The sequence below is a fragment of the Eptesicus fuscus genome, chromosome 15 (genome assembly GCF_027574615.1).
Source record: "Eptesicus fuscus isolate TK198812 chromosome 15, DD_ASM_mEF_20220401, whole genome shotgun sequence".
In the NCBI taxonomy this organism is placed as follows: Eukaryota; Metazoa; Chordata; class Mammalia; order Chiroptera; family Vespertilionidae; genus Eptesicus; species Eptesicus fuscus.
In genome coordinates this window covers 53,296,148-53,367,485 of record NC_072487.1, presented here as the reverse complement: position 1 = coordinate 53,367,485, position 71,338 = coordinate 53,296,148, and the positions used below count along the sequence as shown (strand labels likewise).

General features: G+C 47.0%; 1 protein-coding gene and 1 pseudogene across 1 annotated transcript; one reads left to right on the top strand and one right to left on the bottom strand.

The window, feature by feature from the left end:
- Nucleotides 1–1,330: 1,330 nt before the first annotated feature.
- LOC103286396 (interleukin enhancer-binding factor 2-like) lies at nt 1,331–2,594 on the bottom strand (annotated as a pseudogene).
- A 10,655-nt stretch (nt 2,595–13,249) lies between these two features.
- On the top strand, nt 13,250–53,207 carry ANKS6 (ankyrin repeat and sterile alpha motif domain containing 6). The gene is made up of 15 exons (XM_008142138.3): nt 13,250–13,611; nt 20,262–20,764; nt 23,891–23,935; nt 24,642–24,846; nt 25,527–25,633; nt 27,821–27,969; nt 29,232–29,430; nt 30,187–30,236; nt 33,253–33,456; nt 34,542–34,695; nt 36,597–36,766; nt 40,400–40,583; nt 45,467–45,534; nt 47,781–47,897; nt 51,657–53,207. The coding sequence occupies exons 1-15, from the start codon at nt 13,250–13,252 to the stop codon at nt 51,759–51,761; spliced, it is 2,622 nt and encodes an 873-aa protein (XP_008140360.2). The 3' UTR covers nt 51,762–53,207.
- The last annotated feature ends 18,131 nt before the right edge of the window (nt 53,208–71,338 follow it).

Sequence of the window (71,338 nt, the reverse complement as noted above, 5' to 3'; positions counted from 1 at the left end):
CAGCAAGGTGGCAAGAAGTCCCTGAGCCACAAAGCCTGCACTTCCTACCAAGCAGCCTGCTCTTGCCCACTACACTGCTACACTGTCACTGCCAAGGAGCGAGAGACAGGGGTGGCGAGAGACAGGGCCGAGGCACGGACACAGAGATGAATCTCCCTGTGAGCCCCTGCACTGAGAGGTCTAGGGGATCTCCTGTGCTGGGGGACAGGCTCAGATGTTCCCAGACCCGGTCAAAGCCCCAAAAGGAGGAGCGAGGTAAGGTCTATTTCCTGAAGCTGCTGCTCCGATGACTACAGACTGCCCGAAACAAACAGGAATGTGTGCTCTCCCCGTTCTGGGGCCAGAATGTGAAATCGGGGTGTCAGGGGCTGTGGTCCCTCAAAGGGCTCCAGGGGAGGGTCCTTCCTGCATATTCACTTTCTGGGGGCTCCTGGCCACATCCCTTCCATTTTCACATGGCCCCTATTCCATCCTCCAGTCCTTCTGAGACTTCTCCCAGGTGTACTGGTTAGTAATGCAGATTCTTTCATAAATATTTACCAGTTAATAATGCGAATTTTCTCATAAATATTTACTGGTTAGTATAAATATTTCTCTCTTTTCCACATCTAGTGAGGCTAGAGAGCGTCCGGTTCCTGAGTAGGGGTGGCTGGGGATTGAGAAAATGAAAGAAAGAGATAGACACAGAGATGGAAGGAAAAAGCTGGGGCTAAGTGGGAACGCTGTCCTCTGATGGAGAGACAGGGACAGGGACCCCGAGCCAATACAGCATGTTTATTTTATACAGCAAAAATCAGGAAGTTTTACTAAAAGTCAAGACAAAGGAGATTATGTGCATTCTTGGGTTGGCCCAAGTCACATTCATTCCTGGTGTTTGGCTGGATTTAAATAACAAAACCCACCCCCTGGCACCTGGGCTGAAGATCAAGCTGACAACACTCCTGCCTCTGGCAAAGCATGTTTCCAGGACGTGGCTTTGCCAACGCCACTGGATTCAGCTGACAATAATTAAAGAAATGCCCATGTGCCTTCTCATGTGCTCTCTACAGGTTAGTAATGCGGATTTTTTTTTTTTTTTTAGCCCTACTAGGAAGTACTTTATTTTTCTTAGAAAAAAAATTTTTTTCCTAGGCATGAACAGTTGACATTTCAACAACAAAGTACTGGTTGAGAGAGGTTTCAAGGAGCTGGGGATTCTGTAATATTATGAAGAAAAGTTGGTAACCTGCTTCACTAGAGATGGGAGACTTTTGGCTCCTAAGTCAATATAAGAATTCAGTGGGATGACATTTCCTTCCATAGAGTTTATTTTTATTTTTTTTTCCTGTCTTCCCTACCCCTCAGAAATGCCACCATATAAAGCCCAGTAGCAGTTAGCTTAGGCTCCAATCTTCCCCTTGGGTAAGGAAGGGTGGAGAGAAGGGACAGTCACTCCTGAGTCTCCATGCTTTCCTCCTCCTCTCCTGGAGGTGGTTCTTCTGTATTCTCCTTCTCATCCTCTCCTTCCTTCTTATTTTATGACTTCTCAAAGCCTTTTCTGAAGGTGTCACTATCACTCCATCCCAGGTAGATATTTCAGAAGCAAGATAGCTGGCATCACCCTCCTGGCCAAGGATCTTCCTAACGCCACCCTGTGAGAAGATTTGGGCCAGAGTCTGAGCTGTGTAGCAGACCATGTCCTGCTGTTCCAAAGTCATGACTGTGTGTAGTCTGAAGTTGCCACTCACACAGCGGTCTGGGATACCCATTGACCCTGGCAAGAACAATCCTGCAGCCAGAATCTGCAAGCAACGCCTGCCTGCCACATTTAGGGCCAAAGGCTGTCTGACAGGTGGGGTTGTTCATCTCGGCATAGTGCCCGAGTAGGTCAAGGATCCAGGGTGTGAGGGGCTCAAAGCCAGGAAAACGAATCCACAGGTCCTTCAGAAGTCTGATGAGAACTTTAACTGTGGACTGAGAAGCATTTTCCTCAAACCAGTGAGCATGCCGGATGGCTGCGAAGGCACTCTGCAACGCCTTGATGTCCAAATGGCATTCTGGATCCAGTTTTCGGGGATTGGGTGGCACTGTTGTAATGAGAATCTTCACGGTAGCATCAGAAAAATGGATCTCAAAGCCAGTTTCATTGGTCAGCCTGGTCAAAACTTCCGAAGGATCCTGCGCTCTTAGGCTTTCCACGACTTTAGGATTACCACCAGGTCAGCCACATTATGTCCTGTAGATATTGTTCCCTTTTTATATGATCCAACCTGTCACACTTCTTCAATTTGCACTTCAAATGTCCCTGGAGCCACAATCAAACTGTCAGTCACATTGTTTATTTTTGTCACCAGAGGAAGGATAGAGGCCCGTTTGGCAGAATTAGGAGCAAGGTCCCGATTTCTTTGCAGCAATGCCTCACTGAAGGAAGATTCATCAGGTGCTGCCTTAACCCGAGGGAAGGCCATTTCACACAAATAGAAATCCAATGGGATATGGGGCACAAAGGGCCTGAACCCTCCTCCGGGGCCTCCTCTGGAACCAAAGCGCCCGCCACGACCTCGGCCTCTGTCGCCCTTCATGGCGCCCTAAATCCTGAACAATGGAAGCCACACCAACCGTGCTTAGTACTGCGGATTTTTTTTTTCATAAATATTTACCGGTTAGTAATGTGGATTCTTCCATAAATATATCTTGATTTTTATGTGGATCACATGGATATATGCATATGTAAAAAATTCACCAAGTTCTTTAAAACCTATTAGCTTAACTTATGAAAGTTATATCTCAATTAAAAAAATAGACAGAATGAAGAATTTTAAAAGAGAGAGAATCCCTGGCCTCCAGGACAAGCACTGAAGTCCTCTGCTTGACAGGAGAGGACCTCAGAATGTAGCTCCAAATTCTGCAAAGCCTATTTCCAGCCACTAGGGGAAAAGGGGTAAGGCTTCATCACTCCAGGTCTTTGCACATGCTGTTCCCTCTACTAGAAATGCCCTTCCCCACCTGGCAAACCCCTATCCATCCTTTAAGTCTCTGCCAAAAGCCTCCTCCTCTGCGAAGCCTTCAGCAATTCCATAGACTTTTAGGCAAATGTATTTCAAGATTGCATCATCCTATTGTGTCTTAGTCAGGTTTCCATTGGAGAAATAAGAACCAATAGGAGATGCAGTAAGAGATTTATTGCAAGGAATTGGCTTATGCTACTTGTGGGGCCTGGATAAGCAAATCCAAAATCTATAAGGCAGCCATCAGGAAGGCCAAGCTGAAACTCTAGCAACAGCTGAAGTCATAGTTCACAGGCAGCATTCCTTATTTTCTAGGACAACCTCAGTTCTGCTCTTAAGGCCTTTTGACTGATTAAGTCAGGCCCATCTTTACTGAAAGTCAACTGGTTGTAAGCATTCATCATCCACAAAATACCTTTATAGCAACATCTAGATTAGTGCTTGATTGAATAACTGGGGATTAAAGCTTAGGAAACTGACACATCAAACTGATCATCTCTATTAGTCTCCTAGGGCTATCATAACAAACTATCACACACACTGGCTGAAAAACAACAAGAATTTATTCCTCCACAGCTCTGGAGACTAGAAGTCCAAAATTAACCAGTCCTGTCAGCAAGGCCATGTGCTCTCTGAAGGCTCCAGAGGAGAATGTTCCATGCCTTTCTCTTAGTGTCTGAGGTTGCTGGCAATCCTTAGCATTCCTTAGCTTGTGGGTGCTTCACTCCAATCTCTGCCTCCACCATCATATGGCATTTTTCTGGTGTGTGTCTGTATCTGTGCCCCTTCTACTCTTTTCTAAGGAAATGAGTCATATTGGATTTGGGCCTACTCTAATGACCTTATTTTAACTCAATTACATCTGTAAAGACCCTATTTCCAAATAAGGTCACATTCGTGGGTACCAAGGACTAAGGCTTCAACACATCTTTTAGGAGGACCCAATTCAGTCCATAACACCATCATACTTGGTTACAGCATTTGGTACATTGGATTGTGTTGAAATCAACCCTGGCCTTGTAACAACAACAACAAAAATATGTAAGGGACTTAAGAGTATGAGCGGTGGTCACATTATGTTCTCAGAGCTTGGTACAGTGCCAAACACACAGTGGGTGGGCAATTAATGGCAGGCTTTGTGTCTCACACTCACTGTTATAGGCATCTACTTGAACTCACTAGAGAGGTACCCAGTTAAGGGCAGAGAGAGGTTACTCTCAAAATGTAACAAACAGGAATTCTTCAGTTCTCCTTGCTGGAAGGGCCTCTGTGATAATCTAATCTGTGAGTTCCTAGATCTGCTCCCAGAAACTCCAGGGAACCAACCAGGAAAGTTAAAAAGAAGGCTTACTGGGTGGGGCTCCAGTTCTCCCTGAAACCAGAGCACTGACATGTTTATCTGCTTAATACTTTGAACTTCTTTATTAGATCGAAGCACTCTCTTCCCTAATTACCAGAAAAACTGGCACCAAGAACAAAGAAAGTATGTTGTCCAGGCCCACAGCTGATCTGTGACAGAACAGGAAATAGAATGGAATAAAAAGGTGTGACAGAAACTGCTGGATGTCTGCAAGTATTTATTCTGCTCTTCTTGTTAATCCTCACCGGAAGATATGTTTCCATTGATTTTTAGAGAGAGTGGAAGGGAGGAGAAGAGACACACAGAGAGAAGCATTCATGTGAGAGAGACACATTGATTGCTTGCTTCCCACACATAGCCGTGGTCCAGGGACCGAGCCTGCAACCCAGGTACATACCCTTGACTGGAATCGAACCTGGGACCCTTCAGTCCATGGGCTGTCCCTCTCTCCACTGAGCCAAACTAGCTAGGTCCATTCTGCTCTTCTTACTTAAGAGTAGAACCCTTGATTTTTTTCACTTGTTTGTTTCTATGGTCTTCCAAAATGACAACCAGATTTCCCAGCCTCCCTGCAGTTAAACATAGATGGCCATGTGACTAAGGGTGCTGCTAATGGGCTATAAGATGGGCCTCCTAAGTAATGTCCTTCAAAGAAACTTCCTACCCTTCCTTCTTCTTGCTGGCTGGATTTGGATATGAAAGCTGGAGCTCAAGCAACCACCTTGGGTCACAAGGTAAAAGTCATATACTGGGTATGGACAGAGAGAGAAAATACATTGATGTGAGAGAGAAACATTGATCATTTGCCTCCAGTTCACACCCAAACCAGGGATTGAACCTGCAACCTAGGTATGTGCCATGACAGGGAATCGAACCCACAAACTTTTTTTTGGTATACGGGATGATACTCCAATCAACTGAGCCACCCATCCAGGGCATAAGCCCTTTTTAGTAAGCATTATAAGAAAGGGTCAGGTGCTAGCCAGAACTCTGAATTCTTTGGGTAGCTTTCAGCTTTCTCAGACAGGCACCTAAGGGGGGGGCCAGGGTCATACTAGAGATGCAACCTTGAGCTGTTAGAAACTATGTTAGTATTTGTTTAAGTCTTTTAATGTGAGGGGAGGTAGGTGAATAAAATCATTTATGTTGAGAGTCTATAGTATTTATAGACCAAGGTTGAGTCCTAATTGAGAAGACTCAGAGGAACCTGGCTAGAGTTTGGTCAAGGGAAGAATTGTTATCACAAGACAGAGATTTTTACATCATGGTGCCTAGAGTATCTATACTAATAAAAGGGTAATATGCTAATTAGACCGGGAGACCTTCCGGGTGTCCTTCTGGACAAAGCCATGGTGGCGGGGCTGAGGTAAAGGCGGTTAGGGGTGAGCAAACCAGCAGGGGGGGGGGGCAGTTGGGCTGAGGGACAACCAACCCACCCCCCCATGCACTAATTTCGTGCACCTGACCACTAGTAATGGAATGAGCAGACATTAAAAGGTACCTGTTTGAAGGTATCAGGGTGCTAAAGAATTACAGGGTGCTAAAAGTGCTTATAATAATAGAACCTGGTCCAGTTAGGGTTGTAGAAAGGCTTTTCTGAGGAAGTAATGTTTACAGGGGTACCTGAATGTTAAAGTGGTGTCAGAGATTTGAAATCATATTTTAGGTTAACCTGGGACACCCTCTGCTGGTGCCCAGTGCCAGTGTGTGTGTGTGTGTGTGTGTGTGTGTGTGTGTGTGTGTGTGTGTGTGTCTGTTATATCGCCAGTAGGATAGGGTATACAAGCTGTTCTCTGTGTGTGTGTTTAAAACTTTTTATCAAATATTCTCTATTCTCATAGGGACCAGAGGCAAAAAAGTTAAAAAGCACAAATTCCATCTGATTCTCTCATTTTACAGAAGGGAGCCTGAGTTCCAGAGCAGGCAGAGGGCTTCAAACAAGTTAAGATCTAACTTGCCATCCTTGTCAACTCACAGCCTCCGGTTACTGAGCCCCCTGAAGGAAAGGGGCCTTCTGTGAGCATCTCCCTCAGGCTCTAAGAGGGGGATAGGAGTTTGGGGCGAACCATGCAAAGCAGCTCCCACGTAGGACAACCTGCTGCTGCTACCGGACTAGTAGGAAGCGACTCCACCCACAGAACAGTCTGCCAATTGGTGCCAGGAAGCAGGAGCGAGAGTGAAGACCTGGAGCTGTGCGTTTTGGCCTCTGTCCAGACACCCAACACATTTAAGATCTGTGGTCAGATTAGAAAACAGAGGAGTACAACTCATAGTGTCTTGGATCAGCCTACCGAATTGGGATGCTTCCCAACAGAGGTTTAGGTGCAGAGAAAAGAGTGATGGAATTAGGCCTTATAAGACATAGGTTCAAGTCCCAGGTAATGGATAAACGTTGTCATTTATTGAGCACCTACACATGCCATAAACTGCTAGACTTTATTTTTCACTTACCATTTTATTTCACCCTCAGGACAACCTTGCAAGGTAGACAGATGAGAAAGCAGGCTCAGAGAGCAAAGTGACTTATCCACGGTCATGCTACACACAAGTGCAAAGCAAGGGTTTGAGTGCATGTCTCCTCATGTCTGGTTCAGGATTTCCACTGTGAGCCAACTTTCCTGAGCCCAAACTCCAGTCCCATCACAGATTGCTGAGTGGTCTGAGGTAAGTTACTTAACCTCTCTCAACTCAATTTGCTCATCTGTAAAATGGTGGTGACAATAACAGGACCTCCTGAGTAGGGTGTTTTGGAGGTTTGAGCGACACCATCCACACAGACAGCTTCTCTGGGCACAAAGCAGAGTGGAGAGAGTTTCTGCAAGGGCAAATGGAAGATGTCCATTACCTTGTTGCCCAAAGGGTGGTCCTTGGACCAGCAGCGTGGGTACTACCTGCGAGCTATTACTAGTAGAAATGTACACAACAGCTTGTTAATGGAGGTAAGACACTAAGAATGGTTTCTGCCCAGGGTGAGCACTAGATAAATGCTAATGACGACAACTTGGCATCCATAGAAGACAAATCTAGCTGGAACCTTGATTCTTTTCATACCTCTTCCCAAATTGAGTACCGTGTCCTTTCCTTGGGTTTGTTATTAGTTTGGTGGGGTGGTTTATTTGTTCTTTGACCACATCATCTCATTTCATTGGAGTTTGATGAACACACAGATTTCTCTAGAAGGCACTTTTGATTTGTTGTATTAGCTCCCTTCATGGGAGTCATGACATCCCTTTTAGATCATAAGATGATATATATAGATATGGTATTTCAAACATTAGGGGGGGAAAAGATGACTAATTCAATCAATGATTGGAGCAACTTGATAGCCATTTAGAAAAAATAAAATTAAATCCCAACTTCCCACCAAAATAAATCTCAAATGATAAAAAGGTGTCAAAGTAAAAAAAAAAAAATTCAAAGAGGGAAGTACTAGATGAAAAAACCCAAAGGCCATTATGGAAAAGATTTATAAATTTGACTACTACATAAATTTTTTTAAATTTTGTAAGGCCCAAAATAATATAAACTCAAAAGACAAATCAGAAAGAGATATTTGCAGATGATATTTACCCAGTATGTGAATTAACAGGGAAATAAAAAAGAACAAACAGAAATAAATATGGCCAGAGGATTTGAATAGACAGTTCCCCCAAAAAGAGATAATACAATCTCTATTTAAAATGCATACAAATTAAAATTACTCTGAAATATTGTTTTACCTATTAGATTGACAAATATTAAAAAGATTATTAATTCCAGTGTTGCCAAGGATGTGAATAAATGGACACTCTCATACCCTGTTGGTAGGAATGCAAACTGGTATAACCTTTGGGAAAGCAATTAGGCAACATTTATCAGAAATGTTAATATTCACATCCCTTTGATTCTGCAATCTCACATCTAGGAATTTATCCAACAGAAACAGGTTCACAAGTGCTCAAACAATGAACATACAGGAAGCTTATTGTAATATTGTTTTTAGAAGCAAAAAGTTGGAAACAACCCAACTGTTCATGAATAGGAGATTATAAAATAAAGTATTGCACATCCATGCACTAATATCCCATAGTGTTATTAACAAGAATTATACTAATTGGCCCTACCTGGTTTGGCTCAGTGGATAGAACATCAGCCTGTGAAGTGATGGGTTCTGGGTTCGATTCCAGTCAAGGGCACATGCCCGTTTTGGGCTCGATCCCCAGGAGGTGGTGTGCAGGAGGCAACCAATAGATGATTCTCTCATCATTGAGAGATGATTCTCTCTCATCTATCTCCCCCTCTCCCTTCCTCTCTGAAATCAATAAAAATATATTTTAAAAAAGAATTACACTAATTGTAGGTGTTTAACATAAAAATGTGCTTAAGATGCATTGTTAAGAAAAGCATGTTGTAGAGCTGTATGGATAGCATGATTGTATTTTGGTAAAATGTGTTAACATACACAAAAGGAAAAAACTCTACAGGAATATTCACCAAACCATTAACTGTATTATACTTACTTCTTCTTTTTTTATTTTATTTTATTTTTTAAACATACTTAATTGATTTTTTTACAGAGAGGAAGGGAGAGGGATAGAGAATCAGAAACATCAATGAGAGAGAAACATTGATCAGCTGCCTCCTGCACACCCCCCACTGGGGATGTGCCCACAACCAAGGCACATGCCCCCGACTGGAATCGAGCCCGGGACCCCTCAGTCCGCAGGCCGACGCTCCACCCACTGAGCCAAACCGGTCAGGGCTATACTTACTTCTGATATGTGAGATTCAGTGACCCTTTCATTTTCATTCAATTTATTTATTTTTCAACCAATATTTATTGGTCACCTACCACTTGGTGGGCAGTATGCCAGATTCTGGGGATATGGTGGTAAACACTCAAAGCCATTGACCTCAAGGAGCTAGCAGACTATATTTTCATGATCCTGGAATTCTTTACAACAAATATTATTACCTTATTAGAAAAAAACGTTAGACATTTAAAAATAAATAGAGAGATTTATTTTACTTCCTAGCAAGCCCTCCTTACCTCCTTGCCAATCCACTGCACCAGTCTCTGGTCTCTCTATCCTCCTGCTCTCTTTTTCCAACCTGTTTTCTCTCTTTTCTTACAACTATCCAGACCCCACCCAGTCTTTAGGCCCAACTTGTAGCCAAGCTCTCCCATGAAGCCATCAGCAATACTTCCTCCTCCCCTCTCCAAACTGGGTACCTTCCTTTGAATTGACAACAAAAGTGCACAGATGACCCTGTTCTGCCACCATCTGTGATTCTCTAGAGGCCCGGGGCTGTGGCCCTCTCATCCAACACACATAATGCCTGGCATACAGAAAACTCCATAAATGCTGGTTGAATGGGGATTGTGTTGGCAATAGAGGCACACTGCTCAGATCACCTTTCGAGATAACCTGATGGAGAGCAAACTGCCTGAGAGCCTCTCTGGAATTCCTGCTGAGGCTCTGCTTCCCCTGGTTTCTCCTGGTCAGTGACTGAGCATGGTGGGGATACCAGAACCCCGCCATTTCTGTGTGACGCTGTACACCTTAGCATGCCACCTTCGGTCGGGTCGCCCCATGAGTGTGGCTGCACCGCAGAACTGCATGGCGGTCTAAAGCTCTTCCTACCCAAGCCTCCTCCCTTCCCACTCTCCTTTCCCAGGCGTCAGGCCTGCATCATGCTCTGAAGGCTCTCCTTCCCTTTTCCTCTCCTTCCCCCTTTATCCTATACAAGCATTTCTCCCACAAAAACGCCATTTTGCATTTGATTCTCAGAGGACCCAAACCCATACAGGAATCGATGGAAAAAACACTAGAAGGAAGTTCATAAATAATTTATATACAAAGGTGTGCTGGATCCATGCCTCAAAAACTCTGTGCACGCGAATCACCTGGGGGTCATGTTGAAATGCAGATTCTGGTCCAGTTGGTCTGGGGTGGACCCAAGACGCTGTGTTTCTAAGAAGCTCCCAGTTGGTACCAATGCTGCTGGGCCAAGAACGCCACTTTGAGCAGCAAGGTGCTGGAATCTTTGTTTACCTGCCACATCTCTCTCCTCCCTGCTCTGAACCCTGGGAGGCCCACCGTGAGGACTCCATCAGCACACTCTGAACCTCTGGTCAAAAGTTGGGTTTGGCCAACGAGGAGCATGAGCAAGAGGTCAGAGGGCAGGAGGAGGTTGAGGTCAGAGGTTTTTACTCCTATGGGAACCGCTCCCTATTGGGTCTCTGTGGGTTGTCTGTGTCCCTCTACCAAAGATTATAGCTCCTATTAGATAGATCTCTCCAGTTTTCTCTGGTGCAGAATTCCAGTAACTGCTCTCTCCTTTCCCCGCTTTGGCCTGGGGTGGTAATGGCTCCCAACTGTCACCAGCCTTGGAGTACTGCAACCAACCCTTGGGGCTCTTAGTAAACCTGGCCCACACTTCTGGAATCAATCCTTCAGTAAATGTTCCTCATTTCCTCAGCCAAGTGTGCCATCTGTCTCCTGCTGGGACCTTGACTGCTACAAGCATTGTTCAATGCAGATTTTTTTATAATAGCAGAAAACTGGAAACAAGCTAATTGTGCATCATTAAAATGATTAAATTATGGTACATCTGTTTAATGGTGTTACATACAACCATTAAAAAGGATGCAGTAGCTCTATACTCACCTGCATGGAAAGATGCTCAAACCATTTGCTAAATGAAAACAAAACAAAACAAAAAATCCCGAAAGATTTAGAACAGTATGCATAGTATGAACCCATTCATTTAAAAAGTAAAATATACATTTGTGAAGGCTTGGATTGCAAATGACTGAGGAGGATCCTGCTCAAAACAGGGTGCATCTATGGCATGATTTGGGACCTTGTTCCTGGTTGTGAAACTTCTGAGACTGGTTCTCTGGCCCTCCTGGGATCTGTGAGCTATGAAGAAACCTTGTATTAAGTCCCCTTTCTGCTTAAATTCTCCAGAGGGTTAATTTCTGCTACTTGAAATCAAGAAGCTAGATTAATGCCTATATGAATGTGTGCATTTTTGGACAGATAAACAAAATGTGAATATTGGCTACCTCCGGGGAGTAGAACTGAGAGAGTGGGGGAGGGGGAAGGGGCTTTTGCTTTTGTTTGGTGAAAAAAAATTTTTTTTACCATGTATATTATTTTTATAATGGGACAACTAGTTGGTATAAATGTAAGAAAAGACACGGAATAAATAGAATAAGACCAAGGATGCAATTGCTCAGGATTTTCATAGAAACAAAAGTCTTCATTAGACCTTCAAAAGATAGTCATCATCACCTCTATCGTGATGAATGGCTCCAGCTCTGGAAAGGAATGACAATGTGTCATCCCGGACACTGGGCCTAAGTGGTTTGCTCTGTCCCTGTAACTCACTCGCTCAAACACTATCCACGGCTCTCCCTTCCTCACGGAATAATCCCACTGCCTTTAACCTGGCACTGGAGTGTTTTGCAGTTTGAGTCTTTATCTTTACACTTCACCTAGACCTTTTCTTTCAGCCCTACTGGCCCAGATTCTAAGGGCATTACCATCTTTGCTCTGCCAACGCCATGACTCTAATTCCTTCTTCATGCCCTCATCAAGTGTTGTTCTGTATTATAACTTCACATACATGAAATGTAGCCATTTAACAGTCAGGTACTGAGCACCCAATGTACGTCTGGCCTTGTGCTAGGGTTTAGGGAATTTATGGAAACTAATAACCTCCTATCAGAAATTAATGTTTTCACGATGAGCAGATGGCATCAGCAATTTGCAGGCAAGGCAGGGCTGCTCTTGTTAGAATCTTTCTCTTTCCCTCTGCCTGGATTGCACACTCCCCAAATGTCAACATGACTCGATTTCTCATTTCCTTCCTGTCACATTCTCAGTGACACCTTCTCGACCCACCCTTTTATAAAATAACATCCCATCCTCTGACCTATTGACTTAGATTTGTTATGTCCTGTTTATTGTTTGAATAGCACTCATCGCTCATATCCTTTCCTCACTTGTTGGTGTATTTACAGCTTTTCCAGCACCTAAAACAGTACGTGGCCCACAGCCCTGTTTGTTGGTAATAGGAAGAGAACTGGACTAGACACCAAAAGACCTGGGTTCTCGTAACAGCTCTCCTCCAGGAAAATCATGTGGCCTTTAGCAAGGTGCAGCCTCTTTAAGCCTCAGCCGGCTCCTCGGTAAATTGGGGGTGACCATTTGGTGGCTGGCAGGACTGTATCTAGGCCCAGATCATACAGGCAGGGTCTTCCACTTGAGCGTGGATGGGAATCGCCGGGAGGGCCTCTTAACACACAATTGGAAGGGAGCGCTCCACACTCCAGTTTCTAGTTCAGTAGGTCTGGGGTGAAGTCGGAAAATTTGCATTTCTATAAAGTCCTCAATGGAGCAGATTCTAGGACTACAGTTGAAGAGAAAGGCTCTGGAGGCGCTGGTAACCATAACGGCCCTGCCCGGCTAAGGACTGAAACTCAGGGCCCCGCAGGACATTCTGTGGGAACAGCGTGGCCCCATCTGTTCTCTAACACAGTCAACAACTATTGTGGAGGCGCCGCTGGCCAGGCCAGCGCGGCGGTGGACTCAGGCGGGGACGCAGAGCTGGGCCCAGCGGCGTCAGCGGGGCCGGGCACAGCTCCGGCTCCACACGGCAGGAAGTCTCCGGAGCCGCAAGAGGGCCGCGAGCGGAGCGCGGAGAAGGCAAAGGCGGATCCGCGAGCCAGGGCCTCGGACCCCGCTCCGAGCTTCCCGGAACCCGCGGTCCGCTGGCCGCGGTGGGGACGCGACCTGGCTCCGGGCGCGCGCCCGGCACGCGGTAGGCGCGCGGGCGGGCGGAAGGTGGCGCCAGCGCGCGGTATCCGGGGGCGGAGCCGGCGGGGCCGACGGGCTCGGGGCCCTGGGCCGTGATGGGCGAAGGCGGGCTGCCCCCGGCCTTCCAGCTGCTGCTGCGTGCCTGCGACCAAGGCGACACGGAGACGGCGCGGCGGCTGCTGGAGCCGGGGGCGGCGGAACCGGCGGAGCGCGGCGCGGAGCCGGAGGCAGGCGCGGAGCCGGCGGGGCCCGAGGCGGCCGGGCCCGGGGCGGCGGCGGCGGCGGCGGCGGCCGGGGCGCCGGTGCCCGTGGACTGCTCGGACGAGGCAGGCAACACGGCGCTGCAGTTCGCTGCGGCCGGGGGCCACGAGCCGCTGGTGCGCTTCCTGCTGCGCCGCGGCGCCTCGGTCAACAGCCGCAACCACTATGGCTGGAGCGCGCTCATGCAGGCGGCCAGGTGAGGGGTCGGGGGCGCCGGGGTGGTGTCCAGAGGTGCCCGGGGTCAGGCGGCCAGACCTGCCCGCGGGCCCCCTGCAGACGCCCCAGGAGGTAGAGGGTCAAGGACTCCTTCCAGAGAGTTGGAATGGTAAACTTGGAGCAGCTTTGGGATGCAACGAGACGTAGAAGCGGTTTTGAATAACATAAAGTCAGAGTCGTAGAAACATTGGCCTTTCCAAACAGAATCTGCACACTGCGAGTGGAATCTTAGAGACTCACTCTTAGAGGTCCATTCATTCCTTCTTGTAACAAGGGTTTCCTGAGAACCTGGCTACCCACCCTAGCTTGGCGGTGGGATGCTGCAAGGCCCAAGTCAAGTCCCCACTGGGAGCAGCTCACATGCCATTGGGTAGGCCAGACAAGGGAGCAGCAGGCTTGACAGGGTAAGTTCAGGGAGCTCTTGGAGGTGGGAGAAGCTTTCTGGTAAGGAGGATGCATATATACAAGTGGAGACCTGAGGATTTCTAAGAATCAATCAGGACAGAAGCAGGGGGAGGTGCGAACCCCGTGATAGGAGACGCTCGCAAAGGGTTGGAAGCAATATTGAACATAAAGCATTGGTAGGATGGTTAGGAAGATGTTATGGCTGGGAGGGGGGCTGGGAGTAGTGGAAGATGAGTTCTCCTTGGAGAGTTGAAGGCAGATGTTAGGGGCAGGGCTGGGAAAGGTTAGCTCTCCTCAGGGCACTGGGGAGTGATGGAAGGTTGTAGGCAAAGTGAGTGACAGAATCAGATGGTTTTGGAAAATCACTTGAACAGTAATGAGGATGGATTGGACAGGTGGGCTAGAGTCAGCAAAGCCCATCTGGAGGCGATTTGCAGCGGTCGCGGAAGAGGTGATGGTGGCTTGGACCAGAGCAGGGACAGTGGTTGGGAGAGCAAAGAGATGCGTTTGAGATGAACTCAGGAAGCAGGATGGGCAGGACTTGAAACCCAGGTATAAAGAAGCTTTGGTGTACAGGGACGTCTCTTACCCTGGTCAGCCAACTCCTTAGGCCCACCCACCCCTCAGTTTCTTGTGGAAGTTCCCCGAGGAGGGAACGCAGGTGGCAGGTCATTTGGGGTGGATATTGCCAAATTGCTTTCCATACCGTGTATCAGTTTCCTATGGCTGCTGAAACAGCTTCCCACAAAATCAGCAGCTTCTGTCCTCACATCTGACTCCCGACTCTTCCGCCCCCGCTTTGCCACAACTAAAGGACCCTTGTGATTCCCGTGGGCCCACCTAGGTAACTTAGGATACTCCCCTAAATTAGGATACTCCCCTAAATTTCATCTCAAGATCAGCTGATTAGCAACCTTGATGATTAATAATCCTACCTGCAACCTGAATTTCCCCTTTGCCAAGAAACCTAACACAGGTTCAGGGGATTCGGGTGTGAATGCCTCTAGGAGCCTGTTATTCTGCCGGCCACAGCAGTTACACCCGTTTACCTTCCCAGCAGCAGCGTCAGCGAGCGCTTGTTTTTCTACAGCCTTGCCAACCGTGTGTTAGCAAACTTTCGGATTTTCGTGTCTGATGGGTGAAAAACCTTACCTCAGTGTAGCTGTGATTTGCATTTGTTAAACTGTGAGTGAAGGAAAGCATCCTTCCGTACGTACGAGCCATTTGTTTTCCTAAAAGCCTCTGAAAACGCAGTGTTCTTAGTCATAATGGCCGATGATGTTTTATTTCTCCGAGCTCTCTTCCAAGTGTTACACGGTTGTTCTAATTCGTTTGTATGGCTGGGAAAATTTCATTCTGCATTATTTTCCAATATATCATTTTAAACTGCTGGGTGCAAGTTCATCCATGGGACGGTACTGTGGTTTGCTTAACCATGCCCCAGCCATCGGGCATTTATTTCAGTCATTCTGTGAACACAGCTTTGGGAACACATCCCAGTTAGGGAATGTATGCCTGTTGGCAAGGGCTGTGCCGTGTTTCCTGCTCTTATCTGGATGTTGGGTTGTCTTGACATCTGATTCCTTGCCTGGAGCAGTCTGGGACAAACGTAAAGCCTTCGGAGCTATCTCCACCTTTCCCCTGGGGTTCCCTGTCACGCTTAGGCTTTCTTTCAGGCTTTAAAGTACCAGGTGAGTCCTGGGCCTTGCTACCTGTCTGTGCCGTGGCCAAGTCTGCTCATCTGCCTCTGCCGTACCCTCTCTGGAGTCCACACCCTCCCTCCTTCCCCTCTGCCTTAGTCCAGACCACACGTCGTAGGAGCCTTCCACTGCTCTCCCTTCCCCCAGGTGCGCCCTCTCTAATCCAGCCTCTACAGAGCTTCCAGATCTTTCTGAAATGAGCGTTTGGTTGTGCCTCTCCTGTGATGGCTCCGCTGCTGAGAGTCCTTCGCAGGGCGTTGGTGACTCTCACCTTCAGACTCCTCCCCAGTCCTCTCTCCTGCTTTCCCCCCGGCTTCCTAAACGAAGCTCAGTATGGGATCTAAATGAAAATAAACCTAAACGCAGGCCAAGATAATTTCATCCAGGCTTTTCCTTTGTCTCCCTATAGTTTCTTTTTTTGAAGGGGAGGGAGGAACATTTATCGAGCATTTACTGTATGCCAAGAGGATTATCTCCACTTTACAGACGAGAATATGGAATTACAAAATTGGCTCATGAGCATACAGCTAGTCAGCAGATTTGGGAAATCCGACTACAGAGCTCTCACCATCACCACATACAGGAAGCCCCTTCTGTCCCTAATGAAGCCACCCTCTTCCTCCTGGCTTAGCTTCTTCTTGGAAGCCTGCCATGACACCTCCCCCCGACACCGCCCGTTATTTGGTCTCTTAGCACTGGAAGGGCCCCTGCATGTTAGAGCTGGTCCCCTTCCTCCGAGGCATCCAAACCTGCCACACATCAGAATCACCTGGATGCTTTTCCAAATCAGAGTCCCGCGTTCCCTTTCTGGGGGTTGTGGTTCAGAAGACCTGGTAGAGAAGGAGGGGAGGGCAGGGGCTCTGTGTGAGAAGAGGCTCCCCAGCGATTCTGTCACATGGTAGTTTTGGGAGCCTCATCTCTGATTTCCCATCCAGTGCAGAGCGGCCCTTAGTGAGGCCCTGGCTGCCTTGCTGAGCGAGGTTTGTGACTGCAGCCCCTGGCATGCTTCAGGATGTCTCAAAGACCCCTTTTCACCAGTTTTTGCTATTAACCAAATTCTGCATGATGGTCAAAGTCACCTGATTAATTTCATCTAATTAATGTTATTAATCTTGATGGAGCAGGAGACTCAGAAGAATGAACCTAAACTCTGCTAACTAATAATTTAGAGAACTTTCCTTCTTCTCTACAACGTGGCACTGTTTGCTGCAATTTATGGTCCAAGTGTCTTGATTTTGTCCCTTGCAAATTAAGAGGCTCTGGATGAATTACGTTCTTCTTTATTCCTCCGTTTAACTTATGGTGCTGCTTTGGGAGCATTAGCTATGACATACTCTCTTATTTACTCCGGTGAGAATATGGTAGAATGTGACAGCCCACTGAGAGGATTAGAATTGCCCTAGACAGCGCCTAGACACTGTCCCTCAGTTGGTGATACTGACCGATAGAGCCCTAGCTTTCCGCTGCCTACTCTGTATGTTGAGGAGTAATGCGTATGGGAGACTTTCTGAAGGTTATATGGTCTGTCTGTCCCTCAGATCAGGATGGGCAAATGCATGGCCGTATGCCAACAGGTTCCAGTCTGTGCTTTTCCTCCCTGAATCCTGATACACCTCAGAGTGCCTCAAGGCAGTGTTCCCACCCACCACCACTTTGGGTGGAAGAGAGCATCTGTTATCATCCAGCTCTTTATGTTCCAGAGCTCGTCATTGGATCAGCCCAGGCCAGCCCAGGCCCTGTGCCTGGACTGCAGTTTGGTCTCTTGCGGATGCTTTGATATCAGAAATGGTTACATTCATGTTTTTTATTTTTCCCTATTCTTAAAATGATAACCTTTATTGATCACTTACATTGTGTCACGAACTGTGCTAAGTGCTTTAAATGAATTAACTAACTCAGTCCACACAATACCTTAGGAAGTAGGTACTCTTGTCACCCCCATTTCACAGGTGAGGAATTGAGGCTCAGAGACGTTAAGTTGCCCAAGACCACACGGCTGGTAAGTGGTAGAGTCAGAATCTCATCCAGGCAGGCGCTCCCGGCCTCTGCTCTCAGCCATGAATCCCGTAACTGAGCATTTTCTTTTTGGTGTTGGCCACAGAAAGCTACTCGCCAAATTTACCTGATGCTAAAGGGGAAGGTTGACCTCTTTCCTTTCCTTTTCCTGCCCTTCATCTCTCCTCCTGCCAGTAAGGCAGAGCTGGACTCTCCGCCCAGTGCTCTGAGTGATGGGAGTATGTGCCAGGTCTTTAAACACAGGTGTTAATTGCAGAAATTAATTGGTAATCATAGCAGCTGTTCAGAAAGCCCAAGCTTCAGTAATTACCTATTAAAAATTGAGCATCCACAAAATGATCTCAGCCTTTGTTGAATCTTTTTATGTTTTCAGCCTGACTGAATGACCTCTTGGGCTACCCCATGAGTTCAGAAAACATTCCACATGTCAGCATTCTGCTGAAATTCAGCCCTCTTCTTCCTCTGTGAAAATTGGTTAAACCAGAAGAGCGGGGTTTGGGATTTTAGGTCTGAGTTCAAGTTTTGACTCTGTGACTTTCAAATTTCTGGATGATTGCTTTCCATTCTAATCTTGATTGCCTCATCTGTGAAATGGGCGATTTGTTAAGATAAAATAAGATAAAAATGTGACAGTACCTCATAATCTGCTGTTAGGAATTACACTAGATCACCCCCCCCTCCCCCGATGCTTGATAACGAAATAGTGTAACCTCTTGAATTCTCTACTCCAGTGGAGGATCTACCAGTCCATTGCCTGTCTCTGGACCATCCTCTACAATGTTATGCCAGCCATTCAGTCATTCATTCACTTAATTGGCAAAATTTATTGAGCTCCACTATGGGTCAGCCACCCAGTCCTACCTCTGGAGAGTCTAATCATTGGTGAGTACAGATGAGCGTGGCCAGAGGGTCCAGGGTGAGCGTTGGGAGGAGATGAGGTTGAAAGTCGGTGGGTCTCCCGGCAGGGGGCCGCGGCCGTCAGACTGAGGGTTTGGGAGTGTCATTTTTGGTTTGGGGACTATCATGGAGGATGGGCAGGAAGGGACAACCCTGGAAGCAGGGAGACAGGCCGAGGTTGCAGCTTTCTGCCGTTGAGTTTATTCCAGCTGGACCTGCCCTCTCCCTGCGCTTGGAGAAGAGGACAGGCCCCGTCCCCCTGCAGCTGGAGGAGCCGGTTCACGAAGCTCCCCCTCCGTGGGCAGCGCTCTGTGGGCTGAGGTGACCCGGTGCTGTTCAGGTTCATGTCCCAGAAGGTATTTGTAAGTTCAAAGCAGAGTTCAGCCTTGGCTCTGCCTCCGCAGGGAGGAGGGAGGCCCTGGGTTTAGCTGAGCTACAAAACCCGCTTCCGGAGAGGAGGCGTGCACAGCAGGAGATTTAAAAAGCTGCCTTGCAGATGCCGACGTCGCGCAGGTATTATGGTCCTGTAAAACCTGGCAGAGCTGGCCCCTCTCTTCTTGTCATCCTTTCCTTGTTAGTCCGGGCCTCTTCCAGCTCTGAGCCCACAAAGGGTGTGCCAACCAAAAGTGCCGTGAAACAGAACTTTTCCGCCCTCTCCAGGCAAAAGAAGAGAGAGATTTTTGCTAGGAAGAGGCATCTGTTTTCCCTTCCTGGTGTTAGAGAGTTGGTGGGTGCTTATTTGTCTCCCCAGTGTCTCAGGAGGGCTTTTCCTCAAGCTTCACTTGGGGGGTTCTGGCCCAAGGCCCAAATCTAAGCATCAGGCGGTGTACTGGTACATTCCTGCCAGCAGGTGGCAGCAGGCCTCTGGTGAGACGTTCAAGCCTATTTCTGCTGACCACAGCCTCGCCACACCTCTTGGCACGGGGTCCTGTGCCTCTGGTCTAGAAGGACCTTCTTTCTGTGTGCATTTGGAGAGGGAAAGGGTAGACATGAGTCAGACATGGGCCCTGCCCATGGGGAGAGCAGCATTGGCAGATCACCAGGCTACAAAACAGAATAAAATGACCTTTCTGAGATGCGGGAGGCAGCGTGGTGTAGGGGAAAGAGGGAGGGCAGCAGGATTCAGACAGACCTGGGTTCTGACCCTGACGCAGCTCCTTACTGGCTGGGTAACCTCCCATGTTGCGTAATGTGAAATTTATTACAGTGACCATAGCTAACATTTGTATGGTGCTTCCTTTGGCCAAGCACTGTTTTAATAATTATACATTTATTATATATTTAGGCATGTTAACTCAATCCTTAACATTCCCTTGAAATCTGTACAGCCACATCCCATTTTACAGATGAGGAAATGAAGGCACGAAGAAGTTCAAGTTCTTTTTCGAGGTCATGCAGCTAGTGGATGTCAGGACTGGATTCAAACCTAGCAAGGCAATTGCTCACCTTTGTGGTGGTGCATATGCAGGGCTATCACCAGAAGCGCCCGGCACCAGAAAAAGGCCTTTTATTATAAGCAGCTCTTAGGGCTTCATGACAAATGAGCATTAAATAAGTGTTTCCTTATCAGGGCTCCATGTTTAGTGTCACTGATTCTCCGTCTTCCTGGCAGATTTGGGCACGTGAGCGTGGCACACCTGCTTTTGGATCACGGGGCTGATGTCAACGCCCAGAACCGGCTGGGGGTCCGTGTGCTCACCGTGGCCTCTCGGGGTGGCCACCTGGGCGTGGTGAAGCTGCTCCTGGAAGCTGGCGCCTTCGTGGACCATCACAACCCCTCAGGCGAGCAGCCGGCGGCAGGGGACGGCAGGAATGAGCTGCTGGACATCACAGCCCTGATGGCTGCCATCCAGCACGGACATGAGGCCGTGGTGCGTCTGCTGCTGGAGTGGGGTGCAGACCCCAACCACGCGGCACGGACTGTGGGCTGGAGTCCGCTGATGCTGGCAGCGCTCATTGGAAGGCTGGGTGTGGCCCAGCAGCTGGTGGAGAAGGGGGCCAACCCCGACCACCTCAGTGTGCTGGAGAAGACTGCCTTCGAGGTCGCACTTGACCGCAAGCACAGGGACCTTGCCGATTACCTGGACCCACTGACCACCGTCAGGCCCAAGACAGGTCAGGCTGCTTCTCACCCTCCCCCCCTCGCCCCACTGTGGCTTCACAGAGGACCCCAAATTGTGTGTTTTTGTTTTTTAATGTATTTTTATTGATTTCAAAGAGGAAGGGAGAGAGAGAAAGAGAGAAAGATCAATGAGGAGAGAGAATCATTGATCAGCTGCCTCCTGCACACCCCACACTGGGGATCCAGCTCACAATCCAGGTGTGTGTCCCAACCAAGAATCAAACTGTGACCTCCTGGTTCATAGGTTGATGCTCAACCACTGAGCCATGCTGGCTGGGCTTCAGCCCACTTTTGAGGTTTTTCAACACCTAGTAATGTGTCCTGTTTCTTTCCTTTTTTCTTTTTTTGCCATCTTTCTGGCATTTAAAGAGCTGTTTGAACAATCCTTAGCAAATCTGCCATAGGACACATTGCATTTCAAAACTTCCAGTTCATCACGTGCAGTAGGACCGTGAAATGCCATTATCACACACAGCCTCAGTACCCTCTTTCTGTGATGGGTCTGACTTCAGGGACAGGCGGCCCCGGCTGTAATGGCAGTTTGCAGTGTATAAGCGTCTAGGACTGAAAGGTGAAAATCTGAAGGAAAGGCCAGCTGAGGGACCTGGGAGAGGTTGCCGGAATTCACCTAGCTTCTGTTTAGTCGTCCACAAATGGGGGACAGGAGTAGCACCATGTCATAGGACTGATGTGAGGATTAAGTGAGGTCACCCTGGCCAAGTGTGGGTACTTGAGAGGTACTGGGAGCTGCCACACCCCCCCCCCCCCATTATTGTTACTATTGTTATATTTGACAGGATCGGGTCATGGCTATGCGTATAGACTTCCTCGTTGAGCAGACCCAGGTTTGAAGCTGGTTCTTCACTTTGTGGCTGGATGGACTTAGGCATGTTCGTTGTCCCTTCAGGACTTCAGTGTCCTCTTTCCCAAAAGAATCATAATAAATGTGCTTACCTCATAAGGTTCTGTGAGCAATAGTAAGGTAGGTGCCTGTAAAATGTGTATCTAGCACCTGGCACATAGTTAGCACTCAGTAAATAGAAGCTGTTATAGTAGGTTTTTATTGACCATCGTTCATTTAGTTAGTATGAGTGCCTACAATGTACCAGGCACTGCTCTCAGTACGTGGGATATGTCAATGAGCAGATCAGTCCCTGCCACTGAGAACCTTGGCAATAAACAGGAAATAGAATAGCATATCAATTAAATAAAGTAAGTTGCACAGCATGGTAGGTGGTAAGTGTCAGGGGGGCAAGGCAGAGGGTTTGGAGTGGTACAGTGGGGGTGATGCAGTCCTGGCCTCCTTGAGGAGGTGAGACTTAAACTGACTCAGGAGCTGCGGAAACATGCCATGCGGGCTGTCAGGAGAGTCTTCAGGTAGGACAGCAGCAAGGACCAAGGCTGCATTATTAATAATGGCAGGCTATTAAAGAAATAATAATAGCCACTAGCTCTTTTTGTGAGATGCCAGGCAATTCACCCCACCAGGGACTTAGGGACCCCTAGGTCTCTCTTCTCAAATTAGCAGTAGCAGGCTATATGGAGGCAATAACTGTCATTGCGACGCCCTGTCTACCCTCACTGTGGTTGTTTCTTGGGCTAGGACAGGGTCCCCAGAGCTGCTCTAATACTGATGCAAAAAACTGGGTCCTGGAGTGAGGAAGGGACCAGCCCAGGGTCACTTGACATCAGGGGCACAGCTGCCCCAACCTCCTGGGGTCAGGCTAGACTGTCAGTGATTCATTTGTAGCAGACTGTTGCTTAGCAACCAACATTAAGGCCAGGTGACACGCTCTTTTCTGTCAAAGGGTCTTGGCATGAGAGGGCACCAGCCCACAGCAAATTAGACTCTGAAACACTTAAAGGAACACATCATATTTATTAAAACGAAAATGCAGATTCGTTTCATAATAGTATTTTACAGGCAAAATCAGACACTTGGTTCCTCGTCTATACTTCCTTTCACAACCCTGCAGTTAAGTAGTAGTCCTTGCTGGGGTGGACGCTGGTCACTAGTAAAGATCACAAAAATTGCACTTTGAGTAGGACCTAACCATTTCTGAAGCATTCCCCTCTGTGTGATTGGTCCCTGCAACCACCATGTGGCCCTCACATGAACATGTAATCCCCATTTTAGCGACAAGGAGACAGATGGTTCTAGAAATGCATTCATTTTGATATGCTGACTCTGGACTCAGTGCTCCCTGGGTCATGCTGCAGCTTCCTCCCAGCTGCCCTGGGGGCTGATCTGGACCAGAGGTTCAGCCCAGAGCCTCAGGCTTCCTCCTGCAGCGGCTCCATCCCTGGAGCTAGTCAAAGGCGGCAGGAAGTCCTGCGTTTAGCACCCGTGAGAGGACTGGCCCTGTCTGCTTTCTGACAGGAGCAGGATCCCCACTAGTCAAGCTTAGAGGAAGGTGATGGATGAGCAGATGAAGGAGGGGCTGGCACTGGGTGGGTCCAGCAAGGCCCAGCTTTGGGGGTCAGAAGTGGGAGGAGTGGGGGTTCTACACTAGCCAAGCATGAACACGTCAGGTGGGAAATCGCCCGCAGGGAGCTGTGTCTGCAGATCAGGGGCGGGGGTGACTCAGATTGTTGCTTATTTGGGAAGGAAAGCAAAAGTTAACAGTGGCTCTCCCGGAGGCCATATCCATGACCATCTCCTGGGCTTAGTTGCTTAGCATCTCAGGGTCCTCGGCTCTGGACTTACCTCATAGTTGTCCGTTTTGTTTTAAGGAGAAAAGAATAATTCTTGCTTTTAAAAATCTTCATAGGAATTCAGATTCTTCTAAGACTGTGCTTTTCTGTCATACCTAAGACAGGACATCCCACAGTTTGGAATGCCTAAAACTTTGTGGGTGTGGGATCAGGAAATAGTCCGCTGCTCACTCATGTCATTTTGGCCAAACGACCTCCCAAGACCTGTCTCTGAAGCATTTCCCGACACTCTGATACTAACCCTTCCGGGGGGGTGCGGGGGCTGCTGGATTCGTCTGCTGCTTAGGTCTCCAATTCGATGGCTTTTGAAAAGTGGATGATTTTAAAAGTTAGGCTGTGTTGTTACACGCTTGTGACTTTTCTGTTATGTTAAACCTTAACTTTAAAAATCTTTGTTTACCTAGATGAGGAGAAAAGGCGGCCTGATATTTTCCATGCGTTGAAAATGGGTAAGTGCTTTAGAAAATCTTTTGGGATATTGAAGGATTCTTTTGGGATATTTAAGGATTCAGTGCCACATTCTCCCGACCTAATATCTGTAGTCCTCCTCAAGGTCACCTAGGGCATTTGAGAAAGAAACAGGCGTTTTGTTGTTCCTCGACTCTAGTTTCGCCCAGGAAGGCTCGGGCCCTGGAGGCTGGTAGTTATCATGGGGCTTTACCAGCAGATTCCAGCCTGCCCTCCCAGGCTCCTCCACCTCTCCAGACGAACCCTGTGGCTAGGTCCTGGCTTCTCCCTACCTCTGAAATGCCAGGCTGCCCACCTGCCTGCTTCAGTATTTTTGTGATGTAGGACTACTCAGCCTAAAATTTCCTCTTCTGATATAGACCCCACCTCCAGGAAGCCCTCCCTGATCCTCAACCCCTGGCCAGACATGAACTCACCTGCATAGTCATTGCCCTCTCTCTGTTTCCTTCATCTGTCCTCTTAAGATACCAGCATTTCTCTCTTTTAGGAAACCTATTTGTATGGTTGTCTCTGTCCTTTATAGACGGAAGGACTTGAGAGGGGGTGCTCCCTCCGGCTCATCTTTGGAGCCCCTCTGGTGGCCAGTAGCCCAGTGCAGAAGCAGGCTCAGCAGGTGTTTGTTAAGTGAACCCACTGGACACATAAGCCTGCGGTGCCAGGCCCATGGATGATTGCTTCTCTTGGTAGGAAACTTCCAGTTGGTCAAAGAGATTGCTGATGAAGACCCCAACCACGTGAACCTGGTCAATGGGGACGGGGCAACCCCCCTGATGCTGGCAGCCGTCATGGGGCAGCTGCCTCTGGTGCAGCTGCTGGTGGAGAGGCATGCCGAAGTTGACAAGCAGGACAGCGTGCATGGCTGGACGGCCCTCATGCAGGCCACCTACCACGGGTCAGTGCCAGCCCCACTTTCTCAGCGGCAAGGCTGCTGGGATGCTCAGGCTGGGAGAGGGTTCCTGATGGGGCTTTCTGGTCCTGAGACCTACAGATAAACCCCACGGCTGTGAAGTTGTTGGGGCGTGCACAAAAGGTTAACGAAGCGCAGGCTCATTCTTTCCTGCGTTCCTGCCCTTCTGTGTCCAGATCTCCCATGACTTTGTCACAGAACGTCACCAGTGGCCATGCAAACCAGGCAGCAGAAACTTTTTAGGAATAAGGTTCTCTAGGTTGATTTCAGTTGAACAGGGTGATTGGTTTGTTTTCTTACTTGATGAGTTTCAACTTCCACCTCAACACCTTGGCCTCTGGGAGGCTTCCGTGTGCGGGGGTCCTGATCTGGGCGGGGGCAGTGGGGCCTTGTGTAGTCTGGGTGGCCACATGGTTTGGGGGCAGAACCCTCGGTGTTCATTTTGTCAATGGAAGGAGCCCTTGGGCTTTGATTTCCTTCACGTTCGTGTCTGACCTGCCCACGGGGTAGGGGACGAGGCATGTGAGACTATTTGCAGCTCTCCACGCTCTTCTTACACACTCAGCGACGGGGCGCTGTAGTTAATATCACGCCTTGTTGCTCAGGAGCAAAGCCATGCTTTTGTTTTCCGTGGGTCTAACTCTGGCTCTTTCTTTCCTCCGCAGGAATAAGGAAATTGTCAAATATCTGCTAAACCAAGGAGCTGATGTCACTCTTCGAGCAAAAAACGGGTACACGGCCTTTGACCTAGTGATGCTGCTGAGTGATCCTGGTGGGTTGTTTCAGGAAAAGCGTTCTAAACCTGCATTGCCTTTTCCAGGCTGGGAATCCAGATAATCACCTGTGTTTTAAGCACTTGCTTATTCAAAGGGGAAGCCACTCTCAAGCCCCAAGAGCTCACCACATGGCTTTCAGCAAGTCACCCCCTTCCCAGCAAGGGCTGGGCTGGGACCAGGCAGTCCCTGAGGCCTCTCCTAGCACCAGCCTCTGGGAATCTAGAGGAGGAAAGGCCAGCAAGGCGTGTGTCTGCCTTGGCAGTCCACACAAATCCTAGAATGGTATCTGATTTATAGCCAGAACTTCTGAGGGACTCGGGAGGAAACAAAAAGGCCCTCTGACAGCAGAATTAGAGGTGGAGCAATGTCCCCTCAGTTAAATTGTGTAGGTGGAGGCTGCCCATCAAGGGTGCCATCCTGGAGGTACCTGTATTACCAGCCCACCTCCCTTAGTCTCCAGCTGGCACCGTGCCCCCCCCTCCTTGGCTCCTCCCCGAGTGTGATGGGCCCTCCTCTGTGACCTGCGGCTTCTAATGAGCCAGCTCAAGAGGCAGGGTCTCTCTGTGTATAATCCCGGAGTTTTGAGCCCAGAGAGGGAGAGGCTGAGAGGCTCTCCCGACCCCCAGGCTTTAAGCCCTGAGCCAGATCCCAACCTGCTGGCCGTGGGGAGAGGGCTTTTACCTCCATAGTCCCAAGTGGGGTTACTCCTGCTGCCGCTCCTAGCTACGGGGTGGCAGGCCAGAGTGTCCTTTCTCATCAGCAGCATTGCCACCCTCCCGCCCCTCCCCACACATCACACACCTGCTTGGTTCCATTTCATCCTCCTGGGGTGTGAGGGAAGCAGAGCTTCACACCGTCTTGTGGAGGGAGATGACGGAGACCAGGGGAAATTACTTGACCCAGCGGGAGAGGTGGGCCCTCTGCCCAAGTCCAGTGAGCTCACTCCTGTCGTTCAGAATGAGTCTCTCTGCGACCCTAGGCTGGATGGCACAGGCTTTTCTGACAAACTTCGTCTCTCACTGTGTCTCTTCTCCCTCGCTCCCCGCCCATTTCCCCTCTCTCCCTATAAAATAATCTATTGCTAGTGGGTGTTTTCCCCTAGTGGGTTTTTTAATGAAGTTTTCTGCCTGAAATTTTCCAAGAAACACATGCTTATTATTGAGCTAGAGGCCCAGTGCACAAATTCGTGCATGGGTGGGGTCCCTCAGCCTGGCTAGTAATTGGGGCTGATGTGGGGGGCACGACCTGGGGGAGGGGCCGCAGGAGGTTGGCCAGCTGGCCGGGGGTGGGGAGGGACCATGGGAGGTTGGCCGGTGGGCCCCCCAATCAGGCCCGATGCGGAGGCCAGTCAGCTGGGGGAGAGACTGTGGGAGGTTGGCTGGCTGGCTGGGGGAGGGACCGTGGGAGGTTGGCCAGCCGGCTGGCTCCCCCAATTGGGGCCGATGTGGGGGGGGAAGGGTGAGGGGGGGGGGAGGCCAGCCAACCACAGGACGCTCCTGCATTGAGCGTCTGCCCTCTGGTGGTCAGTGCGCATCATAGCAACCAGTCGACAGGTCATTCGGTTGTTTGGTCGCTTAGGCTTTTATATAAATAGATACTTGGAGAGAAGAAAATAAACAGGCATCAAGAGAAAAGCACTGTTAATAGTTTTCAGTAATTTCTTCTTGTTTCTTGCTTTTTCTATAACCTAGTTGAATTAATAATAACTATAATACTTTACTTTTCTTATGTACTTACTGTATGTCAGGAATTCCCTCGAATCCTCCAGACACCTTTATGTGGGGGCACTACAATCGCCGCTTTTACACAGGCACAGAGAGGGTCCTTAATTTACCTGCAGAGAGGTACCTCTGTTACCAGCACCCCTCTCTTGGTCTCCAGAGCGGGACTGAGGCAGACTTTGAACCTCTGCCATTTGGCTAAAGAATCCGTACATTTTAAACAATACACTCTGCCTTCCTGCGGGAAGAGAGCTTCTGTTTTTTCTTTCTGGTTAAATGGGTTCAGTGCTGCTAGCCTTTTTGCTATTTTTTTTTGGCGGGGGGGGGGGGCTTAATCATAGAATAGCAAAGACTCTGGAGCTGCAGGGCTGAATTCTAAGACTGACAGGGGTCGTCTTAGGCCCAGTCCCCCTAGCCCAACAGACATATTTGCAGGTAAAACGCTGCCTTTTGTGCCCATAGACACGGAACTTGTTCGACTGCTGGCATCTGTCTGCATGCAGGTGAATAAAGACAAAGGCCGGCCCAGCCACCCGCCACCCCTGCCCTACTCGAAGGTCCGACAGCCCTGGAGCGTCCCAGTGCTGCCCGATGACAAAGGCGGGCTTAAGGTTGGCCTTTTCTTGTCTTAAAAGGCTTCTGAGAGTCAGATGGATGCGTGGGGGATGCCTGCCACTTCCTGTTAACCTAGGGCTAGTTTAGGCTTGGGGGTGGGGTGGGCTTGCAGGGGTGGGAAGTAAGATGGGGATGACAGTAGGGAATGGTGGGGACTGGGGAAAACCGGGGTGATCATGACCACTTAGTGACATCAGTGGCTGTTTTGCAAGAATATGGGTCCATGTTACCAGATCTTCCCCTGCTTTTTTCCCCCAGAAGAAACTAGAAATCCAGATTTTGATGTGGAAACTCAATTTATAAATGTAGGGAACTTTTTAAACTTCTGCATGATGTAGTCCTGAGCTAGCCAAAGTGAACACCTCTGCTCCCACCCAGGCCATCTGCTTTAGTGTGTAGAACATTTTCTGGTTGTGCCATTCTGGGATCTCCCTGTGGTCCACAGGCCCCCATCAGCTTCTTCCTAGAAACACCAAAACCACGCTCCAGTAGCTTATTTCTAACTGCAAGCCTGGTATTTTTTCTTTGAGTTTCTCATCCTCCCCATCTGCTCTACTTATTTGAAATCGAACTTATCCCCCCACCGCCCCCATCCTGTCTGAGGTTCTAGTGCCTCCTCAGATCTGCAGACTTGGCATTCCTTTCCTGTGGTGGCTCAAGGCCCGGGATTCTTCCTCACAGTGCTGCTTGCATAGATCCCTCTGACCTCACTGCCATCTCCGTAGGCCAGGCCCTCACAGCCTTCCTTTGGGCTGTGCCAGTTACCTTCGACTGCAGCTGTCTTCTTTCTAGGTGGGGAGGCATCAGCTACAGGGACACATGGCCAGGCCTTGGTGTGGACACCCTAACACCTCTCACATTGTCACTGGGATCGGGGGAAGAGCTTATGCAGTGATAGATGTTAAGGTGTTTGGTGTTGCCTCTGTGTCCATCTCTCTGTTCTTGACTCGCTGTAAGACTGAGCAAGGAGCACCCCTGCCTGGGTCTCATGTCTCAATCTGTGCCGTGCGGAGATTGATTAGATGAAGGGTGGCAATTAGGGTTCACTGCCACCTCCAGCCTATTGGAAATGGCTCCTAAGGGCAGGGGCAGGGAGCCTTTAGAGAATCAGGGTTTATTGGGAAAGGGTGCTGTCTGTGGTCCATTGGTAATGCCTGCCATGGGCCCAGGAGAGGGGAGGGGAAGCAAGTGTGAAGAAGTCACTGTCCCTGGGCTGGGTGTTCCTTTGCATGACCTCTGCTCCGCATCCCCTTGGCAGTCCTGGTGGAACCGAATGTCCAATCGGTTTCGGAAGCTGAAATTGATGCAGACTCTGCCCCGTGGGCTGTCCAGCAACCAGCCGTTGCCTTTCTGTGATGAGCCAGAACCAGCACTGGACACCACAATGCGGGCACCCCCCCAGGACAAGACCAGCTGCTCTGGGCTCCCCAACGTGGCCCCCACGATGAAAGACAATGGTAAGAAAAAGCTGCAGGTGCGGTAGAATTTCCAGAATGGTTAGACCCAAATCCTCTGCCCTATGTCCTACCTTCTAGGCTGATATCAAAGGGGAGATGATGTTGGAATGTGACGGTGCAGCAGAGTGGCTGCTCTGGCAAAGAAGAGACGCAGGCAGGGACACAAGTGCTGTCAGCGCGGTAGAGTCAGGGGAGCTAGTGGCAGGAGCCCTGGGTTCCTGTTCCACACACCCTGCGGAAGGACCTGAGGCCATGGAGAGGTGGCTTTCCCACCCATCACATGTGATGTGTCTCTGGCACTGAAAGTGTTTTGAAACAGAACGAGTTACCTGGGGGCGGAGGGGTGATGAGCTCCCCCACACTGGAGGTATTCAGCAGTTGGATGACTTTGCGAGGGTGCTAAAGGAGATTCCACACTGATGGGGAAACTGTTTAGATCAGATCTCTTCTAACAAACGCCCCACACCTAGGCCAGCTCCTTTGGCACCGCTGTCTGAGACAGACTATTGAGCTGGGTGCACCGCTATCTGACCCAGCACGGTAGTGGTTTATGGAAAAGCTGAAAACATGCTCTGAGATACATTTTTAATGCTTTCCTTTTATTCAGATATCGAATACCAATTATTATTAAATATTTAATCTCCCAGGAGAGTTGGTTGACCAGGATGAAGGCCAACCTGGTCACTCACTCATCTGCATGCCACAAACTCGTGGGGGGTGGGGGGTCATTTCAGGTAACTTCCATTTGTCTCTCAGGTCCTGGGAGCACGAGAGGAGAAAAGGAAGATGTGTTATTGACAACCATGGTGAGTGTGGGGCTTTTCTAAAAGCATTCTGGGTCTCTGCCAGTCATTAGTTGATTGACTTACAAGGAGGGATGTGGGCATTTGTCGTTCTTGTGGTGGTCACAGCTGGGATTGCCATCACAGTGTGTTACAATGGGTACAGCTCTGGCACCAAGGAGTCGGAACAGATGCCAGCCCGAAACCGTGCTGGTGCTTAGAGGGCAGATGTAAGCCCTGAGGACAGGGCATTGAAGGGTAGGCGTTGATGGGTGACATTGGACATTTGGTATGGAGAGCCCAGGAGAAAGAACTCGTAGAGGATTTTCCAGCCTGAGCGAGGCCTCAGTTTCCTCATCTAGGGTTGTATCAAGGTTAAGTTCAGCTGTAAGTAATAGAAACTCCCCAAATAACAGTGGCATAAATAAGATAGCAGCTTATTTCTCTCATGTAAGTGAAGTTCAGGACTGGCACGTTGTTCCGTGGAGTTCGGGACCTTGGTTCCTCTACCTGTTGGTCTCCTAGGGATGGCTTCTTTGTCAAGGTGGCTCAGGGCATTCCAGGCAGCAGGAAAGAAGAGATGGCCATGGGCACATAGCAGGTGTCTTTCGAGAATTTTCCTGGAAACTCACGTATTACTTCTGTTTACCTCAAATTGGCCAGGATTTAGTCACATGGCCACATCACACTGCATAGGAGGAAATGAAGTCTTTGTTCCAGGTGGTTGTGTGCCCAACTAAATATCAGGGGCGTCTACTAAGGAGGATGTGGAAGATGGATACTGGGGAACAGCTAGCTCGCAGTCTCTGACTTAGGGATGCTATCTCTCATGGTTGTGGTTTTAAAATAAGATCATCCACAGGAAGATCTTAGCATAGTGCCTAATTCACAATGAGCTCGTTATCTGCTGTGTGACCTTAGACGTGCTACTGCACCTCTCTGGGCTTCATGTTCCTCCACTCTGAAATGAGAGCCTCCTGGTTGGGGTGGGACTGAAGTCCGTATTATTGAGACCCTAATCTGGAGGCTGGCCAGGAGAGGGCAGTGTTGGAGAGGAGAAGGGAGCGGAGGAGCTGCCTTAGCGGTCCTAAGCTGCCTTAGGACCTGCCCAGCAGCCAGGAGTCTTGACCTGAGTCTGCCTGCTCCTGTCCACCATGCAGTAAGTATAAATTGGTGTCTCTGCACACTGACTGTGGGAGCTTGTACTACCTGACATTTGATAATATTAAAGAGCAATACTAACGTTCAGTATGATGACAGAAAGGCTGTTACTGACATTTGGGAAGATGCTGTAAAATATAAAGAAGAAAAATAAAATCACACATGATTACACATATAATCATAACTGGCATTTTGTGGTATATATTACTTGAGCATTTTTCTAACATTTTTAGCACCTATGAGTATGATATCATGAGACACACACACACACACACACACACACACACACACATATTATAATAGCAGATACTTAACACAGCACTTGTACCAGCTGCTATTTATATCACTTTACAGACTTTCACTCATTTAACCTCTCCGACAACCATGCAGAGTAGGCACTGTTATCATCCCCATATTGTCCTGAGCTTGATTTGTTAACAGTTTTTCATTTTTTCTATGTCACTGAACACTCTCTGTCCCCATTGTATCTAACAGCTGCATGATATAACATTCCATCATGGGAATGTGCCTGCGTGACCATGAAGCCTGACCATTGGACTCTGGGGTTTCTAGTTTTTTGTTGTTGTTGTTTTAAAGTGCTGGTGAATATCCTATGCCTCAGTTTCCCCCACTAGCCTGATTATTTCCTCAGGATAAATATCTAGAAATGGAATTCCTGGATCAAAGGGTGTGAATGTCAATGTCATTGCTCTCCAGAAATAGTGCAACAGTTTAGACTCTCAGCTGAAGGAGTGAAAATGTCCCGCTGTGGTGGGTTTGTGGCTGCGAGTGTCCTAGGTCATTTTCCAGTGCAACCCCCATTTGCTGGATGGAATTGCTGAGGTCCAGAGGGAACAGCACTCATTCACAGATTCTGAAAAGCCCAGTACAGCCATGGTGGGAACCCAGGGTGCCCTTCTGCCTTGGACCTCTCCTCTCCCACCTCCTCGTGCCCTGTCGAGGACAGCAGTATGCCCACCTGCCCCTTGGCAGATGGAAGCTGGCTGGGGAGCCCTGCTGAGTGGGCATTTGCAGCCATCCTTGCAGAGATGCCCAGCTTGGAGGCAGGTTTAGCTGTGGGATGCCCTTCCCTGCAAAGCACCATCTGGCACGAAGTTCAGTCTTTTCTTAATTAAAGTTAGTGTGGACTGTGAATGCTTTTCCTTGACAGTCCACCAGTCATTGTGTAGATTTTATACTGACCCCAGATCACATTTTCAAAATTTTAAATTCAGTTACAGTTAAAAATGCCAGCCGTGGGAGGTGTGGCTGGAGAGTAGGATGGGTGTGGTGGGCTGAGGAAGGGAGTGTTTGCTGGGCTCACGGAGAGCTAGCCCGTGCCTGCCAGTCCCCTCCTCTCTCCCCTCCATCCTAAAGCCCCAGCTGTGATCACACAAGTCTCCTTGCTGTTCTGCACGTGGCCTGCTTCTCCCCAGGCCTGTCCGTTCCCTCCATCTGCAGTGTCCTTTTCCCTGTCCTCCCTGGGCCAGCTTGCATTGGCCTTCTGGCTCAGCTCAGGTGCCCCTCCTCCAAGATGCCCTCTCTGCCTGCAGCAAGGAGTGCCTCCCCTGTGCTCTGCCAGCTCCCCTGCCTGCCCCACAGCACACCCTTCATCACTTGGCTTCACCTCGGCTCTCTGTCCTCTTCCTGTTCTAATCATGCTGCTGGGGATGGTTCCAGGAGAAGCCAGGAGCTGGAGCAGAGCAGACGTGGGTATTGCTCAGTTGCTGGGAGGAGAGCTGAGGACACCATGTGGATTTCTGGCTTGGGTGGAGGGGTAGATGGTGCCCTTCTGAGAAGCAGAAGAAACCTGGAGTCTTGCTCTCAGAGCTGGGAGCCCTCCGGGGCCTTTGTCTAACCCACAGCCTGTCTTTTTCAGCTTCGAAATGGAGCCCCCTTCACCAGACTCCCGAGTGACAAGCTGAAGGCAGTCATCCCCCCTTTCTTGCCCCCTTCCAGCTTTGAGCTGTGGAGCTCGGACCGGTCCAGGACATGTCACAACGGGAAGGTAGACCCCATGAAGACTGTGCTGCCCCAGAGAGCCAGCAGGGGCCACCCCATGGGCAATGGGAGCACAGACACCGTAAGTCGCCCAGCTGACACACTTTGGTGTGTCACTCACCTCTCACTAAAATAGTGATGTGTTGTAGGCACAAGGTCATCAAACCCACTAATCCATAGGGTTAAAGAAAGCTTTTTTATTTTATTTTCTTAAGTCAATGACACCATTTACCTAACGAAATTCTATAAGGGACTTAGTATGTAAATAGATAACAGTGTCAGAGTGAAGAGAATGAAAGCAGGAACCCCTCTTCTCTGTCCTCTCTCTGGAACCCTGGGGGCTCCAAGGAACACAGTTTGAAGACCTGAGCTAATTCAACCTTCCCTTCAGTAGCTGAGGACCCTGGGACCCAGAGAGGGGAAGTATTTGCTGAAGATCACCTAGGTGGGTAGGCCTGAGACCAAAAATCAGATTCTTGGCTTTTAATCAAGTTCTACACTACGTTGTTGTTCAGGTCCATGACCAAGAGCAAACACTAGGAGGCAACTGTGTGCGATACTGGTGTTTTCTTGCACCCAGAAGGAGCGTGATTCCATCCTCTGGACCACAGTGGTTTCCATCTTTGTGGCCCTCAGTGTCTCTAACACACTGAGGTATCCCTCTTGAGGTGGGAGGTTATCTCCATGTGTAGATGGTCTACCCCGTGGCCAACCAAATGCCCTGCTGCTCTGTGCTCAGTGACTGGAGAAGGTCAGGGCCTCCATCTCTGATATAAAATGGGGCTGAACCCTGTGCTTGCTGCTGCTTCCCTGGGCCATTGTAATATCAAATCTCTACAGAGAAATCAAGAACCTGCCCTGGAGATGGGCAGGGTGGGCTTACATTTGGTCCACAAAGTGGGAGGGGTTGAGTGATCCTGAAAGCAGGGTGACCTGTGGGAATTGATGTCACGGGGGCTCAACCTGAGCTAATGGCCAGGTGGTCAGCAGCTAGAAGTGAGCTCCCACCCTTAGGGGACTCCTAGCAGGCTGAGCACCGGTCAGCAAGGATGTGCAGGCATTGGCTCTGGAGGGCCAGCTGCACTCCAGGCTCCTCCCCGCTGAGATTCCGGTGTCCAGAGGAAGGAACAGCAAACCCTAACCGTAACACCTCCCTTGTACTTGCAGACTCCTGTCAGGCCGGTTAAATTTCCATCTCTCTCCAGAAGCCCAGCCTCTCCTGCCAATTCTGGAAACTTCAACCACTCACCTCATTCCTCAGGTGGCTCCAGTGGGGTAGGGGGCATGAGTAGGCACGGCGGGGAGCTGCATAACCGCTCAGGTGGGTACCCGGGCAGGGCCACTTGGGGAGGTGGGAAGATCCCTTGGGGCTGTGCCCACTCTGCATACAGTTCCAGAAACAATTGCACGCACCTCATCTTCTTGATGTGGCCAAGGGATTTTTTCAGTGACTTCACAATTCTGAGTTTCTTCCCTGTGTTTCCTTGGGGGCTGGAGTGGAGACAGAGGAAATAAAGTCTATAGTACTTTATTTTCTTGGAAAATTTTACAAGAAGTTAGGAGAAAGGTATGGCGTTTCATGGTGTTTAAAATTCTTAAAGATAAAACCTTAGAGAGCTGTCTTTTCTTGAACAGATGAGGAAACTGAAGCTCAGAGTGGACAAGAGATTTGCCCAGGGACATGCAGCAAGTCGGTGATAATTAGGACTCAAACCCGAGTGCCCCAGTTATTTTGACCTTATAGCATACTTTCTTGTCCTCTCCAAGGACATGCAGGATTAACCAAAGCCAGCTTTGCAGGAAAGACACCCCTGCTTTATGCCATTACAAGGAATGCATGTGTCTTGTAGAAAAGCTTTAAGACCAGATAAACCAAAAGGTAATAGTAATGATGATGATGATGATGATGATGATGATGATAATAAAAGGTATAATTTCACCCACTGGACATTATCATTAACATTTTGGTATATGTCTTTGCGAAGTACTTTTATGCATATTGTATTTATGAAAGTGGAATAATTTATAGAGCACTGAGTATGTACCAGGCATACTATCAAACCCTTGAAATGAATTATCTCCTTCAGTCCCCCAACAGCCTGCAAGGATACATTCTCCATTTTACAGATGAGAGAACGGGGGCTCAGGAAAGCTAAATAACTCGGCCAAGGTCACACAGCTGTGAAGCGGCAGAGCCAGGACCTGGACCCAGGCAGGCTGACTTCAGAGGATAGAGTGCTCGGCAGCCTTTTTCCTCTTTGCACACACACATCACCCGATTGTGAACACCTTTTAATGTCCGTACACCTGTATCTACAGCATCTTTTTAATAGCCAAAGAGCAGTCCATTCATATGAGGTATCACACTTTTATACAGCCAGTTCCCTCATCTTGAACACTGAGGCTGTTCTAGATTTTTGCTCTTGTAGATAATAACCACATTAAGTAATGCCTTCCTACCTCCATATTTGCATACTCAGTGACTTGCTTAACATAATAAGTTCCCTCAAATCAGGGGTCAATGAGTTTGCCTGTTTTCAAGGCCTTTGACACATTTTTGCCTTTCAGAATGACTCTTTTTATACATGTAAAATATTTACCGCAGTGCCCGGTAAATGCCCTGTAAATGTTAATTATGAGTGTCCTTCCTCTGGCATCTCTCCGAGCCCTGCCTATTATCACTTTCCTTTTTTCTTTCTAATTACTCGAGGTTGCCAGTAGATTTGGGGGAACTGGGATAGGCAACATGATAGTCAAGAGTTCAAGCAGGGAAGATGACATCCCGGGTGCTAGGAATGAGGAAGTTATTGACACAACTGTGGGAGGAGCTGGGATGTGAAGGTCTGAAAGGGGGAGACAGAGGTGGAGGGAGGAGCCCTGGTGAGGCTGGACAGGTGGAAGGTGCTGCACCCGGGCTGCAGTGGGAATTCAGGGCAGGGTGAGCAGGCACCTATGCCTGCTGGAGGCGGGCTGAGCTGGCTGTGGTGCAGGGAAAAGTGAGGACAAGTTGATTTTGCCAGCACTGCATCCTTCACCACCTCTTACCATGATGCTTTCATCGCACAATGGCCACTGCATCCTGGCCACCTCTGGTACTCCTGCGGAGTCTTCTGACCCAGAATCACATGGGGAGGGATTCTGGGAGATGTGGTTCTGGCTCCTTCAGGTCAGCATAGGGAGTCCATTGCACCGTGACAGTCATTCCCATTCCTCTTTCCGCAGGTGGCAGCATAGACAGTGTCCTGTCCCAGATCGCTGCCCAGAGAAAAAAAGCAGCCGGACTATCTGAGCAGAAGCCCAGCCATCGGTCAAGTCCTATTGGGCCAGCACCTGGGTCCAGCCCTTCTGAACAACTGGTCTCCCCTGCAGGTGGTGGCAGTCCCGGTGGCAAGGTGCTTGTTCTGCTTCTGTCTCCTCCTGTTACACTCATAGGTTCTGTCCTGACCTGGCCCGCATGCTGGGTGAGGGGACTCAAGACAGGCCCCTTCCAGCAGCTGCTCCTGGGTTTTCTGAGAAGGGCTGGACTGTGTGGGTAGTTGCTGAGGTCACGCCCTGTACCCTGGGTCCCCTGCACACATGGTCATCTCCCGCCTGATCTCCAGGGCCTCAGCAGATGCCTCATCCAGCCTCACATTGCACATGTTTGTTCATTGATTAGAGCAAAAAGGTTCAGAGTGTGGGTTCAGGAGCAGACTGCCAGGGTTCAAATCCAAGCTCCACACTTTAGCATTTAGGATGGGGCCTGGCCCCTGGTGAGCCTGTGTGTCAGCTGTGTTGACATTTTTAGCACTACCTTATTCATTCATTTGGAGCTTCTGCTCTGTGCCTGGCACTGCTAGCAGTGAGGATCCCGCAGTGATTTGGGGTTTAGTGATCACTGTCAGGGTGTCACTGTGACACACGCAGTCTCCCCTCAGTGTGGTAAGGGCTGTTGTGGAGAAGGGAGGATGCCCTCCCAGTTTCAGGGCGTCAGTGACATCTAAATGGGGAGCAGAAGGATGAGGAGCCAAATTGAAGGAGCAGGTGTGAGACTGTTTCAGGGTGAGGGGACAGCATCGCAGCACTCCAGAAGCCAGAGTATGCAGAGGGGAGGGGCTGAAGGAAGGCTGGTGAGCAGGACAGAGCCAGGGCCTCACCTGCCTGCTTTGACACCATTCCTCCAATGATGCAGCCCAAGAGCCATCACTGCATTGTTTGCATCTGTGGAGTATGCAATGGGTGAGAGACCCTAAATGCTTCTCTAGAATGGTGCAGTGACGCCCATTTCCTCCTCTGAGAGGACCCCAAATCCAGGCAAAACCCCATTCTTTATCATTTTTTTAGATCTTAAGCTTAAAGTTAGATCACCTGAGAGTCTCATCCTTGGACCTTTGTCCAGAAGTGCCTCCAGAGATTGATATTTTAATGAATGAATGGGAAATAGTCTTCATTTTCTGCTCAGCCACTGTTTGTTACACACTTGTTTGTTATTCAAAGTCCCTTTTGCAATTGGACCTACATAATTCGACTCCTTTTACAATATAGCTCCAGAAAAAGTTTCTCTCCCTATGCATTAGCATATTTTCCATTATATTGAAATTTTCTTGTGTAATAGGATCTATGTAATTAAGTTCCTTTTAGAATTTGGCTCTAGGAAAAATGTCTCTATTGATTCTTGGATACATTTTCTTTCCACAAATAGTATGAATTATATAGTTTTTGTGTTACTCTTTTTGCCTTTGCTGCTAGGAAACTCAGAACTACTCATTAAAGTAAATTTGCTAGTCTGGGCTCTGATATAGTTGTCCTCTGTTGCCTAAAATTTCCTGCTTCTATTTTGATGACCTTATTAGATGTGTTGGATATTTCCTTCCTTTAATTGGTGTTGGAAATAGATAGACATATAAATTATAAATTATATTAACTATTGTCTCACATGAATGCATCTATCATCTATAATCTATATACATGCATATTCTGATGAATGGAAATTGTGTGAAAAGATGCATTCGGGAAATAATAAACTGGGGAAACGATCCAGTTCAATGATCACCTGATAGTCTTAACATAATGATATGCTGTAACCTTCAGGTTTCTGGGCTCCACCCAGCATAATTGAATGAAACTCTCAAGACAGGGTCTGGGGAATCTGTTTTTCCCCCAGAGTGTTGAAGCCATCCCAGCTCAGAGCTCTCAGAAACCACTGCCCTAAATCAGGACACCAGGAGTGGCTTTCTGTCAATGGCTCCAGCAGCAAAATGGAGACATAAAGGGCTTTTCAAAGCTCCCTCAGGAAGCATTAAAAATTAGTATTCAAAATATGATCCTCCTGAATCTGGTTTTTGTACTTTGCTTAAAACAAGCTCTACTGTAATAGTGGAATGTTCACCAGGCATGGCTTCTAGCTTGTTTGTGAATCAGCATGAAGTGAGCCTTAGGACGCACAGAATGGGGGGTTCAGAGCATTTTCCTACACTTCCCAGACCTCAACGCCTACAGGTCCACTGGGTATGTCAGCTTTCTGCTCCCACCCTAAAGTTGGGTGGTTTAAAACAAAAAGCATTTCTTTAGCTCATGAATCTGCAGGTCAGCAGTGTAGTGTAGACTTCACGAGGCAGTTCTTCTGGTCTGGGGGATCAATTGCATGTCTGGCTATTGGCTGGGTTAACCAGGACAACTGGGCCATGTGTGTCTACAAGCTGGGACATGTTCTCCTGAAGCCATGAGTTGAAATACAATCAAGTTGTTTAAGCAAATCAGCACACCCAGTGCAGGAGAACAGAGAGTTATGTAGCAAAAGGTATCGATCCAGGGAATAGTGGACATGGGGCCATTAATGTAATCAGTCTCCTATATTGAGGACATAGAGAATAGTTCAGATATTTCAGAGCACCTTAAATCTTATATTCACCTGCCCCCTTCCCCATAGTGCTGCCCACAGATCCAGAGTGTCATGTTTCTTTGCTGTTGGCTGGGGTAGATCTGTTTTATAGACATACACTAATTAAGGACTTTTAGGGAAAAACAAGATACTTAGCTCAAAATATCTTCCCCCAAATATTTATTATGAAGGGAAAAGAGTAACTTCACAATGGGAAAACTTGACAGACACCATCTTAACTAAGTAATGAAGGTTAACATCATCAGTAATAAGATACTGAGACTTTGTGCCTCCTGGTATGACATGCTAAGAATGACATGTCCATCACATCTGTGGTCATTGACCCAAAAACCCATGAGCAAATCTAATTATGAGAAAACATAAGAGAAACCCAATTTGAGGGACAGTCTACAAATACCTGACCAGGACTCTTCAAAAGTGTCATGGTCATGAAAGATAAGGCAAAACTGAAGATCTGTCTGTCACAGATTGGAGGAGATTAAGACGTGACAAGTCTATGCAACGTGGGAAGCTGGACCAGATCCTGGTTGAGAATGAGGGCATTAGTGGAACAAGCGGTGAAATGAAATCTGAATAAAGTCTGTAGTTTAGTGTGTCCCAGTGTTAATTTCTTCATTTCGATAATTGTACTATGGTTATATAAGATGTTAACATCAGGGGAAGCTGGCTGAGGGATACACAGAACTCTCTGTTTTCGGAATTCTTCTGTAAATCAAAATATTTCCAAATAAAAAAGTGTTTTTAAAACTAAATGGTACACACACACAGGGACAGTGTGTCCTTTGGTGAAGGACATCAAGAGCAGAAAGGGGTTTCGTGTGTATATAAGCCACACTTTCATCTTAGAACTGGGTTAACTGAGAGGTAGGGGACTTGGCCAAGGACCTGATGCTAGTAGAGGCAGGACTAGTCTCTGAATTTCCTGACTTCATGGGCCGCTTTTTCCATCCCACCGCTCAGCTTCAGGGCAGGATTCTCCTGTAACTGTTCTAGTAATAATACTGTCTTTGCTTTCATGTGTTTTTTTAAAATAGATTTCATAGTCCTGGTTAGATATCCTGTTGAATGTTCTCTGTTGTATGTCTGTTTTAATCATTTCACCTTCCAGGTGATAGCTATGTATTTGTCTTAATCTTTTGTGCAGAAACTGGAGATGAGCAAAAGGCCTCCGTCTGGAACTTCCACTACCTCCAAAAGTACCTCCCCCACCCTTACCCCCTCCCCTTCGCCCAAAGGCCATGCGGCCGAGTCCTCGGTGTCCTCCTCTTCGTCCCACCGGCAGTCCAAGAGCAGTGGGGGCTCTAGCAGCGGCACCATCACCGATGAGGGTGAGTCCCCCGAGGTCCTGAACCCCACCCTTTTCTTCACCATGGTGACCTGGCAGGTGCCTTTCATTGCTATAGTCATCCTAGGTCAGGCTTATTTGTTACAAATAAACAAACAACACTGGCCCCTCCCCTTCCCTGATTCTACCTTGTATTTTTGTCTTCACTGTGCTTAAGGTATGGTAAGCTACCTCCTAGTTTTTGAATGTAGTAAGTTTTGTTTATATACACAAACACATGCCAGTAGAAATGTTTCTCCAACAGCAGTTAGGGACCATTCCCTGAACCTTGTATAAATCACAATTCTTTCGGTTGCAAGTGGTGGAATCTCCACTCAATTGCTTTAAGCAAAAACAAAAACAAAACCTCATCATTTGTTGGTTCATATAATGGATGTGTCTAGGGTGTGCTTCAGGCATGTCTGGATCCAGGTGCTTTGGGAGATTTCTCTCCATATCTCAGGTAGGCTCTCTCTGAGTGGTGACAAGGTTGTCCCCAAGCAGCTTTAGGCTTACTTCCTCTTCCTACTAACTTAGCAACCCCAGCAGAAAGAGTGCTGACTTCTCAATAGATCCAACAAAACCCCAAGCGTAAAGGTCACTGGCCTGCTGTGGCTATATTTATCACAACTTGTGTCATCCTTGACTACCTCTGGGTCCATGGGGGTGAATGTGCTGATTGGCCAGGCCCAGGTCTTGTGTCTGCCTTTGGAGCCAGGGTTGGAGTCTGCACTGCCTACACGGTCTGGATTGGAAGTGAGAGAGAAGTGGCTCCTCACAGGAAAATTGAAGTGCTGTTTCCAGAAAGAGGAGGAGGATGGATGCTGGGCAAGCAAAAGCTGTAGACGTCCACTGCAACCAGGACTTGGGACCTGCACGCAGGAATTGAAGCCTCTCCCGTGGGGGTGATGAGGGAAAGAAGGAGTGGATGGCAGGGCAGGCGAGGAGGCCCAGCAGTGAGGCCCCAGGAAAGATAAAGGGAGATGAAGAGAAGAAGGTCATCTATTAAAACTGCCCTGGAAGTGGGGATGGGGAAGGAGGGAGCAGAGCTTCCGTGAGAGATGGGGGCCCAGGCAGGTGCAAATCAAGGAGTATAAATCAGAGGGGTGGAAAGTCTCAGTGTGCATATGGGCCTCACCAATGCATTTGCAGGTCCCTCACTGCGGCTGCTGGGAGGTCGTACTGAGCAGGTTCTGCCCAGCAAGTGATAAGTCAAAATCAGCTGCATAGGCTCTAGTCTGTCCTGAGTTGATAAATGCATGCTGCTGTTGGCATCCTCTTTATTGTTTTGTGATATCTAGTGCAATCATTTATAAAAGCTTCAGATTTCACTAGCAAGCCCATTCCTCCCTGTGTTTTCTAGGTGGAATCTTTAAGTTCCCCATTCATGAATTCTCCCACCTCAGAGGCTTCCAGGAGTTGAAACCCCTAATGATTCAATTAGGTATTTGTACCTCACCTTTTTCCAAAACAGTTGAGACAGTGGACATGTGTATGCATTGTCCATGCCCACTCTTTTCCCCTTTTATTCATTATTTAAAAGGTTTGCAGAGCCCTAGTTGGGATGAAAAAAGAGGAGGACTTGACAGCGAATTCTTTTTGGGTTAATTTCTCTTTCTTAGAAAGCTCAGTTTTTCCTTCTGGGGTTTGTGGGTCCTGAGGCAGTGAGACCCTTGTCCTGTGGGCATTAGATTGTCGCAGAATAGATGCTGAAATCCATCGAGAAACAGATATTCTTTATATTTTTGTGGGAAATGTGTGGTCCCAATCAAGGGCTGCATGCAAGCCTTTGCTGCCCGTCTTTCCATCTGTGTCCCTCTCTCTGGACTCCTATTGGAAGTCGCCTTCTCACTCTCACATTCATCTCATTAAGACTTCTAGGCAGGCACTTCATGTGCTGGGTGGTAGGATAACTCACAATCAGGCAGGGGAGTCAGATGCATTCAGTGGAATGTCATGAAATGATTGAAACACAAGATGTGAGCAGCAAAGTGCAAAGTGTCGTAGCAGGCTTCGCCAGAGTGAGCATTCAGCCAGGCCACAAGGCTGAGAAGAAATGAGGCAGTTGTGGGCCGGAGCTGAGTGTTAACTTTACAGGAGATGTATGAGCTGGTGATTAAACACAGCTATTAAAAGTCAAATTACGACAATAATATATATATGTAAATATATATATAAAAGAAGATGAAAAAGGAAAAAAATTACATGAATTTATAATCAGATAAATTACATTAAGTATAAAGGCATTGGTATTTAAAACAAAAATTTTTTGCCTTTTTTTAGTGTGTTTTCGTAATGTCTATGCTCTTGAGGTTATTTACATCTTGTTTATCTATATGGTGGGAATCCTATATAATAAAAGGCTAATATGCAAATTGACCGAACGGCAGAGCAACCACACACTGACCACAAGGGGGCAGACGCTCAATGCAGGAGCTTCCCCCTGGTGGTCAGTGCACTCCCACAGGGGGAGCACTGCTCAGCCAGAAGCCGGGCTCACAGCTGGCGAGCACAGCGGCGGTGGCTGGAGCCTCTCCCACCTCCGCGGCAGCACTAAGGATGTCCTACTGATGGCTTGGGCCCGCTCCCAAGCCATCAGTCAGACATCCTCTGAGGGCTCCCGGACTGCTAAAGGGTGCAGGCCAGGCTGAGGGACCCCCCCGACAAGTGCACGAATTTTTCGCATCTGGCCTCTAGTATTATATAATGATGCATTAATCCTGTATTTCTCTTCCCAGTTCCATTTTCAGGAACATTACATTGGTAGGTTGAAATCAGCTATGATGGGTGTATTTTACACCATGAAAATCAACAAACACCACCAGTCAGGGCTTAGTTTGTTGCTTTATAGCTCACCTAGACGTGATCTAGTCCGTGGGAGTCAATGTTAACTATGCAGGTTAAACTTAAAAGTGTCATGTCTGGTACTGATATACTGTGAATAGCACAAGAAATTGAGAAAATATTCTTCCAGGATTTGAAAATGGTTATCTAATTAGCAAAGTTTGCTCACATGAAGTTCTAACCTACTAGTATGTCTTCATTGTTTCATTTCATCTTACATATCACATAAAAGGAACAATTAACCAGCCTTTATGTTGGAAATATGTTACGCTCACTAGCTATAGGTACAAGAATTCAGTGAGACACCTGAAATGCAATGAAAACAGTTGCTATATGGAATTTATAATAAAGAATATTGCATAACCTATTATCCTATGTAAATTGTGCATTACACATTCTTTATGTCAGTAAACTCTGCAGTAAACTTATGTACCTACACACATGAATACGTTTCCCCTGAGAGGCAGTTGTTAACCATTTACCAGCACACCACTGTGGAGGGAGACTGCATGTGGAGGGAACAGCAGGAGCAAAGGTTTTGGTGTCATGAAACTACAGTGGATTATGTCTGAGTTGGGACTCAATTCATCGCATACATCCTAGCTCAATAGCCGCTCTTCTGTGAAAGATCTCCAGTTCCTTCGGCTGGGTCAGCTGTCCTCTCTGTCCCCAGACCCCCTTGTTTGTGCCCTTCACTCATCACCAATGGGAGAAGTGGCAGAGCGGGGTGAATAGTATAGACCTGGTAGCTAGAGCTTGGGTTTGAGTCCCTGTGGACTAGCTGTATGACCTACCCAGGATATGGCACCTAACCTTTCTGTGCCTTACTTAATCATCTGTAAGTGGGAAAGTAATAGGATCTACCTCATGGGGTTTTGTAAAGAGCAAATGGGTCATCCATGTACCAGGTGCCTGATGGTGAGCAATGTGCATCAGTTGTTACCTCTTCTTTATGTCTTCCCAGCCACACTGAGCTCCTTCATAGCAGGAACCTTTCCATGCTGGCATTCCCAGCACATAGTAGACACATTGGTAGCCACTGTTGAATGAGTGAATAAAAGAAGGAACTCAGGCCTTCTAACCTCCAGTTCACTCTTCTGTGAACTGCACCCACTGCCCCAGGACCTTTGCACTTACTGTTCCCCCTGCCTGCTGCTCTTCCCTTGACAACTGCAGACCTTCATTTAGTGCTCAAAGGACACCTTATAAAAGAAGCCTTTCCTGACCACCCTCTATAAAACAGCATCCTAAGCCATCAGTCGGATATCCCCTGAGGGCTCCTGGACTGCTAGAGGGCGCAGGCCGGGCGCAGGCCGGGCTGAGGCCGCCCCCCCCCCCCACCCAAGTGCACGAATTTTGTGCATCGGGCATCTAGTATTATATAATGATGCATTACTCCTGTATATCTCTTCCCAGTTCCACTTTCAGGGACATTACATTGGAAGGTTGAAATCGGCTATGATGGGTGTATTTTACATGCTGTTCTGTTCCTCCTTTGTCAGCCTGCTTGTTGTCTATTTGGTCCCTATTGAGTCCTCAATGCCTAGTCTGATAAATACTTATTGAATGTGTGAATAAATATTTCTTCAAGCCCCCTGATGCTGGTCTTGTTTTCTTTCTCTACTCTCCCTACTCTGATATCTCGATACCCAAAATATTCTGTTTTCCTCTAGTCTCTGCCCCTCTGGCTCTGCTGCTCCACTGAGATGTGACCTTCTTACTGGAAGCCCACAGCCTCTGCACACCTGAGCCTAACCCCGACTCTGGTCTCAACCGCACCTGCTTCTTCTTTTAAGTTCTTTCTCTGACTAGCTGGGGACTTGCTGGCATTAGGGTTCACTGCAGGTGCAGAGACCAGCAGTCAAGAAATCATAACTAAAAACTGTTCTTGGACAGAAGGCGGAGTTTTAGTCCCAGCAGCTAGAATGCCAGGAACTTGATGGTTGCAGCCATTGGAGAGTCAATAAAAGTTTGAAGTTCACTCTTTTGATACATTTATCAAATTTTAAAATGGTGTTTTTTTCACATCTTTCCCTCTTGAAGATGAACTGACTGGAATCCTTAAGAAATTGTCACTTGAGAAATACCAGCCCATTTTTGAGGAGCAAGAGGTAAGGATGTTCTTTTTGAATGTCAATTTAAATCTTGCTGTTAAAAAAATTTGTCTAAATATGTGGGTTTTCATTTTGCCAGCCTTGATCTTTTTCTCTGAGACAGCTGAGGAAATAGAATTCGTGTTCAGCACATTTAGTTCAGTTCATTACAGTGAGATCCTGGGGACCTTATGGCTTGTTTTGTTGTAATAAAGTTTGTAATTTTGAGCACTGCTCTCTCTCTCATCAAGTTTGAGTCTGTCCGCACACTTGTCAAAGGGGATTGACTGAGTCAGAGGCAAAACCTAATGATTCTGTGCTAAGCGTCTGGATATAGAGTCTGTGTTCATCTAAGAGAGTTCCTATTTGCTTCAAAGCACTCACAGTCACATATTTAAAATATTACTGTCCTGTAGTTTGGTAGTTTCTCAAAATGTTAAACATAGAGTTACTGTCTAACCCCACAAAGGTATACACCCAAGAGAAATGAAAACACATGTCCAAACAAAAACTTGTACACAAATGTCCATAGCAGCATTATCATCGTAGCCAAAAGGTGGAAACAACCCGAATGCCCGTTGCTTGATGAATGGATAAATAAAATGTGTAAACTCTGTACAACAGACTGTAACTTGGTCATAAAAAAGGAATGAAGCACTGACACATACTACAACAAGGATGAACCTTGAAAGCATGACACATTGATAAGTGAAGGAAGCCAGACACAAATGGCCACATGTTGTATGATTCTATTTATATGAAATGTCCAGATTAGGCAAATCTGTAGAGACAGAGAGATGCGTGGTTGCCAGGGAATATGGGGAGGAGAGATTGGGGAGTGATTTCTAATGGGCAGGAAAATGTTCTAAAATTGAGTGTGGTGATGGTTACACAACTCTGTACTAAAAACCTTTGAATTGTACACTTTAAATGGGAGAACTGAATGGTAGATGAATTTTATCTCAATAAGCTATTAAAATATTTCCTCTTTTGGCCAAATAAAATTCCTCTGTGGCCTACAAGCCACCAGGGTGTAATCACTGGTTTAGAATATTCTGGTGCTCAGCTTAGTACATGGAACTGTCATAAATATAGTAGCAATCAGGAGAATCAGTCCTTGTCCCCAACAAGCTCAAGATGCAATTAAGGAGTTTGTATTTTCTTTCAAGAAACAGACTGGGGTGCTGTGGCTTTCTTCCTTGGTTTGCTTTTCTGCCCTATCCAGTCTGTCCTTCCTGCCTCCTTGGAGTTTTCCATTTGAGCAGGGATTTTTATGGTCAACAAGAAAGTCTTTCCTGTTTGCTGATGGCTGCCTACTCTTGTTTTATATATTCCCTGCCTTCTGAGGAGCTGGCCACAGGGGACTGGATGTGGCGTCTCTGCCACACGTCTGGGATGGGGGGCAGAGGGGAGTGAGTGTCCTGCCGGTCCAGGGCAGGTGGTTTCAGTCAAAACCATGGCACTCTTTCATGCCTGAGTTGTAAAGTCCCAGAGGAGCTAATCGTCAGAGAGATAGGAGATGCCTGCATCTCAGAGAGAGCTTGGGATTGGATAAGGGAGTAGACCTTTTCCCACCAACTCAAACCTGGGTCAAAATTTTTTTCTTAAACCAGGGACAGTACAGTGACTGTTAAAAGAGAGGAGGAAAGATGGGGTGGAAGGTATTTCTCCTGGAGCTGAGGCTCAGGCCGGAATGACAGAAAGGTTAGGATTTCTCCCGTAGAAACCAAGGGTTGTACGGCTTTGGGATGCCCTTACTCTGAGCCCTTCTCCACCTCCATTCTCTGTGCTTTTCTTATTGCTTCTGCTTGTTTATTTTCTCTATCTTTCCACAGTCTGCGTCTCTCTTGTCCTCTGGGGGGAAGCATGGTGAGTACTTCCACTTACCCTTACTTTCTGTGCAGAAGCCAATATTGTTAAAAGTCCCGCAAAACTGGGATTTACTTTCTAACAGCAGGACTTGGACATTGACCACTCTAGCCACCCAGATTACTGCCTCGGAGGCTTTTCTTACTTGTTCCATCTTCAGGATTTTCCAGAGTTCACCTGTCCTGAAAATCCCAGGGCTAGAGTTCAGGAGAGTTAGTTCTTACTGATATTTTCAACTAAACTTTCAGCATAAAGTCAGGAATTAGAAATAGTAAGTCATAATTAATTCACTACTAATAAGCATCAATAGCTCATAATCATGATATTTCCATCGTGGTTGGGAACAGAGGTGTGGCACCAGGCGGATGGTAGCGAATCCCCCACTTTCTTCCCAGGTGGATATGGAAGCGTTCCTCACCCTCACTGACGGCGACTTGAAGGAGCTGGGTATTAAGACAGATGGATCCAGGCAGCAGATTCTGGCAGCAATTTCTGAACTGAATGCAGGCAAGGTATTGTTCTCAACCTTCTTTATTTTTTCTTCCTGTTTTGAACAGCTCAGAGCTTTACTAGGATTCTAGGCCCTCCGTGTTTCCAAGGATCTTCGGGGTCTAATTTTATCTCCGGCATATTTGACAGAGGCTGGCTCCGCTTGCATGCATCTCATGACCAGGTGCTCACTGCCTCCGAGTGTGATCTGTTCCTTTTCCAGATCTCTCTTCCCATAAGGTTGATTCTCTTGAGATTCAGGTAAAATAGTCCCTCCAGTAATTTGAACCTAAAGGGCTGGGAAATGCCCTCGAGAGCACACTGGAAGCAGAGACAATGATTAAGACATGCCCTGCTGTCAGGCCGACCTGTGTTTGAATCACTACACCTGCACTCACTCCCTGTGCTACCCTGGGCAAGTCAGGTACCTCTCTGAGCCAGGCTTTCCTTGTCTGTAAGGCGGGAATGATGGCATTGATGCCAGGACTAAAATGCTTAGAGCCCCTGGCACACAGCAACCCATCAATCCCTGTTGCTATTGTTGGCATCCTGCATTTTTGTCTAATGTTAAATTTCACCTTTAAAGTTAAAGATTAGCAATGCCTCCTTCTCACTCAAAGGCACACTTGTGCAAAACACAAACAAACAAAAAAAAAACACAAAAAGCAAATCACACCCACTTTGCAGATATTAGTCGGGCAGTCATGTTTCAGTAGCATCTGGCTATTGACATGCCTTTGCCTTCTGCATTTTTCCCTAATGTGGGCTGTGTTTATCTGTCTCTCATTCCAACAACAATGTACAGTACTTGCTTATCTGTTGCTTTTTCACACTTGGCCTAACGGCTCCCCATTTGTTGCACTATAGTGCCTCGTCTGGGATTTTGCTGTTACAACTACTGTAGTAGACATCTCTGCCTCTTGTTCTGCTGTGGTTTAGTTCCTCAGGCTGTGTTCCATGATACGAGGTTATGTCAGAGAGCATGATTGGTTTTATGGTTCTTTCTCCATATTGCCAGGTATGCACAGAAGTATTGACCAGACTTGTAGCACCAATAGCAAATAAATATTCAGGCAGCACTTTGTCATTCATAAGCCGCATTGCATACGCTTCCTCAGTTAATTGGCTTAGTCACCCTGTGGCCTTCAGAGATGTGAGCCAAGGAGAGGATGGAGGTGGGGAAAGCCACATGTGGGCCAGTAAAGGAAGGACAGAAAAAGTCCTAGATGTAGAACATTTTAGCCTAAATTTAAAAAAAAAGAAAAAAAGAAGAATATTAACTAAAAACCTGGCTCAGCCATAAAAATAATCAGCAAAGCACTGTGGACCCTCAGCCTGTAAGCCATGTAACTTCTGTGCAAACCCACTCTAATATTCAGGCTGCTCTATGTATGTGAGTGAGCTTATTAGTTAGTTTCAAGTAGTTTATATGTTGGAGAAGGTTACCCAGAAACGATGACCTGAGTTTCACCTTTGATTGGTCTTAAGCCATTGATTGCTTTTTTCTTTTCATTCCCACTTTCTGTGATTATCAAAGCAGGACATACTCATTTTACTAAATTTGCACAGTGACCAAAAAGGTGAATTTTTAAAGAAATCACAGTCCATCCACCCGGAGGCCAAGACTGTTCACATTTGAGAAGATTACTCTGCAGTGTTCTGTGCCAAATGTTTGTCTTTATGTGGCTGAGATACATATATTTTTTTTACATCCTACTTTCTTTGTTTAACATTAAACATGCAGTTACCTATGCCATTAACTCTTTTTAATATATTTGCATGGATCTACCAAAATTACTATTTTTAAATTCCTACTTGTTGGATGTAGATATCCAAACTTTCTCTAGTGCTGCAGGGGGCAACTTTGTGTTTACGGCTTTCTAATTATCTGCTCAGAATAGATGTCTAAAAGTGGAATTACAGAGTCAGAGAGTCTAATTCAAGGTATATGTTACCTTTTCTTGAATTACTTTCCAGAAAGAGCCAGTGAACATCCCCACCAGCTGTGGGTATGAGTTTGGTATGTTGTTTAATTTTTATTAATTTGATAGGCCAAAAAGTGTGCCTCATTTTAATTTGCATTTCTTTAACTATTAGATAGACAAAACACTTTTTCTACTTTTAATGGCTATTTGCTTTTTTTCTTTTGAGAATTATCAGGCAGGTCCTTTGAAACTCAGGGGTTTTTAAGGGCAGTTATCATCATCATCTTTAATCAGTTGTGGATGCAGGAATGATTATGGTTTTCATCATCCACGGTTCCCTCCTAAGGTTAGGAGGCAGAGAAAGCTGGAACCCTGTCTCGCTCTGACCTCGTTTCTCAGGCAATTAAGGCTGAGGTGGTGTTTAGTAATGGCATCGCTGTCACCCCTCCTGTTTATTTTTTCGTCTTCTGCAGTTTGCATAGTGTCACCTCATTCATTATCTCAGGTTGAGCCTCATCACAGCCCCGGCATGCGACATTATCCCATTTTATAGCATGGACACTCAGCAGTGGGGGGAAGAGGTGCATCATGCCTTAGGATGCCCCCACCAGTGAGCGTAGAGTAGGGACTCAGGATCCTCCACCCCCACACCTGCTTTTCTGTCCTCTGCCCTGCAGCCTTCAGGTTTGTGTTGATGGAGTCCTGGTGGCATTTTCCCAGCTTATTTAAAATGACCTGGAAGAACTAACTGAAGGGAGACTCCCACTGCCCTGTCAGGTGTCAGGGGCGCCACGTCAGCACTGGAGATCTCCACCTGGGAGTCTGGAGAGGGACCCCTCTGGATGTGGGGAGTTCATGAAATGAGAGAGTTTGGTGTCTACGCTCATTTAATGGACTTTTATTCTTTTTTATTCTTAACAGAGAATAATATGCCAGAGATTACTCATTTGTAATTTGCTTTACATTTTAACCACATTTATTTATTTTTCTTGTTTTCTAAATATTTATTTTTTTATTTAAAAAATATATGTTTAAGCCACGCTGCTACCTTTTGAGGATAGGAACTGTAGGCTTCTGCTGCTTACACAGGGTTTGATGTCAGCAGCAACCATTTAAGGTACTATTATTATCCCTGTTTTATAAATGAGGAAACCAAGGCCCAGAGAGACAAAATACTTTGCTCAAGGCCACAAAGCTAGTAAATGCAGAGATGGGATTTGAACCCAGGCTGTTTGATTCTAGTCTCTAGTCTTAACCTCTGTGTATTGCTGCCTCTTGGCCAGGAATTCAGTGGAGATGTTCTCTAGGCTTAAAGAAACATTTACATCCCCTCCTTTTCTATCTCAAACTGTGTGTGTAAGGGGGCAGGAAGGGGAGATCTTGCAGGGATGGGGTGAATCACTGTGAATAGGAATCTGACATCCTTTGGGCAAGGAGGAGTAAGGCTGTTCAAACTCTCACGCTGTAGCAGCAATAAGTCTGGCTCCCACTGAATCCCCCGGAAATCCAAGGGCTGGAAGATCATACAAAGCAAAGCAGGGGAGGAGATCTCCCTTCCATGCTGTGTGACCCGGGCAAGTGAGTCCTGCTTCCAGGGCTCTGCTGTCCATGCTCGTCCCGGGAATTGGACTCCTGTGTCTCGGGGCCTCTCCAGTCTTTGGTATGCTGTGATGGTGGGTGCTGGGGGAGAGTCTGACTCAGAGTGTCTTATTAAACTTGGTACTCTGTCAATTATTTCCCCAAGACACCCATAGGTTCTTCAAGTATGAGTTGAACATTAACAACACTGTGTCAATTGAATTAATGGTTAAAAGATTTAACAAGACTTTCTGTGTCTGTTTTCCATTTCCTCCACAGGGACGTGAGAGACAGATTTTACAGGAAACCATTCACAACTTCCATTCTTCCTTTGAGAGCAGTGCCAGCAACACCAGGGCGCCTGGAAACAATCCCTGTACATGATCCTCCTTCCTGTGGTCACCAGCGTGAGCTTTCTGAATCTCAATACTGCCTCCACACAGCCAGTGTACCAGCCACCCTCAACTCTTCCCGGTTCCTGAAACACTCCGTGCCTTGTCATACCACTGTGCCTTAGTCATGTTGTTCCCTCTGCCTGGAACACCCATCTTCCCCTGCTCTGCTGTGGTAGTTGATGAAGCTTGTTGCTGTAAAAAACTCCAACACATTAGAGACTTAGTCTCACTTACAGTCTAGTATGGCAGCTTGGCAGGTGGTTTCATACAGTGATTCGGGGGCCCAGCTTCTTTCATCTGTGGCTGTGCCTTCCCAGGGGCCTCAGAGTCTTTTCTGGCTGGCAGAAGGGGAAAAGGATGGTGAAGGTGAAGGCACAGCCATTTCTTACTGCCTGCTCTTAACTGCCCACGTTCCATTGGCTCCTCCTACTCCCATTCACCAGTGGTCACCAGTAGTCACATGGCCATACCTGGATGCAAAGGACACTGGGAAATGTAGTCTTTGTTCAGGGAGTGGCTTCACAGCAACAACTCCTTCCTGAGGAATCACATGTTTTCGTAGATTAGCCTTTTCTGCTACATCTTCCTTTAAAACTTCTAACTTGTTCCCCACACTTAGACTCATCTATCAGATGAAGCCTTTTCTAACCCCTCCAGTCACTGGGGTCCCTGACTGCTTTGTACAGAACTCTGCTTTAGTACTTCACTGCACCTACTGCATACAACATGCAACAGGATGTGTGTGTTGAATGCGCTTCTCTTTATTGCAAAGGCAGCCTTTTATGCTGGAAAATGGAGGAGGCTCATTGTGTGAACTTGAGAGATCCCTTAGCTTTCTGGCCCTCAGTTTCCTCATCTGTGGTCAGGCAAGATTATGCTCTGATACTCCACATCACTCATCCCAGGTCACTGTGGGACGTTCTGCACTTCAAGTGAGAGCAGAAGACCTTAATATATTACATTGTGGAAGGACTTCGGTGCTCACATCTTCTAGGCAAAGAAGCAGAGAATTTGGAATGTTTTCTAGACTCTGTTAGTGCTATGTTTCTCAGAAGGGCATTGACTCATGTAGTTTTTCTACCATGTTATGATAGAGGGCTTTGAATTTAAATCCAATAGCTTTCTGTACTGTTTTCAAGTGAGTAATTCATTCGGCCAACACTTGCTGCATTTATGTCATTTGCTGGGTGCTGGGGGTACAGAGACGAGCTAGAGCCAGTCTCCACCCTTGCGCCCTCAACAAGCAAGAGATGTGAATGGGAAATCCAATCCCAACCTTAAAGGACAGCACAGCACAATGGAGTTGAAAGAGTTTGTGCTCTGGACTAAGGTTCAGAGTTCAGATCCAGCCCTGTGGCTGGCCAGCTGTGTAGCCAGAGATGGGTTACTTAGCCTCTTCATTGGAGCTTAGAGCAGAGTACATAAAGTACTTGGTCTGCAGGATGTATTCTAGATATGGTAACCTTCACAGAATTCTGATCTTTATCATGAGCTCTGCAGGGCACATGCTGGCTCCTTGCGAGGCCTCTCATCTCTCCTTCCCCCAGCCATGAATGCCCATTTCTGCTCCATTGGCTTTCAGAAGTGGTCATTACTGCATTTCCCAGAGCCTGATCATGTTCTCCCTCTGCCTGTCAGTCCAGTGGGTGCTGTTGGTTCTTCGTCCTCCCATCCTCCTACCTGCTGAAGCTAACTTTCCACATGACTGGAGAGAAAGGGTTTCATTTTAGCCATCACTGACAAATGTCTTTATAATTGTTCCCCACATGCCAGCCTCCTTTAAGGAGACACGGTCATTGGGCACCATTGTGTGCAGCAGCTTGACCTCAGTGTCATTCATCCTGTCACCCTGGAAGCTGGCATAGTTTAACCCCATCCTGCACATTGGGGAAACAGACATGGAGGAGTGAAGCTGTGTGCCTATTACACATGCATAAGGAGCAGATTGGCTTTGAACTGAACTGCTAGACTTCTGAGCCTGTGCTCTTTCCACTGACTCCCACAGGCTCCTGGAGCAAGAAGCACCAGGGATGGCCTAGTTCTGTTTGCACATGAAATACATGGCCTCTGAGTTATGTGCCTGAGGTTCTCTGCCAGCTTTTCACTGTTTTCCTGTCCTTTTCATAAGCTCCTATTTGTGCAGCTTCTACTCAGGTAAGTTTGATTGAACACCCACAATGCACAGAGCGGGGCATCAGCTTTCCACAAATGCAAATCTCCATGATCTTGTCTCAAGACTCCAGACAGAATAGGGCCGATTATTCCCATTTGGCAGATGGGAAAACTAAGGCTCAGAATGGATGCTTCTCTTGTCTTTTTCACTGGACTCAAGTGGTTCTAAGGCTTTTTCACCCAGGAAGTTTGTGTGCTGTTTTGTGAGGGATCCCTGTCTCCCTTTCTGGGCCATGACCCCTTTTCTGATGACCCTTCTCACTTCATGTGCCCCTTCCCCCAGGAGGCTGAACCCCCTCCACAGTGTTTCCCTTGCTCGATGACCTTCACCAGCATTTCCCCAAGTGTGTTCCCTGGATGACTATTTTCACAAGATGTTTAATAGGCTTTTCATAGAGAGAAACCAAGAGGGGTGTATATGTGAAAGTGGGGTGAAGCTCGGATCAAATAGGTTTGGTAGACACTGGGTCACAGCAAAATTCCATAATTATCTTTGCTGTAGGACATGCCAGAACCTTCAGTACAACAGTCTTTGTTTTGGAGGGAGCCAGGTGGCTTGTACCATTTCCCACACATTTGATCACCGAATGCTCCTTCATGGTGCTCTTGCAAGACGGGTTCCTTGGACAGAGGCAACAAGACCCTGCTTTGACTGGACAGTGGCAGCCATGAAGCCCCACAGCCCCTAGGATGGGGTGAGGGGACATTCAAGGGCTTCGCTTGTCTTTGGTAATGGCCTCTTCTCTCCCCAGCAGCTCTCTGCCGAGGTGACCTGCTTGGCAGTGAGACATTAAGGTGAAGGGGTCCCTGACTTTGAGATGGCTAGGACCCTCCTCAGAGGGCTCTCTGTCCTGTAGCGGAGGGCACTTTCCCAGCAGCTGTGCACTGTCCTTCCTGCCTGGTGTGCTGGGTGTCCAAGCCCTGCTCCCGATGCCTCCGGTGGTCAGGAGAAGGCTTCCACCTCCTCAGTTTAATGCAGACCATTACAGGGAGGCTGACTAGTTGTGCAAGGAAATGTTTACTTTTTCATTCAGTAAACATTTACTGAGTATTTACCCTGTGCCCACCCCATGCTGGTGCTTTGGATCCAGAGATTAAAAAAACCCATCTCTGCCCTCAGGGAACTCACAGTATCTTAGAGACAAGCCCATGATTAAAATGTTGCAGTGCCATGTGAGGAGTCTTGTCAAAAAGGTGTGTGCTAGCCCGACAGCTTGGAGGATGTTGTCAGTGACGGCTCACGTTTGCTGGACAGGAGTGGCCAGAGCTGGAGCCAGGTGGAAAGAAGGAGACTGTACAGCAGGCAAGAGGGGCGGGAAGAAAAAGGGCACCCCAGATGTGGGGTCAGTGTGTTTGAAGGCAGGCAGCGTATCGTAGTTGTGGGTTAAATATCGTTAAGGGGTAAATTAGATACCTTTTTTTCCGATTTCTGGTTCTTTTCTTTGAAATGCATAGAAGCCGTTTGTAACCCTGGGAAGAGTACTGATTCAAGAGTCAGCCCTAGCACAGGGGTTTGGGGCTGAGCCACTTTTTATTGGGTAATAGCAGGCATATTTCTTTCACTCCTGGAGCCTCAGTTTCTCGTTATCTTGGGGATAGCGCTCCCCAGGTGCCGAAGATCAGATGAAGGTGAGAAAGCCCTTATCACACTGTGTGGAGTTGTGCAGATATGCGAAATCTCCACCATGGTTGCCTATTTGAAATCCTCTCTCCCCTCTCCCACCTGCCCAGATGTAACCATGGCTGGGTAGGGGAGGCCAGAAGCAGCTTCGTCAGAGGTAGCAGCAGCTTAGATGGCTCTGCTGGCAACAGAGTCCTGAGGTTGCCAGGGTTGGCGGTGGATCCCTGCCCTCCATCTGTACCAGATTCTGGGTGTTTGTGTCATTGGGACTCGTAGCAAGGTGGACAGAAAGAAGCAGGAAGGTTTCCCAGCCAGTCCCAGGAGCTGGTCCAGCAGACAGAGCGGAAGCAGGAAAGCCTTCCAGTTTTGCTCTAGCCCTTAGCGCTGCCCAAGACCTCTGTGCAGGCCTGGCCAAGGCTAGACAGCTGTGACATCCATGCTGACCTGTGTTGCCAAGAAGATACTTCCTGTGGATCAGGGACCTGATTGAAAGTGTTGTGCAGCAGCACCATCCATGCCCATCTGTCTATTTCAAGCAAGATAATCACATCTTATTAACCAATAGATCCTGTTGAACATGTAAAGTGAATGCCGATGCTCTCCCTGATAAAGTCAATATGGGATTCTCCAGGACCCAGGGATAATGAATCTGCTCCCTGGGGATGTGGGTGGTGAGTCATCTCCCTTGGGATGGAGGTTCTCCTTGAATAGTTCTAGACGGCCTGCCAGGTTCCCCACAGCCTGACGGGGCTCTTCTGTATAACCTGCAGCCTAAGGGGACTAGCCCTGCCTTAAATTTCATCCTCGGCTGAGAGGCCAATCTCTGGGCAGTGAGTCACCAAAGCTTGGGGATGATAGAAGGGAAATAAACAGTCACCAAGTAGTGGGAGAGAGCAGAAAGCCTAGTTGATTTGTCTTCAACTTCCTTCCAAAGCAGAGACCACATCTTCCTGCCACCCAGGACTCCCTCCTCGAGGTGAACCAGCTCCCATCTGCGTAATCTCTTCCAGGTTTCCAGTTCCTGTTGGAGCCAACACTCCAGGGCTCACAGACACAGGGCATAGCTGTACTCCAGGGAGACCTGAGCCCACCCTCCAGGTGTGTGGGCTAGGGTTTGGCCTTACCCTAAGGTAAGGTAAGGCAGGGCCACTGTATCCTTTAGTGAGACCAGGATGCCATTTTGTTTCAGCACTGACCAGTGGGCCCTTAGCAACACACTTTAATAATACTTTATTGTTATTTCCATACAGGGAATTGATTCTTTGAAGGAATTTTTTGTTTGCCAAATGTATATTAAATAATGGTGAATTTGTCTTCTCACTTTGATTTTGCTCATGAAGGATAAAATGCTCAGATTCCTTCCAGTGATAATCGTTATGGAGCAAGCACCTGCGGTGTGCCGGTGCTTCTATAAGTGGCCTTGCTTCCTTCATAATAACCCTGTGAGGCCTTAAAATTCCCTTTCTACCAATTTGATGACTGTGACCCAGATATTAATGAACCTCACCAAAATCACCCAATTAACAAGACAGTCGGTTTGAATGCGGGTCTCACCCCTCTCTCTCTCATGAGTCCACATTTTCTCCATGCTATCTTGCTGCTGCCCAGCACATAGAGAAATGTTGAATTGGTACAAGCTCATCCAATCACAGCAACAAAAAACAAAACCTTGTTAGTCTGTAGGGCTTGTTCTCTTTTTTTCTTTTTTATGGGGGGAGGCACTTATGCTATAAATAGCTTGGAAATTCTCTCTGTTTCTTCTAAAACTTTTTACAAGTCAGGGGAATACCTCATCTCCACCTCTCCTGGTTATCAGGATTTCACATTGGCATGCTCAGCCCTATAGAACATTCAGGAAACAGGGTGGAATGGGTCCCAATCCTGAAGAAGATAGGACCTGCTCTCCATGAGGAAGAACATTCCAGGGACCAGGGTTGTCTAAAAGGGGGGCACCCCTCCCAGACGAGCCCCCAGAGGCTGATCAAGCCCAGGGCAGCTGTAGAGGGGAATTCAGACTTTGGATGAGGACTGGACCACATATGTGCTTCTCAAATGACCCATGTTGGAGGTGATATGAGAAAAACAAGTACAAGGAAATGAGTTTACCTGGGTTGGACTTGATCTTGCCAAAAGTCCCTACTACCTTTGGGGGAGGGGCTGGTGATGATGGTAGCTTACTGATGTGTGAAATTCAGCAGTCTGAGCAACACTGTTCCAAGTCCCTTTGAGGTCCCTTCCAGTTCAGTGAGTCTATGAACGCCTATAAAAAGAAGGGGGAGTGGTTCCTCAATAAGTTAAAATAGAATAACCATATAACCCAGCAATTCTATACCATATAACCCCAAATAATTAAAAATTGGTATTCAAACAAAAACTTGTACTCAAATATTCATACCAGCACTTTTTACAACAGGCTAAAGGTAGAAACAATTTAGACGACTATTAAATGGATGGAACGGATAAACACGATGTGGTATGTGTCTACACAGTGTAATGTTATTCAGCCACACAAAGGAATGAAGTCCTGGTGCATGCTACAACATGGATGAACCTTGAAAACATGCTAAATGAAAGAAGCAAGACACAAAAGATGACATATTACACGACTCCATTTGTCTGAAATGTGCAGAATAGGCAAATACATAGATACAGAAAGCCAGATATTGGGGAAATGTGGTGCCATTGCTTAATGGATTGATTTTCTTTTGGTGAAAAGGAAAGTTCTAGAAGTAGATAATGGTGATGGTTGTACAACATTGTGGATGCACTTAATGTCACTGAATTGTACACTTTAAAATGGTTCAAATGGCACTTTTCGTGTATGTGTGTGTGTGTGTGTGTGTATAATTTTTTTAAAGAAGGAAAAGGGGAGCTCTCGACCTGACTAGGCTCCCACCCCCGTCAGTCTGTTCATCTTCCCCACCTGTCCTTCAGTGTGAAAGACACAACCACCCACTCCTCTCCCTCCCCCACACACGAGTACGCACACCTTTCGGCCCCCTTCCTGTTGCTGAGGGTCTCCAGGTCCCCGCCCAGAAAATGCTTCATGAGTGAGGTGGGGCCGCCTTGTCCTCGCTCTGCGGAAGGCGAGCCCTGAGGAAGGTGGGAACGGCTCCTGAGGCTCCCAGAAGCCTCGCGGGGGTGCCATCTTGCCGCCCCTCTGGCCCTCACTTCCTGCCCCCACAGCTGCTCCATCTTGCCACCCCTCTGGCCCTCACTTCCTGTCCTCACAGCTGCTCCATCTTGCCGCCCCTCTGGCCCTCACTTCCTGCCCCCACAGCTGCGCCATCTTGCCGCCCCTCTGGCCCTCACTTCCTGCCCCCACAGCTGCTCCATCTTGCCGCCTCCCCTGGCCCTCACTCCCTGCCCTCACAGCTGCGCCATCTTGCCGCCCCTCTGGCCCTCACTTCCTGCCCCCACAGCTGCGCCATCTTGCCGCCCCTCTGGCCCTCACTTCCTGCCCTCACAGCTGCGCCATCTTGCCGCCCATCTGGCCCTCACTTCCTGCCCTCACAGCTGCTCCATCTTGCCGCCCCTCTGGCCCTCACTTCCTGCCCCCACAGCTGCGCCATCTTGCCGCCCCTCTGGCCCTCACTTCCTGCTCCCACAGCTGCGCCATCTTGCCGCCTCCCCTGGCCCTCACTTCCTGCCCTCACAGCTGCGCCATCTTGCCGCCTCCCCTGGCCCTCACTTCCTGCCCCCACAGCCGCGCCATCTTGCCGCTCATCTGTCTCGGGACAGTGGGGCTTCTCTGCTTCACTTGCTTGCGGCTCTTTTGGCGAAACAATTGTCTCCATCTTCTCCACTCAGTTCCGGGAACCCAGCCTGTGAACAGGGGCTTTACAAATGGCCAAGCTGTGCGTGTGTGGAGGGGAACTCCGGCCGTAAAGAAGGATCTAGAACTGGAGGCTGCACACCAATGTTGCTGCCCCTTCTGTGGCTTGGCTTCATCAGTGAGGTGGCCTCGCCCCTTTTACTAACTCCTCACGAGGACACTAGTCAGGAGCATGCGTCACTCGGGACCCTCGGAGGGAAAGTCGATTGGGCCCCCTGGAGCGGCAGACGTGGGGAAGGCAGCGTGGCGGTGACAGCTTCCTCAGGTAAGGGAGCCTCTGTTTCCTCCAGGCCAGAACGAGGGGTTGACCCACTCATTCAGCAGATGCTGATGGTGGGCTCTGGGGGTGCACCAGGGAGCAAAGCAAGCCCCTGCCTTCGCGGAGCTGTGACCCACTGGGGAGATGACACTCCCCGCCCACAGGGTGGTGTGAGCATTAACTAAGAATGCAAGGCAAGTTCTCAGCACAGTGCTTGACACAGAGTAGGTGCTCAGGAGGCATAGCTGTTATTAGTAGCTCACTTGCTCTCCCCATTCCTGGGGGCTCAGGGCCAGGGGAGCTCTTTGTCACCAGCTGCAGTGAAGGGAACCGTGTGCACTGCCAGGTGCAAATCTGCACAGCTGCATTAGTGAACCTGAGCTGGTAGCAGTAAGAGGAGCTGGGTCATGAACCTGCGACCAGGGCAGGGATGGCCGGCCAAATGAATTGCAAGACTGAATGGGAAGTATTTGTTTATTGCATAGCAATGAACTTACACATAATTCGGTTCACAACCCACAGTTATATAGAGGAAGAACCGAGAGCAAAGAAAGAACCGGACAGAAGAAGCACAAGGCGCAGACTGTGTTCTTTAGACCCATGTGTTAGCTCTGCTTTGATCCACTTTCTATCATGCACTTGAACATAGATCACTTAGCATTCCTGGGTCACATTGACTTATTTTAATTTAGAAAGTTTATTTTTATTTTTAAGGAATTGCAGAAGTCATTATCAGCGAGTATATTTTGATGTAACATGTTGATGTTTTCACATTCTCTATTGAGAGCCCCAGTAGCAGGTTATCTCCCACCAGGGCTGTGTGGGGTTCCAGGATGCCCAGGGCCTGGGGCAGAGGGCCTAAGAAGCCCTTCTCCTGACTGAAATTTCCCACCTGGAAAAACCCTTCAAATAGTCTCCCGTTGACACTCTCAGTGGGCTTCCCAAGCCTCTTGAGCTTTTAACTGAGCTGGTAACTGGAGGCCTGTGGGCATGGCACTCTTTATGATTGATCCTTGATAACACTTGAGAAGTGCTTCCTTAGCTACAGCTTTGGTCTTCAAAGTGTGGTCCATGGACCAGCAGCTTTGGCATCCCCAGTGTGCTTGTAAGAAATGCAGACATGCCCACATTCCTGAGCCAGAAACTCATCTTCACAAGGTCCCCAGGGGATGTGTGTGCACGCTGCATTGTGAGTGAGGGTGCTCTCCTAGGACCTTCAGTGCATTCATCTCATCACTCACAGCATCCGAGCACCATGATGCTGGCACATGGAGAAACAGGCTGTGACAAACAAAATGGCTCACTTAAGCTCACAAGATGGTTAAAGTAGAACTGAGATTCACCTGGGCTTATTTCTTCCTTCAAATCCAGAAAGCACTGGATTTCTGGTTTTACATTTATACTAATTTAATTCTTTTGTCCATCTGGAGGGACCATTATACTACCCATTTCACAGGTGAGGAAAGTGAGGCACAGAGAAGTTAAGTAACTTGCCTTACGATGTCACACCTTGATCTAGACCCAATACATGTGTAGAACTGACCACTTAGGAATCATAAGCAAGTAGGTGGTCTGCTGAGCAAGGCATTCATAATCATTCTAGTGTAGTGGACCCTGCATTAGGTCCAACATCATAAAACCTAGGTTTGGGTCCTGCTGACAGGACTGAAGGCTAAGAGGGCAGATCACCTCACCTCTGAGGTTTTAGTTTTCCCATCTGAAAAATGGAGGGAATAGCAAATGCTACCTGGCAAGGCTGTGGTGAGGACTAAATGAGGTAATAAATACTGGAGTGTGTCATAAACTGTAAAGTGTTGTGCACATGCTAGTTAGTGGGTTTATTCCCCAAAGACCTTGACACAGTGATGGAAGAGGATGAAACTCAGAGAACAGGGAAGTTGCAGTAGGTGGAACTTTGGGGTTGTCATGGGAACCAAAGCTCTGAGGCTAATCAAGGCAGGAAATACCATCTGGTTTTAAACATCAAAAAGCCTCAACTCACACTGGACTTATTTCTGTAAATAGCAGAATTCACATCATCTTGTAGCAGCAATGTCAGCCCAGAGCAATCTGGAGATTGTCTTCCTCTTGATTTCCCAGGTCAAATCTGGACAAAGTACCTTAGGTACTCTGTATCTACCAGCTGTCACTTCCAGAGAAATGTGGATACGTCACTTAGTAAATCTGAGTTTAAATGGAAAGAAAACATGACTGAGAGACATCCTTTCATCCCCTTTCTGGGTTTGCAAACACAGAGGGATGGCTGGAGGTGGTGTCCTGGGATAGTGCAAGGGGGATCTGGGACCCCAGCCAGAACTGACACAGGAAGGGCATTTAGAGAGCATCTTACTGTCTTTCCTTCAAATTATGGGTGATAAAACAGGCCAAGAATGGGACAGTGCCTGCTCAAGGTCACACAGCAAATCAATGACAAAATTAAACTTGTATATGTCTCCCAACTTTCAAGTTACTGTTTTGCCACTTCACCAATCACATCTTCCTTTGATATTTGTTCCAGCATCATAGTGTTGCTCCCAGGGAAACCTGATGCTTGGGATTTCTTTGGTTTCCTCAGGCTATGCAAGATGAGAAGCAGAATGTTTCCCAAGTCCTACACCTCTCAGGGATTTGACACAGGAAGCCATCATTTCTTTGTTGTTTCCATGGGAGAAACAAGATTTCTGTAAACTATATGAACCCAAATGAATCAAGGTGAAATTGTAAAAACAAAGGCTATAACTTTGAGTTTCCAAAATCTAGAGGAATAATTCAGTTTCATTACAGCTCCCCAATCCAGTAGAGGTCTCCTGGGGATGAGGGCTTTCATCATGGGGGCTGCTAGAAATCATTTGGGCAGGGAGCACCACTGGGATTGGAGGCCGAGAGTAGCTGCCCTGTGCTGTGCAGCTTGGTTTGCCCTCTGAGCCCATTTCCTTATGTGTACCATAACGCAGGTTTTATGTGACCTTCCAGCTCTGACATTCCACCACTTGATAACCATCTTCAAAGAGAGGAAAGGAGATCTATTGCTCCTAGAGTCACCTTGATGCCTTGGTCATTAGCTAACACATACCTGAGTTGAGAAGCATCAGCACTGGTTCTTCAGCCCCTTGCTGGCTGGATCCTGGGATTTTCCTCTGAATGGGGCTTAGAGGGAAGCAGTCTCTATTCAGTCTCAAGGGAAGGGGACATTTGAGACCACTATCCCAAGTCAAGCTCCAGGACCCTTAGCCTAAGCTCGCAGGTGACACCCAAGGGTAGCAGTGACAGAGCACATGTCCATGGTGTGTTTACCCCAACTCATCCCACTACACCCTCAGACACCCAGACTCTGTCCTCAGGCTCCTTGATCCTGTTTCCATCTGCTGGGTTATAGGCAGCTTCATCTTCTGGGAGTGGAGTGGGGACAGTGGATGGCTGCAAAAATCTCCTGGCCCCCAGAGCTAAGGGGAAGCCTCGCTTCTGGGGAGTAATCCTGGCTGTTTCTGGGTCCTGTTGTGTTGATGGGATACTGCATCTCCTGGGGGTTCTCACTAAACCTATCTCTTAGGGTAGGCAGGTCCTCCCATCCCTCTTTCATTTGCTCAGAGCTGTAGGAACCACTTCATTGCTGTCTCAAGGGAGCCCTCAAGCCTAAGGAGCCAGGTCTGGAGATCTCTGTGGTAGCCAGGGCTGCAAAAACTCCTGAACTGTGGGGAGGGAAGACCTGGACAGTACCAAGGGCAATTTGTTTCCAACCTAATTCCCAGGGCAGAAAAAAGGGGTTGTGGGTCCTTTACATTTCCCAGGAGTTAGTGTTTCAGTCTAAAAGAACTTGAGAAATATCCAATAGGAAGAGCTAAAGTCCTCACACCATTTAGCTCCATGTTTCCAGTCTAACTAAAGGCAGGGGCATAGCAGTTGTAGCTATTTAAGCCTTGGAATTGACTTAATCTACCTGATTTTTTCTGTCTTCCCATTTGTAAAATGTGGATAAAAAATTTCTCTAACTATGGGGGTTGTGAGAATTAAATTAGAAAAAGTAACCCTATTGCCTAGCACAGTGGTGGGCAAACTCATTAGTCAACAGAGCCAAATATCAATAGTACAACGATTGGAATTTCTTTTGAGAGCCAAATTTTTTAAACTTAAACTTCTTCTAACACCACTTCTTCAAAATAGACTCACGCAGGCTGTGATATTTTGTGGAAGAGCCACACTCAAGGGGCCAAAGAGCAACATGTGGCTCAAGAGCAGCAGTTTGCCGACCACGGGTAGCACAAGTAGTGAAAAATCTACTAAAGTTGCAAAGTACTTTCATTTCTATTCTCCAATTGAAGCTTCTTAGGAAAGGTGTACATGGTAAATCTCCTTTTACAGTGGAAGGCAAAACTGCAGCTCAAAGAAGTATGGTGACACGAAAAATCACAAATCAGATGCATGTAAGACAGGGAGTCTGTCTAACATCTGAGTCCAAAGCTCTTTCTGTCTCTCCATAACCACAAAATGTATCACTTTCTGAACCCCTAAAAGAAATTATGGGAATGAAAATGAACTCGACACATGTATACTAGTATTTCCTTGTGACATGACACCTGAGGAAAGTGAGAACTGAGAAATTCTAACTTTCAATGTTTTACTTACTTCCTTTTCTTGCTGTTTCCTGGGAGGGACCTGGTTTGGAAACCAATTTTGCATGCATCTCTCCTTCAGATTCTGCCTTGCTATTCCAATTGTGTCATTTGTGAAGAAAATATCTAATATGTTTTCTGGGCAATTAACACCTCAGAAAACAAAACTTTTAGTAGTGAATACTCAGCCATGGTAACTGAGCCTACAACACAGAACATCTACCTAAAACAATAATTTGAAATTGAGCCACATAGAAAATCTTGAGAAGACCAAGTTTCTTCCTCTCTTTCTACTCTTAGAAGCTTATACTAGTGTCCCGGTGCATGGATTCATGCACAACAAAAGGAAATTAATTAGAAATATTTTAATATCACTATTTGCCCTTTCTCTATAATAGAAGTGTCAACCAAATTCACAATCGACAATGACAGATCAACAGAACACACGTGTGCGATTGGTGCCAGTGAGAGCTTTATATGTATTGCGCATGCATGAGTCAACTTAGCTTTTTATATATAGATAAACTTGCTTAATTAGACCTGCTTTCTGATTTAGCTAAACTTTTTCCAGCCCAATAAAGCACCCCACCCTGTCTTTCAGGTAATTGTCAGCAACACAGCAGTAATATCAACATGAAGCAGATTATTATTGTAGATCATACAGGGAGAACAAAGGTTAAAATATTTAACTGCAGCAGTGTTTGACTATATTATGCGCAGTGAAAAAACCTGAAGTCATTTTCAAGGTCCACCATTTCTTACTTCCTTTCAGTCGGGTCAAGTTCCTAAACTTTCTAAATCTCTGTTTTCTGGCTAATGAAAAGAAAATAGGAGTATACCGAGTCTCCTATCTACCCACTCCAGGACTTCTGTGAGGATCAAATGAGATAAGGCACATGAAAATGCTTCACAGACATTTGTTTAAACTGTAAAGTGTTTGCACCTGGCTATAAAGCAAGTTGTGTTCCTGAGGTGAAGAAACTCCAAGGAGGCTAGTTGCTAGGGAGAGGAAGCTGGGTGTTGCTACTTGTCATCATTACCTGGCACCAATAGCCACCATTTCTGAGCTGGGCTGGGCTGTGGGCCTCATTTTGCGCCATGGGGTCTTGGCAGCGTTGGCTGTGATTTGGTGAGGTGTCACTCTGGGGTGGTGGCGGGGCCTGTGTCCCATTTGGGGAAAGCCGAGTGTTGGTTTCTTGGCGCCAGGTCCGTGGTGCCATTTATTTTTAAATGGCCAGTGCACATCATGGCAGCTCCTGTGTTGAGCATCTGCCCCCTGGTGGTCAGTGCACATCATAGCTACGAGTTGGACAGATGGACACTTAGCCTTTTATATATATAGATATATATAGATACTTGAAATACAGGAATGACCTGCTCAAGGTCACAGAGCTAGTAAGTGGGGACAGACTTTGTAATTAGATACAAAAAACACAGAGCCCTAGGCTGATAATACAAATAATAGATCTGTCTACAGGAAAGTTAAAGATTTCTTTTTAAATGAAGGTCACAATGTTAACATATAGGGAGAAAATATTTGCAATATCTAAATCTGACAAGGGATTAATTGCTAGATTATGAAACAAATATTTGCAAATCAAGAAGAGGCAGTTTCAGAAAGGCAGAAACTTGAATGGTTGACAAATATATGAAAAAATGCTCAGCCTCATTAGTAATTGAGAGAAATGCAAATTACAACAGTAAGATTCAATTTTACTCCCATCAATAAAAAAATTAGCAAGTTGGATAATGCTAAGTGTTGGCAACATGTGGACTCTGTTAAACTGGCACAGCCATCTGAACAACACTCTGTCAGATTTCAGTGATGTTGGGTATGTGCCTGCTGAGGTGCCAGCTACAGGTATGTGTGCTGAGATCCATTTCTTGGCCCTTTCCTCTTCTGCTCTGTATCATGGGGATCTGCCACCTGCAGGCTTTTTGTCAGCTGACCTCCACTCAGAGGCACTAACAGGAAGTTGGAGGATGAGAGGAAGGGGGAAGCCAGGTTATTTCTTTTCCTCCCTCTCAGTCTCAGGCGGCATCTCCAAGCAGCAGCTGCACCTCCTCCAGGGGCTCAGCTCTGGCTGAACAGGTCAATTATGATTTCACCTTTACCAGGTAACCCCTCCTCTTTCTGGCCCTCTGGCCCTCTCACTAGGGAAGGTAGCACTTACCTTTGTTGCTAATTCCTGAATGCCTAACTGTCACCAAGTAGCTTCTAAGCCCTTTCATTCTGTGAGTAACAGTTCCCTATATTCAAGTCCCTCTGTTTTATTTATTTATTTTTTCAAATATATTTTTATTGATTTCAGAGAGGAAGGGAGAGGGCGAGAGAGATAGAAACATCAATGATGTCAGAGAATCATTGATTGGCTGCCTCCTGCATGCCCTACACTGGGAATTGAGCCTGCAACCCAGGCATGTGCCCTGACCAGGAATTGAACCATGACCTTTTGGTTCACAGGTCAATATTCAAGCACTGAGCCACACCAGCTAGGCAGTCCCTCTGTTTTAAATACTCAAGCAGTTCCTGTTTTATGGTCAGATTGATTCACGATGCTATGATCCATCAGTCCCAATCCTAGGTATATATCTGAGAGTGACTCTCCTGCAGATGGCTCAAGAGGGCTGTACAAAGACATCTAGGGAGTGTTGTTGGGGGAAATGGAGAAATGGAGGGAACATGCACACCCATTGACAGAGGAATGGATATTTTACAAGAATGGGTAATATATGACATGTTTCTGGTACATTGGAGGAGTAACCATGCTGGAAGTTGAAGGAGGATTGGGGATTAGGAATGAAGGGAAAAATGTCTAGAGAGGAGCAGGGATTGACCTAAGGTAACATCATGGTGAAACTGGGCCAGAGCCATGGTGTTCAGACCCCTATTTGGGCAATTTTCTCCTCCACTAAATCCACTGTTAGGCACTGTGGTGGCACTGGGGACACAGCCCCTGCCCTCAAGGGGCTCCACTCATAGGAGGGGGAGAGACACAGAGTCAAATAGCCCTGGTGGGGTATGGTAGTTTGTGGCACTGGTAGCCCAATGAACTATATCTCCTGGTATCTGTGATGTTCTGACGCCCTCTCCCCTTGAATTTGGGCTAGGTCTGTGACTTGCTTTCCAAAAAAACATGATGGATGTAACACTGTGCCAATTTTGGGCCTAAATCTTAAGGCCTGGGGCTTTTGCTTTTGCTTCTTAGAAACTTAAGCTGCCACATAAAATCTCTGGCAACCCTGCTGGAGAGAACACATGGAGAGACCATGTTCAGAGGCCACATGGAAATGGAGCAACTCCAAGACTAACTGGAGACCTAGAGAATCAAGTGTCCCAGCCAACTTGCCAACTGAATGTAGCCACATGAGTGATCACCGGCAAATCCAAAACTGCCCAGCTGAGCCCAGCCCAGATGACAGTCATAATCAAACAAAGCAGCTGCTATTTTTAGCCATAGAATCTTAGAGTGGTTTGTTAAGGCAGCTAAATAGATGACCAAAATATGTGGTATCAAGTGAAGAGTGAAATAAAATGGAGGACAGAGTACATGGAGGCCAGGAGGAGTGAGAACAAATTCGACTCCGAGGACCTGAGAGCTGACCAGGAAATAGGAGACATGATAGAAGGCGAAGAAGACAAGTGTTGGACAACACCAATGTGTTTCAACAGATGTCTCTCTGAGGACCTGCTATGTGCCAGGCCCTGGATGGAGGCTGAAGAGGAGACAAAGAGCGATAGGCACGGCCTGGTGGAGAAGCAGCCTTGAGCATCACAGTAATAGTGTGAGGTTGGATGTACTCGGTGGGCAGAGCATTCAGAAGACAGAGGAGTTATCACCTTGCAGGGAGCCTCCATGGAGAGGGTGGATTTTAATTTGGTCCCTGAAAACTGGGTGTAGTTTACAGTTGGAGGGAAAAGCTTTCCAGGTGGAGGGTTTCACGTCTACAGAGGCATAAAGTTGGGGTGTTTGGGCTGTTAGGGAGCCTGAAGTGACCAGTATGAAAGTGGATCAATCATCACAATGAGAAGTGGTAGTCCTGCTCTGTCTTAGTAAATCCCCCCAAACACAGTGTGCAGAGATATTTTAAAATTAAAGCAAGTGCTAGGAACACTCTGGCTATGTGAGTTAAGGAGAAAATGAATCCAAAGTGAGTAAGATTTCTCCCAAAGTAATTCACATTATCATCATGGAGTGGGAGACAAATAAATGCCTAAGAATAGACACAGCCTATTAATTTTTCATTGATCATAATATCATTTTTATTAACATTAAAAATGTAGACTTTTGGCAAGAAATACTTTTAACAAAAAGAAAAGAGATATTTGGAAAGGTGTGGCATCTCTTTTCATGTCACTTTGATTTTCTACCAATCATATAGAGAGGCTGGACCAGTTAGGGTACCATAGTAAGGGGTAGCAAGATATAGAGTAATAGGGTAGAAGGCTTTTAGACCCAGGTTAGAATCCCAGTTTTGCCCCTTTCTAGTTATAAAGTGCTAAGCACAGGATCAGGAACATTGTAAATGCTCAATGTGTGTTTTTTTCTTTAATTAAAATTACTCACAGTCAACATTCATCCATTTTAAAAAGAGGAAACTGAAGCCAAAGGGCTTCCCAAATGCACCCCATTTCCCTTTCCTGTCCCTAGAGATTATGTTGTCACATGCCTGGGGGCTGAAGTGAGGAAGATTGAATTCAAGGCCCTTTCACTCCTTTCTGGGTTGTCCCTTGAGGACCTTCAAAATGTCTGTAAGTCAACTGACTCCTTTAGAGATTCATACCCAGCAAAAGGTGATGTCCAGAGAAGAACATGCAAGCCACAGGGACCTTGCAAGAGAAACAACAAAGATACAACATGAGGCACCTGCTACCCAGTTTTAACAAAGGGAACAAAACAATATGAGAAGCTAGAAAATCAATAATAAACTTAACCTGGAAGCTGTGCAGTGGTGGAAAAGACAGGTTGGCCCCTTAAGTCCAGAAGTGTAGCCCCAAGTTTGTCACTTTCCCTGTGCTGTCTTGTGCAAGCCATTCAACCTCTGTAAGGCCCCATTTTCTCATCTGTAAAATAGGCATAAGAACACCTCACAGACTAATTGAGATAATATATGCAAAGGGCATTTACACACTAGGTTATAATGAGTAGGTATTCAGGGGTACAACCCCTGAAGCTGTGTCTGTGCCTTTCTCTGAAGAGGGGTCTATTGCTCCCTCAGATTTTTTTAAGGTCCCTGACTTCCTCTAAATAAGTTTATTTTTTATTCAAGAAGTTTTTCTGTATTTTAGTTGTAATTCCAGTTTGGTCCTGGAAGCGTGTCCGTGCAGCATCCACTTACTCTGCTGCCATTTTTAATCAAACCTAGTTCCAAATAAGTTTATTTTTTAGATATAAGGGTTTTATTTGGTTTCTATTATAAGATTAAATCTAATATTGAAAAAAAATCAGAGCATAGATAAAAAGAAAATTGGAAAGGAAAAGCAATAATAAACAATAGAATCCAAGATGTAGGTTTTTAAAAAATCTTTTTGTTATTTGGTTGTTTTTGGACTTTTTTAAATGAATTGAGTCATCTTTTGGCTAAACTTCTCAAAATGAAAATATAAGAGGGAGAAAAATAGAACCAAAGGCAAATAAGAAAACAAAGTGATAAAAGAAACATTTTTTTCTTTAATAAAAGGAATACATGTTCATGGGGAAAAATTCAGACATAACATAAGGATATAAGATAAAAAAATAAATCTGTTTTTACCCCTCTATTTCCTCTCACCAATGGTCTATTAGCCAGAGGTCACTGCTCTTGACAGCAAGAAAGTTTTTATTTGTTTTCACATTATGAGTGATTGCATCCACCGTCTTTTAAAGGAGATGATGGAATTTAGAAAATTCCCAGAGGCATCTAATTTGCTAAAAGATAATGAACATTGTATAAATGAATTAAGTGCTTTCCTAGATACTGACAAAATAAAGATATCAATCAAAGAAACTCCCCAAAGAAAGTCCAGATGGCCGTGCAATTGAACTTTATCATGCTGGCAGCCTCCGTGCCCTTGAAGTACATAGGAAAACTGTCCAATGGAAAGCAACACCTGATATCTATAGTGAATTCTTCATCAAACTGACCTAAAACTGGAGAAAATCTTGGAAAATTGTTACCTTGTTCAGGATCCCTGTTGAACGTGGGAACAAACTTCTGTCCAAAATCCTTTAAACATAGACACATCCGTCCAAAGTCAGGGGGTTCTATGCCCACTTGTGTAGGGTGGTGCAATATCAGGAAAAGACAGCATCGCCAGTCACATAAAGTGGATAATTCCAAAGCATTTGACAATATATGTTGTATTTCCCAATTTTAGAAGCACATGAAAAACAGTAGAACATGCTGGATTTTACTAAAATCACCTATGAAATTTGAATGACTGGAATATTAAGAAATTGACAAAGTAAAATATCACTAAAGTAAGCTGCTAACCTCTCTGAGTCTTTTGTTATATAATATAGAGCAGGGGTCCTCAAACGTTTTAAACAGGGGGCCAGTTCACTGTCCCTCAGACGGTTGGAGGGCTGGACTATAGTTTAAAAAAAACTATGAACAAATTCCTATGCACACTGCACATATCTTATTTTGAAGTGAAAAAAACAAAACGGCAAAAACACCCGCATGTGGCCCGTGGGCCGTAGTTTGAGGACCCCTGATATAGAGCTAGGTTGAGGGGCAGAGGGAATAATTGATTTCATTATACAAAAGCAAATGAAAAGACACTGTTGTTATTCAAAGAGTGAGGCATGGAACAAGATTGACTAGTTAGGATGTACTTTTCCCTGTCACAGCATGCTCCTGAAAATCAAGCCATAAATCAGATCCTTGAAAAGCAAATTATATTTACCTGATAGGAAGGATGTTACAATTGAAGCTTGCTTTGTTGATCATGGATTCAGCATTAAATTATTCCCGTATAACATTTCCCCTGTAAGCTATGCCAACCACAGGCAAAAGAGACCTCTGTGGCTGACTCCACACCTCCCCCCAACCCCCCACTGTCACCTGGCCCTCACTACACCTTGAG

Bases quoted from the DNA above. Each gene is read 5' to 3' on its own strand.
- ANKS6 (XM_008142138.3), top strand. From the start codon at position 13,250: ATGGGCGAAGGCGGGCTGCCCCCGGCCTTCCAGCTGCTGCTGCGTGCC. The intron at 24,847-25,526 runs GTCAGTGCCAGC...TTTCCTCCGCAG, and splicing joins ATGCAGGCCACCTACCACGG to GAATAAGGAAATTGTCAAAT. The intron at 30,237-33,252 runs GTGAGTGTGGGG...TGTCTTTTTCAG, and splicing joins ATGTGTTATTGACAACCATG to CTTCGAAATGGAGCCCCCTT.